The 51,929-nt window shown below is 34.5% G+C and overlaps 2 protein-coding genes, 1 long non-coding RNA gene and 1 other non-coding gene across 5 annotated transcripts; all 4 read right to left on the bottom strand.

Moving 5' to 3' along the window:
* Positions 1-6,103: 6,103 nt before the first annotated feature.
* Positions 6,104-6,185, bottom strand: TRNAS-AGA. Its single transcript has one exon. It is a non-coding gene; the product is annotated as a tRNA-Ser (tRNA).
* Positions 6,186-11,710: 5,525 nt separating this feature from the next.
* On the bottom strand, positions 11,711-13,828 carry LOC116001794. Of its 2 annotated transcripts, XR_004094289.1 has the most exons (5): positions 13,720-13,828; positions 13,500-13,619; positions 13,266-13,369; positions 12,012-12,316; positions 11,711-11,926 (listed from the first exon to the last, which is right to left on the bottom strand). It is a non-coding gene; the product is annotated as an uncharacterized LOC116001794 (long non-coding RNA). The 2 variants fall into 2 exon arrangements; XR_004094288.1 differs by having other exon boundaries at positions 12,012-13,369.
* Positions 13,829-17,644: 3,816 nt separating this feature from the next.
* LOC116003155 (GDSL esterase/lipase At1g29670-like) lies at positions 17,645-29,171 on the bottom strand. The gene is made up of 4 exons (XM_031243321.1): positions 28,764-29,171; positions 19,744-19,977; positions 18,790-19,042; positions 17,645-17,958 (listed from the first exon to the last, which is right to left on the bottom strand). The coding sequence occupies exons 1-4, from the start codon at positions 29,151-29,153 to the stop codon at positions 17,726-17,728; spliced, it is 1,110 nt and encodes a 369-aa protein (XP_031099181.1). The 5' UTR covers positions 29,154-29,171; the 3' UTR covers positions 17,645-17,725.
* An 8,269-nt stretch (positions 29,172-37,440) lies between these two features.
* On the bottom strand, positions 37,441-38,520 carry LOC116001343 (extensin-like). Its single transcript, XM_031241227.1, has one exon. It carries the CDS (start codon positions 38,518-38,520, stop codon positions 37,441-37,443), a length of 1,080 nt encoding a protein of 359 aa, XP_031097087.1.
* Positions 38,521-51,929: the final 13,409 nt, after the last annotated feature.

The following is a 51,929-nucleotide window of genomic DNA, read 5'->3' as shown; positions in this document are numbered from 1 at the left end:
AAAAAAACAGAAAAAGAACATGGTAAACTTACACTTATTCTAAGGTACAGGCAAAACACATGTGCACACCCCATTTACCACAGATGCACGTACCTGTTAGTATTATACAGTGACACCATCTAGGTAAGCAAAAAAGAAGACGAAAAAACAAACATCGACCATGTGCACATAAGTTAGATCCTACGTGCACTGCACCCAAACCACATACATACTTCCACCACCCCAGTCAATCAAAACGAACACAACTGATATAAAATCAAAAGTAATTAAGCCACAAACTGGACAAATCAATGGAAAATACCCCACCCCAAGAATACATCCCAAAGCCTCACAAGGAAAAAATAAAAGGGCAAATAAATCATATGGTGTCGGCAGAATTAGGCAGCACACAAGCTGCAAATTTTGATCAACATTGTTAGGCAAAATTAGGCAATGTTAGGCAAGTCAAAGTTAGGCATTGAAGAACAATTTATTGTTTGATCCCTAAACTTTAGACTAACTACAAAATGACCCCTAATACTCAACTATAAATAGGGAGGTCATTTGCCATTCTTGTCATCCCAAATCATTCTATTCTTCCCTCATATACTAGAGATATTAGAGAGTTTGTTGAGTGTATTTCTCCTTCCTAGCAAGAGAGAATTATCCTTGTTTTCTCCTTGTTAGTTAGAGAGTGGTTGTAACTCCTATTTTCTCATAGTGGAATTCTTCTACCATTGCCCGTGGTTTTTACCCTAATTTGTTTAGGGGTTTTCCACGTAAAATCTGTGCCTCATTTATTTTTCTTTCTCAAATTATTGTTGCAATCTGATCTATCCCACTTCCGCGGGCGCAACAATTGGTATTAGAGCCTTTAGATATATTGTTCAGAATTTGTTTCAAGAACAATATGGCAGCGAAATTTGAGATTGAAAAATTCAATGGGAAAAACTCTCATTGTGGAAATTGAAGGTGAAGGCTATCCTGAGGAAAGACAACTGTCTAGCAGCTATCAGTGAAAGGCCGGTGGATTTTACTGATGACAAAAAATGGAGCGAGATGAACGAGGATGCTATGGCGGATCTATACCTATCAATAGCAGATGGAGTATTGTCAAGCATCGAGGAGAAGAAGACGGCCAAGGAGATTTGGGATCACCTCAACCGGTTGTACGAGGCCAAGTCACTGCACAACAAAATTTTCCTTAAGAGGAAATTATATACTCTTCGTATGTCAGAATCTACTTCAGTGACGGAACACTTAAATACGCTGAATACTCTATTTTCCCAGCTTACATCTCTAAGCTGTAAAATAGAGCCACAGGAGCGTGCGGAATTTCTACTTCAGAGTCTACCTAATTCGTATGATCAACTCATCATCAACTTAACAAACAACATCCTTACAGACTATCTAGTCTTCGATGATGTTGCAGCTGCGGTTCTTGAAGAAGAAAGTCGGCGCAAGAACAAGGAGGACAGACAAGTTAATCTGCAACAGGCAGAGGCGTTAACGGTGATGAGAGGAAGGTCAACAGAACGTGGCCAAAGCAGTGGTCGTGGTAGATCAAAATCAAGTAAGAAGAATTTAAAGTGTTACAATTGTGGAAAGAAGGGTCACCTGAAGAAAGATTGTTGGAATTTACCTCAGAATTCCAATCCTCAAGGAAATGTTGCAAGTACCTCAGATGATGGAAGTGCTCTCTATTGCGAAGCATCAATAGCCAGGGAAGGCAGAAAAAGGTTAGCGGATATATGGCTTATAGACTCGGGAGCCACATATCACATGACCTCAAGGAGAGAATGGTTCCATCATTATGAACCAATCTCAGGAGGATCTGTGTACAGCTGCGACGATCATGCCTTGGAGATTATCGGCATTGGAACCATCAAGCTGAAGATGTACGATGGAACAGTCCAAACTGTTCAGGATGTGCGGCACGTGAAGGGCTTGAAGAAAAATCTATTATCCTATGGAATATTGGATAATAGTGCAACCAAGATTGAAACACAGAAAGGAGTCATGAAGATTTTCCAATGAGCGCTTGTGGTGATGAAAGGGGAGAAGATAGCTGCAAATCTATACATACTGAAGGGAGAGACTTTGCAAGAAGCAGAGGCATCGGTTGCCGCATGTAGTCCAGATTCTACGCTGCTATGGCATCAGAAACTTGGGCACATGTCAGAACAAGGAATGAAGATTCTTGTGGAACAAAAGCTACTTCCGGGGTTAACAAAGGTATCACTTCCTTTGTGTGAGCATTGTATAACAAGTAAGCAGCACCGTCTTAAATTCAGCACATCAAATTCTAGAGGCAAGGTTGTTCTAGAATTGGTTCACTCTGATGTGTGGCAAGCACCGGTTCCATCCCTAGGAGGGGCAAAGTATTTTGTCTCATTCATCGACGATTACTCTAGGAGATGCTGGGTGTACCCTATCAAGAGAAAGTCAGATGTGTTTGCGACTTTCAAAGCCTTCAAAGCACGGGTGGAACTTGATTCCGGGAAGAAGATCAAGTGTTTCAGGACAGATAATGGAGGGGAATATACAAGTGAGGAATTTGATGACTTCTGCAAGAAGGAAGGCATCAAAAGGCAGTTCACGGTGGCATACACTCCTCAACAAAATGGAGTGGCAGAGCGGATGAGCAGAACCTTGCTGGAAAGGACAAGAGCAATGTTGAGGGCTGCGGGCTTAGAAAAATCATTCTGGGCAGAAGCAGTCAATACCGCCTGTTATTTGGTGAATCGAGCTCCATCAACTGCAATCGAGCTGAAGACACCAATGGAGATGTGGACTGGTAAGCCTGTTGATTATTCAAACCTCCATATATTTGGAAGCATTGTGTATGCAATGTACAATGCCCAGGAAATTACAAAGTTGGATCTGAAGTCCAGGAAATGTAGATTCTTGGGGTATGCTGATGGAGTAAAGGGGTATCGCTTGTGGGATCCCACTGCCCACAAAGTTGTCATCAGCAGGGATGTTATCTTTGTAGAGGACAGGCTACAAAGAGGAGAAGTTGATGATAGCACGGAAAAAGAAAAGCCAGAAACTACTCAGATACAGGTAGAGGAGGAATTTGAACAAGATTCTTCTGAAGTAGAACCGGCGCACGAGGAACCAGAACCAGAACGCTCTGGAGCNGTTCGACTGACAACAGTTCGTGTAGTTCTAGCGATGTGTGCTACATTCAACTTACATCTAGAGCAGCTAGATGTGAAAACGGCTTTTCTTCATGGAGATCTTGAAGAAGAGATATATATGCTCCAGCCTGAAGGATTTGAAGACAAAGAGAATCAGAACTTGGTTTGCAGGTTGAACAAATCTCTATACGGTTTAAAGCAGGCGCCAAGGTGTTGGTATAAGAGATTTGATTCCTTCATCATGTGCCTTGGATACAACAGACTGAATGCAGACCCTTGTGCATATTTCAAGAGGTTTGGAAAAGATAACTTTGTTATATTGCTGTTGTATGTAGATGACATGTTGGTCGCAGGCCCCAACAAAGATCACATTGATGAATTGAAGGCACAACTGGCTAGGGAATTCGAAATGAAGGACTTGGGACCAGCAAACAAGATTCTAGGGATGCAAATTCACCGAGACAGAGGTAATAGGAAGATTTGGCTTTCTCAAAAGAATTATTTAAAGAAAATCTTGTCACGTTTCAGCATGCAAGATTGTAAGCCAATTTCTACCCCTCTTCCTATTAATCTCAAAGTATCCTCAAGTATGAGTCCTAGCAATGAAGAAGGGAGGATGGAGATGTCTCGAGTACCGTATGCATCAGCGGTGGGGAGTCTAATGTTCGCTATGATATGTACAAGACCAGACATTGCGCAAGCAGTGGGAGTAGTTAGTCGGTACATGGCAAATCCAGGCAGAGAGCATTGGAACTGTGTGAAGAGGATCCTAAGATACATCAAGGGGACCTCAGATGTTGCATTATGTTATGGAGGATCAGACTTTATTATCAACGGGTATGTAGATTCTGACTATGCAGGGGATTTGGATAAAAGTAAATCTACGACAGGATATGTGTTCAAAGTTGCTGGTGGAGCTGTAAGCTGGGTTTCAAAACTGCAAGCAGTTGTGGCTACGTCAACAACAGAAGCAGAATACGTAGCAGCTACACAAGCCAGCAAAGAAGCAATTTGGTTGAAAATGCTATTGGAGGAGCTCGGGCACAAACAAGAGTTTGTCTCTTTGTTTTGTGACAGTCAGAGTGCCTTGCATCTAGCAAGGAATCCTGCATTTCATTCAAGGACGAAACACATACGAGTGCAGTACCATTTCATCCGAGAGAAGGTGGAAGAAGGGACAGTAGATTTGCAGAAAATCCATACCACGGACAACGTAGCAGATTTCCTAACAAAGGTAATCAATGTTGATAAGTTTACTTGGTGTCGATCTTCCTGTGGCCTGATAGAGACGTAAGCGACATGGAAAGTGCAAGGTAGAAAGAATGGTGTGAAGATATGATTGTTACAATCTAATCTTCAAGTGGGAGATTGTCGGCAGAATTAGGCAGCACACAAGCTGCAAATTTTGATCAACATTGTTAGGCAAAATTAGGCAATGTTAGGCAAGTCAAAGTTAGGCATTGAAGAACAATTTATTGTTTGATCCCTAAACTTTAGACTAACTACAAAATGACCCCTAATACTCAACTATAAATAGGGAGGTCATTTGCCATTCTTGTCATCCCAAATCATTCTATTCTTCCCTCATATACTAGAGATATTAGAGAGTTTGTTGAGTGTATTTCTCCTTCCTAGCAAGAGAGAATTATCCTTGTTTTCTCCTTGTTAGTTAGAGAGTGGTTGTAACTCCTATTTTCTCATAGTGGAATTCTTCTACCCTTGCTCGTGGTTTTTACCATAATTTGTTTAGGGGTTTTCCACGTAAAATCTGTGCCTCATTTATTTTTCTTTCTCAAATTATTGTTGCAATCTGATCTATCCCACTTCCGCGGGCGCAACATATGGCACCTGTGCAGTATTAGCATAAATATGTACATGCACACACATGAACCCCAACATGCACATACTGGCGAATGATAGAAAAAAAAAATGGTCACGTTGTAAAAACAGCCAAATAATGCCAACATTCAAACAAATCCACCCAACCTAACCTACCACCCACACACAAGTTAAACACCCCCCACAGACAAATTAAAACCCCAGCAAACACCACAGGCAACATACACATGCACACTGCCATCTCACCGTAATTACACACAGAGCAAAAAAAAACACCAAAAAATAAAACGTAAACAAAGCATACCTTGACTAGCAAAATCCATAGTCCAGCAAAAGGAGGGGAACTACGGCAACCTTGAACGACGGAGAGAGAAGTTGTATGTGACCGAATAGCAACAAAAGAATATAACCCAATCCTACCAAAATTAAAACCCCTAAAATCAAGCATAACATTCTGCTAGAATCTCATCCTACAAACAAAACACCTAGACAATTACATTAAAGCCCATATTAATTAATATTAAGCACAACAGAAATTAAAATAAGGAATCATCTCAGCCATCAAAAAAGGTAAGATGGACGCTCCACAATGAGTCTTATTTCTCACATAATTAGGTTGTCTCATATGATTACAATTCTATATATATATTATATATACATATATATATATATATATATATATATATATATATATATATATATTTTTTTTTTTTTTTTTTAATAATTCGTGGACGGGGCGGGGCGGGGTATCCCCGTCCCTGTCCCCGTCCCCGGCGGGGAATTGCAAAACTTCCTCGTTCCCGTCCCCGAGGGGGACGGGGCACATTGCCATCCCTATCCATGATATTTAATTGTGTCAAGTTTATTCATTTGTTATTTAATTATCTATTAGTTATAAATATATCTTTTAATTACAAGACGGACATATTGTTATTTATTTATCTCATTATAAATATATAGTGTGGAGTTTATTCATTAGTTATTTAACTATCTCATTAGTTATAAATATATCTTTTAATTACAAGGCCGACATATTAATTAATCCGCATCACGCAGACCTCTGAGCGAAGCAAAAAGGAACAGTGGAAGGCAGGATTCGAAATTTCGAATAATGCAGGGGCGGAGCACAAAACAAACAAAATCGTGGACGGCAGGATTCCAACCTGCGCGGGCAAAGCCCACATGATTTCTAGTCATGCCCGATAACCACTCCGGCACGTCCACCGAGTTGTTTAGTAAATAGGTTTGATCATATAAATTGCCTATCACAGCCTGTTACCACTCCTGCACATACACCCCGTTGTTAATCTAGTAGTAAATACTTATGATCATATAAACTGGGCAAATGTTGTGGACCATGTCCATGTTCACAATTATTTTTACAATTTTAAAATTTTGTATTCACAATTTTAAATCTCAATATACAAAATTACATTACGCAATATTCACAATTTTTGGCCTCTATAGTCTATACTCATAATTTTGTTATATAGATTCAAAAATTGTGTTATACTATTGAATATAGAGTTATGACATTCTGAATATAGAGTTCTAAAATTGTGAACAAAGGGTTCAAAAATTATGAACATAGAATTCTGAAATTGTAAACATTGACCTGAGTCCATCGCATAACAACTGTATAAATTGCCCATCACGGCCTATAAATCAAAAGTTCATAACACAGGAACAAGACCAAAGCCCACATAATTTCTAGTCATGCCCCGATAGCCACTCCGGCACGTCCACAAGCTAATATTCTTTCAAAACATAACCATTTTAAACAAGATTATAAATTACCACATAGAATATTAGCATCAACCCCTCTAAGTTGGTAACTTTTAATTATCTGATAGTGTACTTTCCTCCTTATAATATTCATATAAGGTACCAGAAATATTTTCTAAAAATTAAATTTTAGAAAATGAATCATGTTTCAAAAAGAATTTTCAATTTTTTAGTGTTTGCATTAAATTAAGAAAACATTTCTTTTTCTATTGAAATAAGGGTCATATAGGTCACACACCAAAATGCAATTAAAACACTGAACTTAAAAAAAAAACTACAATTGAATCCCTAAACTAACACATTTCATGCAATTTGTCTAATTTCTAAGTTTTTCCAATTTCTAAAAAATAACCCAATTTTAAAAATCATTTTTAAAAATAATTTTGAGTTTTAAAAAAAAAAAAAACCAAAACATTTCTCTCCAGCCATGGAGACGAAGGCAATATCTTCATCTCTATGGCCGGAGACGAAGGTCTCTTCGTCTCCGTAGCCGCCGGCTTGTAAAAAAATTTTGAATAAAAATGAATGAGTACTGTAGATTTAAAAGATTTATATATACTAATAAAAAAATTAAACACACACTCAACTGTCAATATTTTGACCGTTGAGTACATATGTAATTTATTTCATATAAGGCCTCAACGGCTATTTAGCTGTTGAGGCTTAATAACATTAACTTTTTTATTTAAAAAAAAAAAAACACACACACACACACAAAGCTGCATGGTGGGGGATAGATCGACCCCCACTGCACCATCTGCGATTGAGCGACACGCGCCTTCGCGCTATACCTCTGGAGAGATAGTTCTCTTCGGAGGTAAAGCTTTCATTGCCTACAACTATTATCTTTCTCTTTCTCCCCCGTTTCCTCCTCTTATCTCCATGGTTGGAGATGTCCTAAATTTCCAAAGCTGGCATAAGGAAAAGGAAAAAATTTAGAGATAAGAGTCAAATAGACGCTTCAACTATAGGCCAAACCGCCAAAGTGCCATTAGCCCCTAAACTAACAAAAGGTCCAATTAGACCCTTCATCACTTCACTTTTATGCATAATTTCTCACGCAAAAGAGGGTACAAATCAAATCTCAAAATGAGCCTAAAAAAGCTTGACTCATCTGTACCAGAGACTTGCATACACGAATATTGTTTGAAACTTAGCAACCCATGCAGGCTAAGTTCATTGCAACACTTCAATATATAAATTTATGAAGTGCTCATTTTGTTTAAGTTCGCCGAAAGTATTATATTTGAGTGCTCTAATATAGTGTTTTAATCCATTTTATCTTGAAAGACTAGCGCTACAATGCTCTTAGCACCCTCGAGAAGTAGCGAATCAGTTTTAAAGAGGGTATGTATTCACATGACTTGAATTTTCTTTTGTGATTATTTTCTCCAAAATTTTAATCCTGTTACTTATTTTATTTTATTTTATTTTACTAACTTTTTATCCTACAAAAAAAGCTACCTTGCTTATTGCCACAAAGATAGAATTTTCTTATACAACTATTAAAAGTTCCTGATCATCACCATGTAAGGTTGATGAACAAAGACTACAACCTTTTGTCCATACAATGTTGGAGGTATAGGTCGACATCTATTGCTTTTGTTCATGGAATAATTATTGACTCCATAAATTTGACAAGCTATAGTGCAGACACCAAATTTGGAGGCGTGGTGGCGATAAAATAATTTAATGTCTATTGTCAAGTATATGTATATATTTTCTTTTATAGAAGAGAAAATTGTACATTTGGTCATTTTTTGAAAACAAATCCGAGCCAATATATTAACCATTAGCAAACAAATCAGGAGGTATACCATCTCAGAACATACGGTCAGACTGAGACTCAACCACACTGGTCAGCTCACTGGTCAGCTCATGAGCAAACTGGTTCCTAGACCGTGGAATAAAGACAAACGAAAACAAAAAAGAACTAGTAATAGACAAACAATCTAAACCAAGATAGGATCTATTGGTTTCCCTTCTACGAAGAGCCTGAACCATATTTAGACAATCAGATTGAACGCATACTTCGCCAATGCCCCAAGCTTTCAAAAGTTTAAATATGATCCCTTATTGGTAAAATGAATATATCCGGTTTATATCAAAGTCGTTTAATTATTTCAAAAGTTGAAATATGATCCCTTAATGGTAAAATGAACATATTTGGTTTATATTAGAGTCGTTGTAGAATGAGATTACTTGGCTAATCGTCTAATCCTTTATTCATGATTACCTATACATAGACCTCTGACAGAGCAGGATTCGTATCTGTCCGGGTAAAACCCACATGATTTCTTACCATTTGAATAAACCCATTTAAGTTGGTAACTTTTAACTATTTTATGGTATACTTTCCTCCTTATAATATTTTATATATATATATATATTAAAATTACATATTTAATACATAGAGAATAACATATTTTTTCATTTTTTTTCTCCCTTATTTTTTTATTCCATTCTTCAAAAGTAGAGGAGCAAAAGGATTATGAATTTTGTAATTAATAAAGGATTTGAATCTAATAGTAGGATAACAAAAGTAGGCAAACAAACATGATAATGTATTCCCTAACCAAACACACCCTTAGATTGCAAAAGGCAATAGACTACCAAACATTGGCTTAGGATCTTGAGAACAGACCCCCAAGAAAAAACAGAAAACCAATCTTAGCCTTACATTTGTAAAAATCATATGTATCATATCAATTTTTTTTTTTTAAAGTACAGTGGTATTTTTGTAATTATTGTCAACTTAAAAAAAAAAAAGTTGTGACAATATTGTAAGTATCGTCAACTTTACCATGCAACTTTTAACACTATAATGTGCACTTTTAACAACATAATGTGTATTTATAGATAACTTTTAAACATATCAACGAAAAAATTAAATTTTAAACATAAATCGTGAATGTTCAGCTCTGAGCAATAAAAAGTGAACCTCTAAACCAAATAAAACCAAAAAAACTCAATCATAAACTCTAATTGCATTGCACTTTCGTATTTTGCAAAATGTAATTTTTAATACTATAACATGCACTTTTTAATACTTTACCGTGAACTTTTTAACAACATAATGTGCATTTTTGAAAAGTCTTAAAAAGTGCACAATATAGTGTTAAAATTTGTATGGTAAAGTTAGCGATAATTATGAAAGTTGACGGTAAAGTTGATATGATCCGTTCGATTTTTTAGATATAAGGCTAAAATTAGTTCTTAGTTTTTCCTTGGAGGGATGTGTTCTAATACATGAAGACATGTTCTCATATGAGCCTTTGATCTCAAGTTCGTGTATGGTCATGAATTTTTTAGATTTATTGCATTATTTATTTACATATATTTATGGATGAGTAAATTAGTAATTTTGTGTGCATTTAGAATCTTGATATTATTATTTGTAGATGTTGTGCATGATTTTAGGATTTATATTTTTTGTAGGATTGTATTTTTGGTAAGATTGTGCACTTCCAATTCCATACGTGTGCACTTCATAGTTCATACTCCATCAATGTGCACTCTAGTACAGATTCATATGCAAGGTAGACCTGGGTCTACGGCATAACTAGTGTAAACAAGTTCATTATTTCAATACTACAAGTTTATCATTCAAATATTTCAATTAAGTGAACCTAATGTTCTAATATAATGTGCCTAAACTCTCAATTCTCCAACTACCACAATTTAAAAAAAAAAATAAATAAATAAAGCTTGAAAGATCAAAACAAAACCTGTGATAGAAAATTTGACATCACAAGAATAAAAAAAACTCGCACCAACTATAATTGAAAAACTCCAAGCAAAAGCATCAATCGAATTATACAATTACCAAGTCAAAGGAACTGAGAATGCAAATATTAAATCACAGATCCAATTGGAAGAAGAAAAAGGCGGAGAAAACTAACAAAACTAATAGTAAACCGTTAACGGAAAACAAAAATTGAAGTTAAAAGGGGGGGAAATTTTTGTAATATCAACAAAAACAGTGTCATTTTGGTTCATGGTATGTGAACCATGGTCTTGAGTAAAATTTGCCTTAGCCAAATTCTAGGCTTGCCAAGTGGCTAGCCACATAGGCCTGCGCCATTCTACCGGCCCACTTTGCCAAATCTAATTTACATATCTGTAGCCTGGAAAGCAATGAAAAGTTGGTCTGTAATCCATTTTGTGGGTGAATATTTGAATGGAAGCATGTGCTTGTTATAGTTTTCCCTAAAACTAAAGAAACGACTTGATTAAGAACTTTGTCCTCGTACTAAGGGTTTTTCTCTATTTTATTGGCAATTCTCAAGCAACTTGTAGTAGTCAAGAAAGAATGCTCCGTTCCCACACTTTGTAAGAATTTTGAGTTTAAGCATATGTTAAGTTAAAAACGTTCATTGATCTCTAAATTCAATGTACTGGATTATATTTGGACTCTAGAGGAACAATGAAGCAAGTATAAAAGTCTGTATACAAACTGCAATCAATAACATATGTCGTGTGCTCACATCACAGGCAAGAAACACAAAAGAAAACAGAAAATAATAGTTGGAAAAATTTTAAAAAGTTTGGGGCCCTTTTACTAACTGAAAATTTTCTCAAGTTTTCCAAAAAAATTTCAGTTAGTACAAGGTCCCCAACTTTTTTAGAAAATTGGATTATGTTTCCTGTTCTCCAATTTTCATGTTTTTCATAAAACTGGAGAAATTTTTCAGTTAGTAAACGGGCTCCCCAGTTTTCTTGAACCCAAAACTCCCTTGTTCCTTACATTATTAGTATTCAAGATTCACCCCTAATAAATTGTAAATACATACACTTCTATAATAGGGCAATACAATGATAATCAAAGTAAGATTGGTTAATTCTACAGTAGTTTCTAAATAACTAAATTTTTAATATTAATTCGAAAACAAATTAATAAGCTAAATAATTATTTAATAGTTCTCAAATAATTAAACTAAGTAATAAGCTAAATAACTATTTAGTAGTTTCTTAATATTGAAACAATGTAATTTAATTTTAATAAAATAAGACTTCTCCAATTAGCAACTTCCTAAATAACCAACTCCCAGAATGTATCAATATACCTCTGTTTTTCAAACATGAAATTCATTAAACGGAGAAGAGATGGCAGCATTGCAGGCTAACTTCGTCAGTCAAAACCTCAAAGTGAATCTGGAATGGAGTTTCTCAAGGGCATCCTGCAATTCACAAAGGGAAGGGATTAGGGTTTCATTTGGGCAAAATGTGATTAATGATTATTATGAACACAAATTGATAATATACCTTGAGCTGCTGTATTTGAGATTTCAACTGACTTCCTTCATTGCTTGTCTCGGAACAAGCAATCACAGGTCGGGTATAGCTACAAGCTCAACCTAGAGCTGGTTTTGAAGGAACAAATACATAGGGTACATTTTGAATATGACATAAATTACAGATTCCAAAAGTCAGCAAATAAAAAATGTGATGAGATCCTTTCCATCTTAACCTCTTTACTGTAACTTTGATGAAATTATGCACCCAAATGCTAGGCCAACTTAGCACCAAACCACAGGTAAAACTAGCAAGGGCCTAAAACAGAGCAAATGCTGACAAAGGAAAATAACTACAAGTAAAGAAAGCATGTTAAACAGTAGAAGAGTATAGAGAAAAACTAGTCTTTCTTGATCTCAAATATCCTTCTAAAATTTAAATCATGTAACACATATTAATTGACAGTAAAACAACAAATGCCATTCTAAGAAAAAATTATATGCTTTATAAGAGTGTAGTGTTGTATATAAAGATGATATTTTCAAACAATAAACTATCCAACTAAATACTTGAAAATACAAGTTTTTTGTATGGTAAGACAACTTGAAATAAATAAACATTTATATATATTGTTGATATATTGTTAATTAAATGTAATAGCATATTCAAAAAAAAGTATGGAAAGCCTTCATCTTCAAATCTTTTACAATTTGACGTCATAAAGTACTATTTGGAGCCCAGCCGGAGGGCAGGCTACAACAAACAGTACCGATTCAGATCTCCGTTCTTAAGGATGCAATCATCAGGCTTTCTTTCTAAGAAACCAAAAACAGAACCAGCAATACAATAATAACTGATAATCCCATTTCACCAAGAAAATGAACAACGTATTGTGTGATCTATGTTAGCATATGAGCTTCCATTGTTGCAACATGAGCAACCTTGGCAACTGCTCTAACAGAAATATAGGTAATGCAACTAATATTAGCAGCCTAACAAAATTGACCTAAACTGCAATGAAAAGTTAATAATGATCATGATTTAGATTCAGAAATTCTATGAAAGATGCATCAAAACAACAACAACAACAATCATAATAAGTTATCTAAAATGGGAACACTGAATAAAAAAATACATTTGATTTACACTAGAAAGTACAACTAGTAAATTCTTTTATAATAATAAAGCATATAATTGTCAATCAGTCTACATAATTCCAAACATTTTTCCAATTTTATTTTGGATTATCCTAAACAGCCAAATTGCCTATAGCACAAATTTTACCTTATCTTCTGATAGCAGTGGAAGTTGAAGAATAATTTCTAGTGGTTCAGCATCGGCTGCCATAACAATAAACTCTGAAATTCCTTTGTTTAGTGTCTTAGTGGCTGAAACAGAATAAAACCACAGTTTTCTCATCCAATTGAATACGGTAATTAAAGATTAAACAAGTGGAAAAAAAAAAAAAAAAAAACAAGGGTAAAATAAATACAAAATAAACATGAAGAAGAAAATAACCTTCATTAGCAACCTTTTAAAGATGCTTATAGTTGGCAGCTTGTTGAACCAAGTTCATCATCGTTGCGGTGAGCTGCGCATCGGCCAGCGGGTAAGCTTGGGTTTCACACCTTCTGTTGCCTATACATACATATACTCCGTATATAATTAGAAATGCGGTAATCGGGAAAAGCACGTTATAAGTATCAAGCACAAAACCAAAAATCAAAATATCATTTACCATTTGGAAATTTTTGCAGGGAAATAGGGCTACGGTTGTGGAGAGGATGAAGAACTAGGGTTTGTAGGGGCTCAGTTAGAAGCGGAGAGATTGAGAATTATAATTTACTTCATTTAATCTCAATCTCTACTATTTCAATCTCTACTATTTCACTTTTACTCTTTACCTAGCAACCATTTAATAAGTTATATTCATTTTTTGGATTCAGGTCCATTTGAAAATCCAAAAAATAATTTCTAAAAGTCATTTGTCTGGGTTCTGGGAACTCACTGGGCGTGTGATAGGAGTGAATTACAATTTTGTTCCACCTAATTCTTATATAATTCCAAAAGCAAGCAAATTCATTCATATGGTTGGAGGTAATTGCAATTACGTGGAGTTAAAATTCCCTCATTTTTAAAGAATTAGAATCTCATGCCCCTTTAGTATTTCAATTCCATAGATTTTAGGAAGAAAAAAAAAATTTAAGACAAAATTTCCATGATGTTAATGTGCATCAAAAGAGAGACCAAGAAGTCAATGTGTAGCAACAGGTTACACTAAGAGACCCCCAAATCTCCAGCAGGCTTGACTGTACAGGTTTGTCCTACTGATCCCACATGTTACTCATAGGCAATCAAGCATCCTGAATGGCGGGAAGCAATGAATCAAGAGTTTAATTCTCTCTTACATAATCAAACGTGGTGTCTTGTTCCCTCCAAGCCTGATATGAATGTTATTGGTTGCAAATCGGTTTTTCGCACCAAGAGGAAAGCAGATGGTTCCATGGAGAGACATAAGGTCAGGTTAGTAGCTAAAGGTTTTAATCAAGTTCCAGGTCAAGACTTCTTCCTATAGTGAGCACAATGAATGATGTTGGTGGAGAAAGTGAAGACAAATCCATGTCAAAGACCCCAAAAGAAAAAGTCTATGAGCAATCCAATCGTAAGAAGCCATATTATATCAGGAGCAAGGCAACAATGAAATCCTAATTCTTTGGAAACAATGATGACCCTGTCAACCTTGAATGAATGAAGATTAGACTTTGACTGTTTTTGGAAAATTGAATGACTTGAAATTGTAATGGTTGTAATGTAAAATATAGTCTTGGTTAATGAATTAAAACTTTAACTCATTTTTTGGAATTGTAATGGAATATGTAGTCTTGGTTAATGTCAATGTCATGAAACTTTGACTCAATTTTTGGAATTGTAATGGAATATGTAGTTTTGGTTAATGACTTGAAACTTTAAGTTAGTATTTTGCTTAATGCATTGTGTGCATTATATTGAATAACTTGAATATTTAACCCAATTTTTGGTTAATAGTGATATGGATTATGTTGAATGAATTGTGATATGGATTATGTGCATTCTTGATATGAATTCTGTACATACTAAAAGGATCAGTTTACATTACTAAAAGGATCAGTTTACATTACCAAAAGGATCACTTTATAGATTACACAAAGAAAAGATAAGTACATCCATACATTACTAAGTTCATTACCAAAAGCCATTCCATACATTATCAAAAGTCATTTCATACATTAGCACAATATCTACTACCAACAAAAATTATAAATATTACAATAAAAACTCCTAAAATCTTGTCCAACTACTTCAATAGTTTGTCATCCTCCTTCTTATCACCTTTAAGCTTCATATTTAATTTCCTTATCACTTCATCTTATCTATTTATGCGTTTTAACAATCTCAGAATTATTCACTTCGAACGATAGCACATTGGAGGATCATACGGATCTATAAATCCACATCCCACATGAATCTGTAATTATGTATTAATTCAAACAATGGTTCGGGAATTATCTGCAATTTTACAAATGACGTACATATATTAATTTAAAAACAAACAAAAAAAAACAAAAACAAAAAACCTACTTACAATACTGCCGGTGCATTGCCAAAATCTCTTACCTGGATTCTCATTTGTCCATGAAGTTCGAATCTTCAATTGGTGACCACATCTACAATGGATAATTGAAAATCTTTCTCCAAATTCATAGTACTCATTACCATAATTAGAACAAGAAGAATAGGAATTAGCCATACCCAGATACAATGGAGTAGATGGAGAATGACATGTCTTCCTTCTCTTCCTTCTTCTCTTCTTATTTTCCTTCTCTTCCTTCTCTTCGTTCTCCTCTTTCTCGCTGAATATTACGGCTCAAACCAAGTGGAATGGAATAAAAAGGGTCAAGATACACTTTTCATTTTTCAACTACACATAGAAAGACCAAATTGCCCCTATGATTAAATATAATTTGACTAATTAATATTTTTCGATGAGTTTTGGTTGACAATTTGGCCGGAGTGACCAAAATTGATAAAAATTGAATAGTTAAGGTACTAAATTGATAGTTTTAAAAGTTATGATATGGATTACAATTAACAAGACCCTAATAGTCATAGGACCAAAAGTGAATTTTCTCTGAACATAATATACTAACTTTATCTATATGTGTGTGTGTGTGTGTATATATATATATATATATTACAAAAGGTCCCTTTCAAGTACAAATAAGGCTTCCCATGCGAACCTGTGAACTGAAGGAATGCACAGTAATTAAGTATTACATGAATGTACAACTACACCAGCTCCACGACTTCTGCACAAATGCACTGCATCTACTACATGAATGCACCGAAATTACTACATGAATGCACTGAATTTACTACATAAATGCACTATGCTTGATGTGCATTCATGTAGTACTTACTGTGATGTGTATTCATGCAGTACTTACAGTGTTGTGTATTTTATGTAGTAATTATAGTGCTGCACATTCATGTAGAACTTACGATGCATTCTTCATAACTTATAAGTTCGCAGGTTTGCATGGGAATGTTGGTCAGTTGAGCAGCACTCTATATATGTATGTACATACACAATAATATTGTAAAAATGAATCCATAATATTTTGAAATTGAACTCATATTATATTAAAAATGAATATAATATATTGACTTAATATAATTTTATGTTAATTTAAAATATTAAAAAAATATTAATATAGGTATCATTTAAACTATGTTAAGTATAATATTTTAATAATATATTTTTTTATACATTAATTTTATTTGTATAAAAATAAATAAACTTAAGTTGAAATAAAGAATTTAATTTAGTGTACTTAAAGGTGGACAATGGTCCGATCCATGGTATAAAAATCCAATATTTTGGGCAACCATTACTACGGAGTATAAACTAAACTATCATGTAGTGTGATGACATTTTTGTTACCATTCCAAATGGGTAGTCACAGAATCGATCTCCAGTGGTGAAATCATTGATTCTTTGAATTCAAAAAGATTTAAAAATTAGCTAGTGTTTTAAAAAAATAAACATATATATCATTATGTTATTATTTAATTCTTTCAAAAATAATTGCAATTTCAAATTAAAATATTTTCTTAAAATGAGCGAGAAACAATCATTATTGCATGGACCATAATATCAAATAATGTACATTAAGTACACAAATAATATACTTTTAATGTATTAAAATGTACTTTGTATTCAGAAAAAGTATATTATTTGTGTACTGAAACTATATTATTTTGTATAATTTGCATTTAGTACATGAATAATATACTTTTAGTATATTAAAAATGTATTTTTTTATGGTAGTCCACACAACATTGTGTGGACCATGGTTCACACAATAATTTGGCACGGGAAAAACTTATTTTTATATATATAGAAATCCTTATAACATTATTTAATAATTTAAATAATAGAAAAAGATCATGTGGACAAAACTCTAGTAAATAAATAAATTAAATCTCAAGCAACCCAATCGCACTAATCCCGCTATCTGAGTCAGAAACAGTTGATAGAATTAACTTCCCTTGACATGAACACGAACTATAATTAACTACTAATTAAGAATTTGAACAAAAGTGCAGATATACATATAATAGCAACCCACGTATGGGAGTAGCTATTAAGATCGAGTTGGTTGACATTAAGCTTAGAAAACACACTAATAGGAATTAATTAAGCTCTAAATTTGTGAGAGTTGCTTGACATTCATAGGGTAAACTTCAGTTTTCCGTATGGAAGTATAAGCCTTCCTAGCAATCACTGCATTTACTGCTTCAGTTGGATGTAAGGCATCAAAGAAGACATGATTGCTCCTGTTTGCACATATGGATCCTACTTTCTTGCATAGAATCCCATTTCCACCTTCATCTATTGAGGGGACTTCACAACAAGCATTGCTTGCATCTACAAATCCTTTTTTTAAAAAATAATATTTAACAACAAATTAAAATTTACATATATACAAGCTTAAAAATTAGATGCAGATACTACTTGCCATTTTTAGGCACATTTTGTTTATGAGAGTATGGTTACAGGAAAAATGGTCAAATGCATCCCCGAACTTCATACGTACTAGAAATGAATTATTCCCTCGAACTTTTGAAAGTTGCACTTAAGCACATCAAAATGTCAATTTAGTGCATTAAAGCCCAAAAATCGAATAGTGACCAGTAATAACAGGTCGTTAGGATTCCGGTAACCTTCGGTGACCAATGAATGGTCACTAGTCCCCTTCTTTGAAAAAGGTGACCAATTGGTCACCTACTCCCAACGGAAAAGGCAACCAATGGTTGCCTTCTTTGCTAACGAAGGCGACTTGCTGGTCATCCTTTTCAAAGAAGGCGACCGACGACGGTTCCTTAGTTGCCAATTTTTCCCTAAAAGTTTATTTTCGTATAAAGTTCAGGAATGTATTTAACCATTTTTCCTTGATTATATCTTGTTTAATCAAATCTTTAAAATCTATTCTTTCAAGATTTCAAGATTTTTTTTTGAATTTCTTGTCATCAATCAGAAAACTAAGAGAATTGAATAGGATACTAGGAAAACAAGAATTAATGATATATAAAATCAAGGATGCGAACCATTATTAATATATTTTTATATAATTTCTAGCATATGATCACGGTTATTGTGCAAAATGAATCTCGATCAATTTAGTGATTTTGTTTATATACTATCATTATCAATATAGATTATGATGAAAATGAAAGGTGTTTTGTTAACGAATAAGTGTATACTCACCATTAGAGGCATGATTCTTAATGATATCCCTAATGACCTTGTATGCATTGACGAAAACTATGTTAGAAGCAGGCATTTCTGGCAAAATGGCATCCACCAATGTCCTCAAGTTGTGGTTGAAGAGATGAGCTGCTCGGTTGAGATATTGGATGCAACCGCTGCGGCGGGGGTTCCTAGCCTTGGCTGATGGACTGCACCCATTGGGGTTTAGAGACATGACCACAAACTTGCGAGCCCCCAATTTGTACAACCTCTGCACCATAACATAATATTACAACTATCAAAATGAGCGGAGTCTGATCCATAGATATGTCCCTCAATAAGGGGGGCAAAGTTTACTGTAGACAATTGGTATCAGTTAGCATGTTGTGCAGTTGAGACTGACAGGTGCGGGAGGTTTGTTGAAATGGTTTAGAAAGCCTAATTCAACATCTTTCTATCAAAATGTGGCATCCCTAGTAATGCCTTTTGACGTAGCGATAAGCACTTTATCCTGACACTATAAATACAAGTTCTTTCCTTCACAAATTTCACTACACTATGAATAGTAAATATGACAAGTAAAATGGACGAGTTAGTTTTTTTGGTAAGTTATTGAAATCTATAGGTATTTAATTTATCAATAGATTTTCGTTGGTAAAACGCTGAAATATACATTGGTATTTAAGCTATAGTTATTTAATCCGTTTTTAATGTGTTAGTATTTTATTGTTTTCTTGTAGTGGACTGGCTGGCATTTTAAAATTTTTAATTCATTGAGACTGTAAATTGTAAACAATTTATTATATTCAATTCGATACCTAAGAATGCATGGAAAATACCACTTTATTGTTGACTTGAATGCCAAAATAAAAGTATTAAAAAAATTAATAACCCAAAGAAATCAATATATAGCTCCTTTAAGATGAAGCAAATAAAAACTCCCAATCAATATAGAATTGTAAAAGAAAGTACCTTTAGTTGGTGGGAGAGTGTTGTGGTCAAGTGGGAAGTAAAAGCTTGAAGAGTGAGATTGGCATTGGGTAAGCCCAAGAAGTAATTGAATGAATAGTCGTTGCCCCCGGCACTCACAACAAAGAGGTAGTTTTGCAGTAATTGTTGTGCTTTATTATCCAGCTGCTTCTCCAATTCTGGCACAGTCACATGCTCAAAATTCTCCACTTGTTTATTCAAGCAAATCACATTTCCCTGCATGCATGCATGCATGTATTGAACATTTTATATATATGACAATTTATTTTAAAAAGGCAAAAACTTGTGTGAGACCGTCTCACCGTGAGACGGGTCGGGTCGGGTCGGGCTAAGATGTAGATGTGACACTTATACGCACAAATGTAATACTAATTAGGAATCAAAATTTTGTTACTAATAAGGATAAATGTAATACTTTTAAGGGAAAATACAATACTTTTACATTTCGATTTAAAAGTATTACATTTTTCCTCAAAAGTATTATATTTTTCCTTATAAGTATAAAAAATTTGTCAACATTACTTATTATGAAAAATGTAATACTTTTTCTCTTATAAGTAACAAAAATTGTATTCCTGATTAGTATTATATTTGAGCATATAAGTATGACATTTACACATATAAGTATGACATTTGCATGGTGCTTTGACCCTGATGGGGATATTGGGTACGGGTTGTGATTTATTGGGCTCACGTTATTGGGCCGGGGTGAGGGTGTGTGTGTGATACCGCAGGGGGTGGTGTGGTGTGTTACTGCAGGGTGTGTGTGTGATACCGAAGGGGGTGGTGCAGTGTGTTACTGCAGGGTGTGTGTGTGATACCGCAGGGGGTGGTGCAGTGTGTTACTGCAGGGTGTGTGTGTGATACCGCAGGGGGTGGTGCGGTGTTACTGCAGGGTGCGTGTGTGTTACTGCAGGGTGCGTGTGTGTTACTGCAGGGTGTGTGGTGCAGTGCGTTACTGCAGGGTGTGTGGTGTGGTGCATGTGTGGTGTTACTGCAGTATGTGTGATGGCGGTGCAGGGTGTGGAGGTGTGGACCACGTGGCGAGAGGTGAAGGGGCAAGACTGTGGAACGTACACGTGGACGACATGGATGGGGGAGGGACTACTATAAATACGGCTCCTGGTTTCTCATCAAGACACGGCTGAACACTACAAGCACTACGATCTAGTGGTCCTTGGTTCTTACTTTCAACCCATTTGTCTAGGTTCGATTCTTGCCTCCGGCATAATTTGTCACTGTTTGGGTCACAGCCTTGGATCCTCTCTTGTTGGGCTTAGCCCCCGTTTTGTATCTCTATACCCGGTTTATGGTGGACCCGGTCCCAATAAAACCATCATTGGCACGGTCCGTGGGGACGCTACGAAAAGTACGCGTTCCTAGTTTCTACCCGTTTTACCATCCCCTTTGCGCAATCAAACTCGATGTATACCGAAATGGCTGAGTCCCAAGTGGACTTTCCCCAGGCCCGCAGTAACACCTTAACTAGCGAGGAGAAAGACACCGAGGGAGCCTCAGTACAAGGTGCTAGAAACCGCAACTAGTGCCGGAATGAGAGAACTCGTCATGAGTAGAAGTTGAACCCTTAGCCTCCATCAAGGAGCACCAGTGCCAGAAGTTTGTGTGAAAAAACATCTTCACCAGTGCCCACCCGTCCAGGTTTGAAACGCTCACCATCTGAAAAGATTTTTTCCAATAAATAGGATATGATAAAGGAGAAAAGGTCCCGGGGAGGTAATTTTACTCGTAAGCGGTCTGCATTACTATATGGTCTTTAGTTCGTTTCAATAAATTATTTCTGTCGATGAAATATGTGCTCCTATTTGCTAAGCATGTTTAGGCATGTGGGTTTGCGTTGCTCTGGAGGCAACCTACATGCGCGTACTGGACCTGCAAAGGCAGGGTAGGCGGTTCATGCGCTGGTTACTTATGCATGTGGGCTTGCGTTGCTTGGAGGCAACCCACATACGCGTACTGGACCTGCAAGCCAGGGTAGGCGGTCCATGCACTGGTAACTTAGGCGAGCGGGGCGTGTGGGTTTGCGTTGCTTGGAGGCAACCCACATGTGCGTACTGGACCTGCAAGCCAGGGTAGGCGGTCCATGCGCTGGTTACTTAGGCGAGCGGGCCGTGTGGGTTTGCGTTGCTTGGAGGCAACCCACATGCGCGTACTGGACCTGCAAGCCAGGGTAGGCGGTCCATGCGCTGGTTACTTAGGCGAGTGGGTCGTGTGGGTTTGGGTTGCTTGGAGGCAACCCACATGCACACACTGGACCTGCAAGGCAGGGTAGGCGGTCCGTGCGCTGGTTACTTAGGCGTGCGGGGCGTGTGGGTTTGCGTTGCTTGGAGGCAACCCGCATGCGCGTACCGGACCTGCAAGACAGGGTAGGCGGTCCATGTGCTGGTTACTGAGCGGGGCGTTAGGGTTTGCGTTAATTGCTTGGAGGCAACGCACATGCACCGGACCTGCAGGGCAGGGTAGGCGGCCCATGTGCACGACATACATGCACAATCATGTTTCTCAACTGTTAACATGTTATTACCCTGCTTCTTAGCGGGTGACATATCATGTTTCTTAGCGCGAACCGCCCCTCGGAGCAAGGCATCTCTATGAGCTCATGCGAAGGGAAGACGGAAAACATCTCTTTCTCTTTTTTGCAGCGTACGTGTGAGAGCTATGTTATCCTGACAAACCGCCGACAAGGTAGGCAGCCTGCATATTGGGGTACATGGGCAGCTAGGTGTAGAGGCAGATACAGCTGAGGAAAAACACATCAAGGAAGCCAAAACGTCAAAAAATGTAGGCAATGGTTGAAAACACAACCATCACTAAGCCTGGTAGAAAAGGAGATGTAGAAGTCGCTGTTGAGCCCGAGACACCAGATCTTGAAGGCGAAGTAAAATCAACTATGCTTGATGGATCCACAATTCCAACAGCACTTAAGCGTGCTATCTGCTTGGAGGGAAGCGTAACCGAAGATGTTACCCCAACACGAGCACTCTCAAGAATCCTGAGAAAATCATCTGCAAGTGAAGTAGTAGGAGCAAGCAGAGGAGTGAGGGTGACAAAGAGTGAGATGCTTTGAAGTCTGCCTTACACTCCCGAATCCGAGCATACCCCTCGTGTGTCTCGCGAAATCAGACTTCCGCCACGACTGCTCTACCACTGAAAGTCAGGGCCCACTATTACTCACATTGAACATATGTAACAAAAGTGACAATTGAGGGGTCACCTCGACCTCTTGACACCGGGTGATGAAGTAGGCAATGAATCGATGGTCGGGGGTGATTGGTAAGGAATTCAGACATTAAGAGAAAGGGGCTAGTTGGAGAACATAAGGTATGTGGTGTGCAACAGGGGCACGTGGTAATGGCGTGACGCGTGACAATAGCAGTGATGAAATTTGGCAGCAGCATACGATGGTAGTGGGGTGTGTTGTGCAGTGGAGTCACGAAGCGGGTGGTAGTGTATTCTTCGGGGAGGTTAGTGTGATGTGGTGGGGTGAGAAAAGATTGTTCAAATAAGGTGGGAGGCTCCTAAATTTAGGGCATGATTAATCCTAAATTTTAGGGGATTGGGAAGACTAGTTCTATTTCCTTTAGGACTCTGGATAAGGGATTAGTATTATTCTACTTCCTTTAGGAATCATGATGCCTAAAAGAAGTGGGGGACTTGTGATGGGGATATTGGGTACGGGTTGTGATTTATTGGGCTCATGTTATTGGGCCGGGGTGAGGGTGTGTGTGTGATACCGCAGGGGGTGGTGCGGTGTGTTACTGCAGGGTGTGTGTGTGATACCGCAGGGGGTGGTGCAGTGTGTTACTGCAGGGTGTGTGTGTGATACCGTAGGGGGTGGTGCGGTGTTACTGCAGCGTGTGTGTTACTGCAGGGTGTGTGGTGCAGTGCGTTACTGCAGGGTGTGTGGTGCGGTGCGTTACTACAGGGTGTGTGGTGCGGTGCATGTGTGGTGTTACTGTAGTATGTGTGATGGCGGTGCAGGGTGTAGAGGTGTGGACCACGTGGCGAGAGGTGAAGGGGCAAGGCTGTGGAACGTACACGTGGACGGCATGGATGGGGGAGGGACTACTATAAATACGGCTCCTGGTTTCTCATCAAGACACGGCTGAACACTACAAGCACTACGATCTAGTGGTCCTTGGTTCTTACTTTCAACCCATTTGTCTGGGTTCGATTCTTGCCTCCGGCATAATTTGTCACTGTTTGGGTCTCAGCCTTTATCCTCTCCTGTTGGGCTTAGCCCCCGTTTTGTATCTCTGTACCCGGTTTATGGTGAACCCGGTCCCAATAAAACCATCAGACCCGACCCGACTCGTCTTACGAATAAGGATCCGTGAGACGGTCTCACACAAGTGTGACCCTTTTAAAAATATGATATATATGTTTTGTTCTTAAATTATAGAAATATGATATTTTTAGCTTTTCAATTATAACTGTTGTCACTTATCGTGTCTCAATTGTTTGTGAAATTCATTCTTGAGTTTTATTAGGATTAGGTTAAAGAAAATTAATTATTTCGTAGATAATTAATTGAATGACTCCGTGAGACGGTCTCACACAAGTGTGACCCTTTTAAAAATATGATATATATGTTTTGTTTTTAAATTATAGAAATATGATATTTTTAGCTTTTCAATTATAACTGTTGTCACTTATCGTGTCTCAATTGTTTGTGAAATTCATTCTTGAGTTTTATTAGGATTAGGTTAAAGAAAATTAATTATTTCGTAGATAATTAATTGAATGACAAAAAAAATCTCGCTTCATAAACAATTGAGAATGAAAGATTGCTAAAGTAAAAATGAAAGACGAAAAGTGCAATTCTCATAATTCAAGGACAAAAGATGTGTCATGCATGTGAAATTGTACTAAAAAATATATATAGTGAAATTAAACGTGAATAGTGTATAAGGTTGGTTCCAAGTTTCTTGATACTTGATCTTTTTGTATTATATATATGTGTGTGTAATTGAATCTTCTTAATATAAACATAAAAATTAAATTGATAATTAACTATTTTAATATAACATATATTATGCAGTTTGTGTTTTTCATTTATTATTTTTTGTACTATTATATTGTTAATATAATCCTAATTTCAGAATCAAGCATTAAATGTAAAATATTTACTTTCGTATCTAAAAACATTTTTTTTTGAATACTACTAACTCTATTACAATGTAGTATCTGTTCATAACTACTTTCTCAACCTATTGAAGAACAAGAATCAGCATTGCCTCCACTAAAGCTCAAACCCACCACCTCCCGTATAAAGAGAAGGATTTGATGCCATTGGACCACAAGGTCCTTGGCTCATATCTAAAAACATAATCCATGTTACTTCCAGTCTAGGTTATATATCTAATTTATGTTTGTATTTTTAGTACGTGCTGGCATTTTTGTATATTATGTTTTTAAAGATGTACTATACAATTTTTTAGAGAAAAGTACTCCTACTGTTATAACTTATGTTATCTTTTTCATTATTGTTATTATGTATGCATCTACCATATCTTTTCTTATATTTTTCAATGGTAATAATATATGTAGGCATTGTATATTGGATTAATATAATAAAAAAATTTGATTTCATTTAGATTTTAATTAGTAAGGATTCGTTAGCTATTTTCTAAACTATAAATATCAAATTTATAAAAATGATTACATTATTATTAGAGTTAATTGCATTTTTTGTCATAGATTTATAGGTGATCATCCATTTTTAGTCCATTTTTATCAAAGCATCCCATTTTGGTCCTAGTATTATTGTGGTATGACCATTATTTTTGGTCCTCTATCAACAAAATCGTTGAAATGCCGTTAAATACAAGGACACATTTCGATCTTTTTAATACAAAGTTCGTTGACTCATTATATTTTTTATGTTTATCTTTTTGAAAAATAATTCATAATTGAATACCGAAATGTCTTTGTATTTAATGATATTTAAGCTATTTTGTTGATAGATGACAAAAAATGGTCATGTCACAAAAAAAAATGACTAAAAGTGGACTGTCACCTATAAATCTATGACAAAAACAGAATTAACTCTTATTATTATTATTATTATTATTATACAATAATATAAATATCTAAAATCTAAATTAAAAAAAATCTTATAAGAGCGAACCAATGTTATTACCCATGATTTATGTATATATTTCTATGCTTATTGAGTTGTATATTCCGTTACAAATATTGTACTATTATTTTTATCGAACAAATTTATCTTACTGTATTAAACGTCCATTAGTATGTATTAAATGTTACCATAATTTTATATTTAATAATTTACCATATCTAAGATTCTAACTTTAACAATTTTTTGGTACTTAATTGATTTTTGGTGTAAAGTTTAGGGCTATTTAATTTGACCCTTTTCCCTATTATAAATAATGAGTTGTAGTTTAGTGGCATCAAACCATTCTCTTTATACGGGAGGTGGTGGGTTCGAATCTCATTGTAATAGAGTTAGTAGTATTTAAAAAAAATAATGAGTTGTAATATTTTAAAATAAAATAATAATTTTATTTTTAGCATGGGTTATACCGTGGACCATGGTCCACAATGCATTGTGGACCATCCACAATGCATTGTGGACCATGCGTCATGGCTGATATTGCAGTTGTGTTGAACGGATACTGCAGTTGTGTTGAAAGGAAACTGCAGTTGTGTTGAAAGGGAACTGTAGTTGCGCGGAACAGAGGCCATTTCATTTGTCTGTAAATGCAGTTGTGTTGAAAGGATACTGCAGTTGTGTTGAACGGATGAACGACCTCTGTTTCGCGTAACTGCAGTTTCCTTTCAACACAACTACAGTATCTTTTCAACACAACTGCAGTATCCGTTCAATACAATTGCAGTATCAGCCATAACCACGGTCCACAATACATCGTGGATCATGGTCCACCATATAATTTGCGAGAAAAAACAAGAGTATTTTAATAATACTCCGTATTAATTAACTGAGTAAATGATAAAAATACTTTGGTATTTTGACTATTTTCTTTCTCTGACAAAATTAAAGAGCATGGGACTTGGAAGTTGGGAGGTAGGGCACGCCAGCACTAATTGTATACTGTTGACATGAGTACATGACAGTACTGTACTCATAATGAAAAATTTTCAAGTACTTGCAGGATTGTATTTTATTTATTTGATTGTATCTGCTGATTTATTTGATACATATACATACATATATATATATATATACATATATTGAAAGAAAGGAAAAAATACAAAGGTTGAAAGAAAGAGGTAAGTTGAATAGTATGGATGCGGCAAATTAACATTAATTAAATAGCCATTATACATAATAATATGTTATGTTTATTTTTTTTGGCAAAAATATATTATTAATAAGATTCAATCTCTAGACCTCCCACAATAACAATATACTTATTACCAACCAAGCTATCACAACATTCAAGAATTATTGGCTATGTTTGACAAACTTATGATGTTTTTGGAAAGCAGAAAATGATTTCTAGAAAATGTTTTCTGAAAAATGAGTCATTTTCCAGAAAATATTTTCTTTTCTTGTGTTTGGCAGCAAAGCAGAAATCTATCTTTTTGTGTTTGGTCCATTTTCCAGAAAAATGGTTCATTACCCATCTATGCAATTTAAAAATGTAAAACAATCACAATTATAATAAATCATTTATTTCTAACAAAAAAGAATTCACAACAAAACATTGAAACATCTAAAAAAAAAACTCAACAAAAAAAAAATGCCTCCACTGGTTTCACGGAAACCGCCACTGATTTCCGTGAAACCAGTCTTGGCTTCGTGAAACCAATCGGCCAGACTGGTTTCGGAAACCAGCCTGGCCGGACTGGTTTCCGCGATTGATTTTTGAAACTAATCTGGCCGGACTGGTTTCGAAATTCAGTCTATCGACGGGTAGTCCAATGGGTATTTTTGTTTGGAAATAAATTACAACTGAAAAAAAAGAAGAAAAAGAAAGAAGGATGATAAGAAGATGGAGATGAAGAGCAAAGCACTTGGGCGGAAGAGGGAAGAAGCAGCTTCGAAAAAAAGGGAAATCATTTTCCTTAAATGTGCCTTCTTTTCCATTGACCAACAAGTCATTTTCCTTTGACCCTATTTTTCCCCTCTTTCCTAAACACCAAAAACCCAGAAAATGATTTCTAGAAATCATTTTCCGGGTTTCCAAACACATCCTAGTTGAAAATTTCACTTTTGGTCCTTTGACTATTATACATAAATCACATTTGATTATTGACTATTAATATTTTCTAATTAGGTGCATAACTATGCAATTTGTATCACATTTAATCCTGCCAGTCAATTTTCTGACCAACTATTACCAAAATTTCAACGAGAAAATCAAAGTGATGTAATTTAAAGGGTATTTTGGTCTATGTAGTATTTATTTTCTTCTTTTATTTCATTCTTCCTCTTACAATGGCATCTCATGTGGCCGTCCAATGCCTGGCTGGATGAGAGGTAGGAGCACTAGCGGATCCAGCACGAGGATAGCTGCCCCCACTCACCCCACTCCCACCACCCATATAGCCCTTACTAAAAATAGGAAAAAGCATAAGAAGTACTAAAAGTATAAAAAATATAATAGTTTATTTGGGATGTTAAATGGCAAAAACCCTATTAATTGGAAAATTTCTACCCTAATGAAATAAGGGTTTCATTTCCCTTCCTCCTTTCTTCCCCAACTATTAATAATCATTCACATTCCCCTACTACCAAACATTCAAAATACTTTCACCAAACCCATTACCATTACCAAAGTATTTGATACTCATACTGATTTCGATTTTCATGTGCGAACTAAACACACCCTAACTCTCGAATTAACTACAAACTCATGCAAATATTAATTCTAAAAGAGTAACGCAACATCCAAAAAAATAATTTTAAAAAGTTAAAGATTTTGAACATATTTAAAACTAAAAGCGAGCAGGAGCGGGTATTTACTAGTATTCATTACGTACTACATACGTACCAGGACAGAGCCAGTGTCATCCAGGATTCCAGACCCACCGGAAGCGTAATTGACACCATGAACAATGTTGGGTCCTCTGGTAGAAGGATGAGTGAAGGGTGGGATATAAGCAGGGAGTTGGAGGTGTTGTCCAAGAAGATCAATCACATTCTTCCCATTTGTGAATCTCCCACTCGCCCCACCTGGGAAATCTACACCATACGGCAAGTAATCGGCCTTGGCTATGGCGTCTATGAGGTTGTTGTTGTTGCCGTTGTCGACCAAAGAGCTCCCAAACACGAACATTCCTTGGATTTTGGTTCCGTCATGGCAACTGCGGCACAGTGATGGCAGGCATGCAAACAAAGTGAAGAAGAGAGCGTGGAAAGTTTGTGGCTTTACTTGACCCATTATTGCTACTGTATGTTGAGGGAGCTGAGGGAGGTGTTTTAATAATGTGTGTGATAATTAGAGAAGAAAGATGAATTGAATGGAAATGTATGTTGGAGCCTTGGAGGCGGTGATGCATCTATTGGTTTCTTATAATGTAATAATGGAACCATTCAATGCTGTTCAGCGCGCGACTGGTCATAACTCATAATTAATGTGAAATGGGGAGGAGGGAGGAGGAGCCTTATATTTTTGTTTAGCTAGCACAAATTAATCCACTCCCAATGAGAAAGGTCTAGTGACGTTTTTTATGTAAGCCGGTCAACTATGAATATATAATTTATATTGTTTTAATTTTTTATATATGGCATTTTATCAACTAAGATCACAAGGCGGATTTCTCACTGAAAATTTAGACAATATAATATAATAGTTGTGGATTTTTCTCGTCATTAAAACTAAACTTTAAAGGGTATTAAATGTAAAAAAAAGAAAAAGGTATAAACAAGAGAAAGATAACTAACTTCCAATGAATTGCACTCTAATTTTAAAGGTTGTTACTATTCTTATATGAAATTTGTGCAGGTAAATAATATGATGATATACATGTTTCAACCGTCTTCAAGTTCCTTAAGTATTTGTACATTGCTACGCGGACACTACTTCCTGTGCGGTCACTCACCATTAGGTATGGTGCATTTATACATTTCATTGTGGTGTATTTTCGAACATTGTTTGGTGCATTTCTGCTTATCTAATGGTGAATTCACACCGGTGAGACGGAAAGCAATGTCTGCATTTGAACCAGTACACAAACCACGCACTTTAAGAACACAAATTACGCACCTAAGGTTTTAAAATGGTGCACCTTAAGTTTCAACAATTCACGTAACTTAAGCATACACATCACACACTTTAAGAAGGAAAACCACACACCTTAAGTTTTTTATTCACTCACCTTAAGTTTCAACACTGACCTTAAGCATACAAACCACACACCTTAAGAAAGAAAATTACGCACCTAAAGCAACCGCACAAGAACTCATTATATATATATATATATATGTGGATGAGCTATGGTGCCGAGATAGCTTCCCGTGCAGTTAACACAAAATCACGCACGTTAAGCATTAAAATGGTGCATCTTAAATACACAAACCACGCACCTTAAGCATTAAAATGATGCACCTTAAGGATTAGGCCTTATTATTCATAATATAACAAGGACTTCCAATACGAGGCAGTCTAGGATTTTTATTTCTTATAGGACTCTCGGCCGAAAATATGTATAAATAGACACTCCATACATGGAGAAAAGCACAAGCAGTTCTGAGAAATACAATACTTATGTTCTCTCCATATATTTCCTATATTTTTCCTCTATACTCGTTATTTTAATAATAGTGTTGGCAAACCTTTGATTGCCCAAAAGTCATAAAACCATCATAGGAGTGCTTATGGTCAAAGCCTTTGGCAAGCCTTTGATATATTGCCCAAAACTTATGAATAAACAAAAGTTTAAATGAACAACACACACACACACATCGGAGTGCGTACAGGTGTGAATGTAAATTACTTGCGCTTGTAAGTAAAAATAGGTGCACTTGTAAGTGATTTTACTTACACTTTTTACCTGCAAATGTGCACTATCTACTTGTCACTTATAACATAGTTACTTGCATCAAAGTTTGAGTTGTTTACGAAAATGTCACGGTGTCGTTTTTTAAAATTACATCTAATTCGTTGATCTGGATATGTAGACGGCTATAAAGCGTTCTCATTTCTTTCCTGGACGAGCGTTCACACTTGAGTGTATATATATATATATATATATATATACATATATATATACATACATGTATCCAAGTTAAAATCATGAAATTGAAAAAGAATGTGTAAATTTGACACAAAATTAGTGTTTGATCGTGGTGTGATTCCTTTACTATGGTTTAAAAATTATATATAAAGAAAAATTTTCAGATATAACAACATTCACAAAATAGTGACTTCTCAAATTGGTCCCTCGACTATTGAAATAATGCATGAAATGATCTCTCAACTATTGAAATTCTTATTTTACCTTCAAATTTAATAGTCATTTAATGGCTTTCCTAACATATGACTAAAGAGTTAATTTCATTTTTTGTCCTAGATTTATAAGTGGTATAATTCACTTTTAGTCATTCTTTTTTAAAACATCCCCTTTTGATCCTAATATTATTGTGACATGACTATTTTTGGTCATCCGTCAACAAAATCGTTGAAATGTTGTTAAATAAAAGGGCATTTCGATCTTTTTTTTTTACAAGTGGGTTGACCCGCTACACTTTTTTTTTTTTTTAAAGTTCATAATTGAAGACCTAATTGCGCTTGTGCTTTACGAAAGTTAAACGATATTGTTGATGAAGGCTCAACAAGTTTGAACCAAGTATAAAATTTGAAGAGCTATTAGCTCAAGTAGTAAAGAAGAAGAGAGGCAAGACTCTAACTTTGAAGAGCTATTAGCTCAAGTAGTAAAGAAGAAGTATTAAATTTGAAGAGCTATTAGCTCAAGTAGTAAAGAAGAAGAGGGGCAAGACGTACTCTAACTTTGAAGAGCTATTAGCTCAAGTTGTAAAGAAGAAGAGGGGCAAGACTCTAACTTTGAAGAGCTATTAGCTCAAGTAGTAAAGAAGAAGAGGGGCAAGACTCTAACAAAGCCAAGTATTAAAGAAGAAGAGGGGCAAGACTCTAACAAACCCAACCTACGCGGGCAAATTCCACATGATTTCTAGTGGGTGCTCGATAACCACTCCGGCACGTCGACAAATTAATTTTTTTTGAAAACATAAACATTTTAAAACAGCATTATAAATTACCACAGATAGTGAACATACATTAGCATCAACCGCTCTAAGTTGGTAACTTTTAATTATTTTATAGTGCACTTTCTTCCTTATAATATTTCATACAAGGTACAGGAAATGTTTTCCAAAAATTAATTTTCAGAAAATGATTCATGTTTCTGATGAGTATAATTGTGAGTGTAAAAAGAGAGTGTAAATGTAGTTCCGCTGAGGATTGGGGCTATGGCACATATTGTGTGAATTATTAAATCCTAGGCACTAAAGTATTGGAATTCACTAGAATCCAAGCAAACTAAGATTAATAAATTGAAATAAAATAATGCAAATTAAATAAGGAATAAACTATATGATAAAAGCGTGGGGTCAAATTAGAGGTATTGCAATCTTGATGCTCTAACAATCTCAAAATTAGGGAAAAACAATTAGCCAAGGGATTTATTAGCAATGCACTCAAGAATTCAAGTTAGCTACTTTCGTGATCAATAACAAGAATTAGGCTAAGATTGCCCCACTTTCGTGATGCATCAATCATAACCTTAAACACAAAAAGCATCATAAGCTCCCAAATTACCCCTATTCTCATAGTAGGAAAAATTGGATTGAAATTGGTTAGGTTGAGTCTTTCACCCAACTTTCGTTGTGATGAAATCCTCTCCAAAACAAATCAATAAAAGCTGCGCATCAATTATCAATAAGAGGAAAATATAATCCAACTCAAACATAAAGCCTAGGTAAACAATTATATCCCTTTATGCAATAATCACAAATCTAGCATCAAGAATAGCAATAGGACCCTAAGCAACGAAATTCTCTCCTATATATATACACAATTATACAATCTTGTTAATGGTGTTGAAATGAATATATGGTCATTTGTATGAATTTGGTGAGATTTCTTTTACTATATTCAGTATAGGTGTATATAGTAATTATAATTGATAATTTTTTTTTGAAAGGTAAACGTAGTTATTCCATTAATTAATAACATAAAACGTTTACATCAATGATCAATGACATGGTAAATCATTCATTACAGTCAGACATAGAAACAACTTTTCTAACTATGCTATAGAAAACTTGAATCGCAAACTGTTTCATAACTACGAAGCTATGTTCCTTCAGGGAACTTAAAGCTTCATCAAAGATCTGGGTCTTCGTCATCATTCTTTTTTGCTCGCCCAGGATAAGATCAACACTTGTCGAAACCAAACTAAACGATTTGTGCTAATGAAAATGAAAAGCTCGTGAAAGTAACGAGAGGAAAATGCTCGTGAAACTAACGAGAGGAAAACACAATAATAGAAAAAATAAAGAGTGGTAAAGTCAAAGTAGGGTTGGGAGTTCAAGACTACTAACACAAACCCCAATACCTACATACTATTATTTTATTCAAAGGGAGAGAAAACGGAAGAAGAAGATCTGTGGCGGTGGTCGGAGGCGGACAGAGCTGCGACGGTGGTCGGGGCGGAAGAAGAGCGAGAACACACATAGGAGGTATCCAAAACAGCCGTCTCAAAGCTCCATTAGAGCTCCGGCATTAGAGCTCCGGAGGCCGGCGGTGGAAGCCGAAGTTGAGCAGCAGAGAAAGGCATTTGGTTTTAGAGAGAAAAGGGAGGCAGCATTAGGGTTAAAATCTTTTATAATTGATATTTAATCAAATTGAAATCAAATAATACATATTACTCTTATATGATTACTAGTTTTATACGCGCATTGCGCGAATGGCTTAATGCCCAATGTTTATATTTAAATAAATATTTGAAAATATATCAATGCAAGATTATATAGGAGAAGTTTATACATGAGTAATTGAATGTCGAATTTTTTTTACTTAAATATCTAACTCAAAGTATATGAATCCAAGATAATATAGAAAATTCATTATAATTATTACTAAGATAAATGTTTGCAACCTTGTAAAATCGATAGTCTAAATATTTGGTCTACAAATGATAGTCTAAATAAATACTACTTTTAATTTGAATTTTTCTTAGTGTTCTTAATTCTCTTTTGAGTAACATTGTCATTGTTTTCATCTTTACTATTTGTTCTCTTCCTTTTTGTTGGTAGTGTGTTATTTGCAATTCGGTTATTGTTCGTACCATAGATGACAACGTCATGCAATGGATTATGATATAGGAGCTATGAACTTTCCTTTAGGTGTTCTGCTTGGGGTTCATTTGGTTCAACCATTATTGTTGAATGAGTTATTGTGGATAAAGAAATCCCTAGTTTAAGAAAAAATATTAAATAAATTAATAAAAATTTGAAAATTTAAAATATTATGTATTCCAAAGATATTAAAAGGTAGTTTCTCGCTTCAATTTGTTGGGTTATGAGGTATTTGAGTACTTTCATTATCAACAAATCCCCCAAGTAGTTAATATGATTGGTTTCAAACTATTCTTTTTTATTTTTTTCATGGTATTAAGAAATACATATGTATCATTTTTTGGTGTAACTACTAATTTATTTAATTCAATAAGAGTAAAATAGAGTGATTCCGCTTCTCTTTGTCAACCAATCCCCAAGTAGTTAATATAATTAGCTTCAAATTATTTTAAATTTTTTTTTCATAGTATTAATAAAATACTTGGTAAATAAATATATAGCATTATTTTGTACTATAACTTTGATATTTAATTACAAGATATTATAAAAATAAGATAATGGACAATGTAATGAATATCAATTGATAAATTTGAATGTAAAGAATCTTTGCATGAGAAAAAATAAAACAGTATAACTAATGAAATTATTTCTCTTACTTAATTTAATTTTTTGATAATGAATAATTTTTTCAAATAAAGGTATTGTAGACACATAATTCTAAATTAAAGAAATACATATGTATAATTTTTTGTTGTAGCTATTAATTTATTTATAATTTAATAAGAGTAAAATAGAGTGAGAAACTTAATTATGTCAAATTTGATTGAGATGAGGTTCGAACCTAAGACCTTTAATCTCTTATAGAAATTAATGAGTAAGTTAAAAGTTAACGGAATATTAACGGAGAAGAGAATATTTAACGAAAAACTTAACGGATAATCATAAAAGTAAGGTTAAATTAGGTAAATCTCTATTAATAATATTAATCTGAATTATCTTAACCATCTATCTGATTAAATAATTCATCTGAACCATCTATTTGATTAAATAATTTGACCGCCATTTTTTTATACCCATTTTAGGCCTAACTCTCTTTGACTCTTATTAGTATAGTAGAAGATAAGACCGTTATCACAATATTTTTTTAGGAAATACTAATCAAAAGTATATTTAAATTAGTTTCCTGGAATGTTTGCCTTGTAAAATTTATTTTAAGAGAATATAAATGTTATTTTTGAATGTAATAAATTAGGAATATAATAAGAATTGTATTCTATTGTTTAATTTTTTGAAGTTATATAGATTTTAAAAATTGTATTATACTATTTGATTGTTTTAAAGAAAAAGGATGGATTAAATATTCGAAAGATAAAAGTACAATTTATATATTTATGTGGGTGTATGTGTGTGTTTATTATAATAATAATAATAATACTAATAATAATTATTATTATTATTATTATTATTATTATTGTTATTATTATTATTATTTTCATTAATGATCTCTTAACTATTGACATTACTCATTTTTTTTTATATCCGATTTGGTCCATTGAATATTGATTTTTATCAATTTTTATCATCGGTTTTTAATTTTTACCATAAATGAACAATTGACTACTGATTTTTTTCAAATTTGGTCCTAAAGTTAAATATCAGTTTAGTAAATATTAAATTTAATGATAATCTTCTACAAACTTGGATCTACACATTTCCACTATTGATGAACTAACAGCACGTTTGGTTCACGGAATGAATTTTAAGGGAATAGGAATACTATTCCATAAGGAATGGAATAGGTAAGGAATAGAATAGAAATTGTATTCTAGCATTTGGTTCGTGGAAGGAATAGACTTGGGAAGGGTCCACTTTGAAACTCGAAAAATGACTTTCGGAAGTCATTTTTCCGTGTTTTGGTACTCAAAGAAAATAAAGTCAAAATAAAATATTTATTCTAGTCAATATCATACCTTTAATTTCACGATAACCGCCACCAATCTTGCCTTAAAAGTCTATACTTTACCATCGAAACTTTTTTTTTTTTGAATATCTCTTTACACCCAATAAATATGTTAAAATATAGTGTGAATTTGTTATTATTCCTTGCGAGGGAACAAATATATATTCATTCCATGTGGTACCCCAAAAAAAAAAAAAAACTATGAAATGGGCATACCAAAATCATAAAATGGCTTAGAGTTCAAAATCACAATTCCTTTCTGATATGATTCTTGCATTCTTAAATGGCGCCTTTTGATTTGTCTTGATTTCATATTCGGATATCCCTTCCGATATGCGATGGTGGGTTCGGTTCGGATGGGTTTATGGGGTGGGATGGGTTTTACACAACCTTATATTTAAATTGGTTACTAATTTATTAAATTTTATTTAGTATAGCATCAAACAATATTTTGATTTTAACATGTTATAAATTTATTTGAACCTATATAATTAATTAATTTTTTTACCTCAAAAAAATTTTGATTAAAATACAAGATAATTTTATCCAATTCGATTTCCCCAACCCTCAAACTTAATTAGTCATACTATTATTGAAAGGAATCATATTAGGAAAATTATTGAGGAAGCAACACATGACTAGAGAAGGAGTGGAGGATTGCTATCTGAGTGATTTATCGCGAACAAAACAAGGTCGCAGATGCAATTGCAGCAACGAGAACCGGTTAACAAGTAGATTTGGAAATCTTTGGAACTAGCTCCTAAGCTGAGGAGACCTATCTTAATAACTTGACGATTGACACTTGTGCTCGCAGAGTGAGACAGAATAATTAGTTCATTTTACCTTTTCCGGGTAACACTTGTACTGACATTTATCAAAAAATCACTTAAGTCTATATTTCTAGACCTTTAACAAGTTTATTGAAATTTACAAATTTCCATACTATAAAATATAAATAACTGCCAAGACCTTGTAGTCTAGTGGCACCCGGTTACACTCATTATTGTGTTTGGAAAAATAGATATTAATTTTCATGAAAGACGCATACTTTTGCTGGTAAAATTAATAATAGTTTTAACATTTCAAATCACAATTGTTATTAAAGTCCAATATTATTATTATTCTGATCAAAGCAAGGAATCGTTAAAATGGACACAAATATGCATTGATTTAAACATATATAATGCTTTGAATATCAACTTTTCCCTTTAGACATTATCTCCCTTCCATCTTATAGGATGGTGAAGGCTAGAACAACTAGGTACCTAGCTATTCTAAAGTTGATGAGGGTGGTTGGATAGGGTTTGGACCCTTAGGAACCAATTCAATTTCTTCACCAGGGTGATGAGGGTGATACGATAGGGTTTGGACCATTAGGAATTTTTGAAAATCATCTTGAGGGTGGTGAGGGTGATACGATAGGGTTTGGACCACTAGGAACTTTTCTCTTCACTGCCCCATATCTCATATGAAAATCATCCAAGGGTGGTGCGGGTGATACGATAGGGTCTGGACCACTAGGAACTTTCCCATATCTCATATGAAAATCATCCGAGGGTGGTGCGGGTGATACAATAGGATCTGGACCACTAGGAAATTTTCTCTTCACTGTCCCATATCTCATATGAAAATCATCCGAGGGTGGTGTGGGTGATACGATAGGGTCTGGACCACTAGGAACTTTTCTCTTCACTGCCCCGTATCTCATATGAAAATCATCTGAGGGTGGTGAGGGTGATACGTATCTCATATGAAAATCATCTGAGGGTGGTGAGGGTGATACGATAGGCATATGAAAATCATCTGAGGGTGGTGAGGGTGATACGATAGGGTCTGGACCACTAGGAACTTTTCTCTTCACTGCCCCATATCTCATATGAAAATCAACCGAGGGTGGTGCGGGTGATACGATAGGGTCTGGACCACTAGGAACTTTTCTCTTCACTGCCCCATATCTCATATGAAAATCATCTGAGGGTGGTGTGGGTGATACGATAGGATCTGGACCACTAGGAACTTTTCTCTTCACTGCCCCATATCTCATATGAAAGTCATCGTCTGAGGGTGGTGCGGGTGATACAATAGGGTCTAGACCACTAGGAACTTTTCTCTTCACTGTCCCATATCTCTTATGAAAATCATCCGAGGGTGGTGCGGGTGATACGATAGGATCTGGACCACTAGGAACTTTTCTCTTCACTGCCCCATATCTCATATGACCACTAGGAACTTTTCTCTTCACTGCCCCATATCTCATATGAAAATTAGGAACTTTTCTCTTCACTGCCCCATATCTCATATGAAAATCATCTGAGGGTGGTGCGGGTGATACGATAGGGTCTGGACCACTAGGAACTTTTCTTTTCACTGTCCCATATCTCAAATGAAAATCATCTGTTGAAATTGATGAGGGTGGTTGGATAGGATCTGGACCCTTAGGAACCAATCTCTTCACAACCTCATATCTCATATCAAAATCATTATGATGTTGATTTTGATTTGTATGTGATGATGAAATAAGTACAAATAGGAGAGAGAATGCAAACAAATGAAGTTGGTATTCCAACTTCATTCTTGAAACCAAGAGGACGAATATTTTATGGTGCGTTTTTGAAAATATAACCCAAAAAGAAATAGCTCGTGTTGTTATATAAGCAACGAAATGCTCTCCTATATATACACACAATTATACAGTCTTGTTAATGGTGTTGAAATGTATATATGGTAATTTGTATGAATTTGGTGAGATCTTCTTTTACTATATTGAGTATAGCTGTATATAGTAATTATAATTGATATTTAATCAAATTGAAATCAAATAATACATATTACTCTAATATGATTATAAGACCGTTATCACAATATTTTTTAAGGAAATACTAATCAAAAGTATATTTAAATTAGTTTCCTTGAATGTTTGCCTTTTAAAATTTATTTTAAGAGAATATAAATGCTATTTTTGAATGTAATAAATTAGGAATATAATAAGAATTGTATTCTATTGTTTAATTTTTTGAAGTTATATAGATTTTAAAAATTGTATTATACTATTTGATTGTTTTAAAGAAAAAGGATGGATTAAATATTCGAAAGATAAAAGTACAATTTATATATTTATGTGGGTGTATGTGTGTGTTTTTTATTTTTATTATAATAATAATAATAATAATAATAATATAATAATAATAATAATAATAATTATTATTATTATTATTAATATTATTATTATTTTCAATAATGATCTCTTAACTATTGACATTTCTCTTTTTTTTTTTATCCGATTTGGTCCATTGAATATTGATTTTTATCAATTTTTTATCATCGGTTTTAAATGTTTACCATAAATGAAAAATTGTCTACTGATTTTTTTCAAATTTGGTCCTAAAGTTAAATATCAGTTTAGTAAATATTAAATTTAATGATAATCTTCTACAGATTTGGTTCTACACATTTCCACTAATGATGAACTAAATGTATTAAGGGTCCGCTTTGAAACTCGAAAAATGACTTTCGGAAGTCATTTTTCCGTGTTTGGGTACTTAGAGAAAATAAAGTCAAAATAAAATATTCATTGTAGTCAATATCATACCTTTAATTTCACGATAACCGCCACCAATCTTGCCTTAAAAGTCTCTACTTTACCATAACTTTTTTTTTTTAATATCTCTTTACACCCAATAAATATGTTAACATATAGTGTGAATTTGTTATTCTTCCTTGCGAGGGAACAAATATTCATTTCATGTGGCACCCAAAAAAAAAAAAAAAAAACTGTGAAATGGGCATACCAAATGCATAAAATGGCTTAGAGTTCAAAATCACAATTCCTTTCTGATATGATTCTTGCATTCTTAAATGGAGCCTTTTGATTTGTCTTGATTTCATATTCGGATATCCCTTTCGATATGCGATGGTCGGTTCGGGTCGAATGGGTTAATAGGGTGGGACGGATTTTACACAACCGTATATTTAAATTGGTTACTCAATTGATTCCTTTTACCAAACCCCCACACTAGGACAAAGATAACAAGAGTAGTTCTAACAAAAATAAGCTCCAAAAAGAAATCTCTTCTAAATTAAAGAACAAATAATTATGCTACATTCTCTCTAAGGGTGGATGGAAACATATGGCTAAAGGCTAAGGGTTAAATAATAGGGTTAAACAAGAAAAACCAATAAAAAAATTAGGGTAAAGTGCTTAGCACTTATTAAACAAAAACAAGGCTCAAAGGGGACAACTAGGGAAAAACAATTATAATAAAGGGTAGGTTTAAAGGCTTGGACTAACAACAATGGCTTAAATCACTTCAAAGCATGCAAATTATAGACTTCACTATGAGAGCACTGAGACAAGCTATGACAAGAAAAATATCATCGGAATTCCACATAAGCCTTCACTAGCAATGCATAACACACATGATCAAGAATTAAGTTAGAGGTTAATCCAACTATTGGCAAGAGACTGAATTAAACACAATCTCAACCTTAAATCATCCCTGACAAGCTAGGCTGCACAAGAACCACCAAAACAAACCACCAACCAGCAGAAAGGAAAGTGGTCACAGCCACAACACAAGGAAAAATATACTATCCACAGTATTGCACATTGAGTCCTTCAAGCAAAGTTTACCAAAAAAATTTATTTTCAAACTAGAAATAGCACCCCCCCCCCCACTAAAACTTGGATATCGTCCTCGATGGACAAACAATTAAGCACAAAAGAAGGGATACAAAGAATAAAATCAATAATGAAGCACAAAGTCAAAACTAATAGAGAGAGAAATTAAAAGAGTTAGGAAACTGAACCTTGAAGTCTTGATGCAATGAAGAAAAATGGAAGAAAAAAAAACTTTAGAACCTGAGGAAGACAACAATGGTGCACACAAGGAAGTGGGGAAAAAAAGGCAATTTTTTTTTTTTTTTTATTTACTGTTGGGGTCATGGCTGGGGTCATGGCCGTGATGTTGGCCGTGACCCAGAGCTCTCTATATGCGAAAACGTACTGGAAGCTGCGGAAAAGGTCACGGGCGGGGTCATGACCGTGATGGCGGCCGTGACCCCGAGCTCTCTATATGCAAAAAGTCCATTTTTTCGCGTCAAATGCCTATTTTCACCTGTAGATCAATCCAAAACATCCCCAAAGCACTCCAACACCTAAACACATCATAAACACTCAATTTCCAAACATTCCCCACTCTCTTAGAAGTAAAATAAATCAATTCTCACTCAAATATTCCCTTGCCAAACCTCTTGAAAACCAAATAAAGACTAAAATCTAAAATCTAAAATCTAACTAAAGCAAACAAATTAAATGTAATAAAATAAAATGCAAGAAATTAAAGGATAACATGGGGTGTCTCCCATGAAGCGCTAAGTTTAATGTCGCTAGCTCGACTCAACCTCTCAAGATCAACCATCATTGGATTGGAGAAAGAACATCCCATCATTCCTAGCAAATTTTTCTTCAAGATAGTGCCTCAAATGGTGGCCATCAATGAATTCCTTTATACACAAATCCACCACCTCAAAGCTCAAGCATTGTTCCTCCATGAACTCAAAATTCAAGCACACACTTTCATCAAATCCATTCTTATTTTCCCCTTGATTTTCCTTTCCTTGAGCAAGTAGGGAACACCTTGGGTCTTCTTCATGCACTAAAATGAAAATAGGCCAATGGGGGTCTCCACATTCAAAAACATTGACACCTCCCGGCTCCCAAGTTAATCTAAAGTTCTCACCCAAGGGAGTGTTATCAAATAAAAGACATACCTCGTTTGTGCCACCAATTTCATCAACTATATCATTCTTGAGCACTTCTTCACTTGGACTATCTTTAAGTTGCTCATTATCATCATTCCCTTGTAACTCCACACTTTCTTCCCAATTCAAATCCATTTCAATTCCACCATTCACTTTCTCATCTTCATCAGCTTCATCCTCCATCTCCTCTGCATCACCACCTTCACTTGGCGTGAACAACTCATGTATAACCTCTTCATAAGGAATTGAACCTTGAATGGGTTCTTGAGTTGTCAAGCCTGTCCCTTGAGCCATAAGATCTTCTAATTGAGCCTTATTTTCTTCTACTTGAGCTTGTAACATGTTTATTTAGGTGGCTAAGTTATTCATCATGGACCTCATCTCCTCATAAATATGTTGGCTTACTTGTGGAGGTTCTTTATAGAATAGCTCTTGAGGTTCCCATTGATCATTTGCATGTTCTTCCTCACTTGGTCTCATGGGATATCCACCATCCTCAGTGTCATCATCAGGTACAATAGTGACTCCCCAACGCCTAGCCAACGCTAAAGTCTCCTCATCAATAGGTTGGCTTGCTTGTGGAGGTGCTTGATAGAATGGCTCTTGAGGTTTTTGATGTGGAGGTACTTGAACTTGGCCTTGATATTGAAAGTTAGGATAAAAAATGTAGCATCTTTCGGCTTCATGTGATTCTCCACATATGGTACACCAAAGAGGTTGTGGCATGAACATTGATGGTGCACCCCCTTGAAAAACTTCTTGAGTCACATTGGCACCAAACTCTTGAGGGAAAGATTGGTACTCCTGAGGATGTGGTGCTTGTATTGTGGAGTTTAACTTGTAGCAACTTTCCAAAGCATGAGCTTCACCACAATATGAACACCAATTAGAGTATGAAAGGAATGATTGAAATGGACCACCTTGAAAGGTCTTTATACACATTCTGGTGAAATCAGGCAATGACATTCTTTGCTCTTGAAAACCATAGTATCCTCCTTGATCCATCATGTGAATCCCTTTCAGTCAAATCAAAAGATATAGACTTGCAGGCACATTACCATTTTTTTTTGTGTTTTTTTTTTTGATAAAAACCTGATCTCCTAAGAATTCACTAACTTTAATGCTAGAAATAAAACAATCACACAATACAACCAAATAAACCAATCCCCGGCAACAGCGCCAAAATGTGATGAGTATAATTGTGAGTGTAAAAAGAGAGTGTAAATGTAGTTCCGCTGAGGATTGGGGCTATGGCACGTATTGTGTGAATTATTAAATCCTAGGCACTAAATTATTGAAATTCACTAGAATCCAAGCAAACTAAGATTAATAAATTGAAATAAAATAATGCAAATTAAATAAGGGATAAACTATATGATAAAAGCGTGGGGTCAGATTAGGGGTATTGCAATCTTGATGCTCTAACAATCTCAAAATTAGGGAAAAACAATTAACCAAGGGATTTATTGGCAATGCACTCAAGAATTCAAGTTAGCTACTTTCGTAATCAATAACAAGAATTAGGCTAAGATTGCCCCACTTTCGTGATGCATCAGTCATAACCTTAAACACAAAAGCATTATAAGCCCCCAAATTACGCCTATTCTCATAGTAGGAAAAATTGGGTTGAAATTGGTTAGGCTGAGTCTTTCACTCAACTTTCGTTGTGATGAAATCCTCTCCAAAACAAATCAATAAAAGCTGCGCATCAATTATCAATAAGAGGAAAATATAATCCAACTCAAACATAAAGCCTAGGTAAACAATTATTTGCCGCTATGTAATAATCACAAATCTAGCATCAAGAATACCAATAGGACCTTAATCCAAACCCAAAAGCTAACTACTCATGCATCATAAAAGTAAATAAAAGAAAGCAATAATAAATAACCATAAACATAGCAAGAAATATGAGAAGAAAGTAAATAAAGGAATAAGAAAACTTTACTGATGAAGAACAAATCCAACTTCAATCCGAGATTCCAAGCTTGAAATTAAATAATCTAATATAAAACTAATCTAAACTATGCTAGGGAAATATAAAGAGAAGGGAAAAAATAAACTAAAACTAACTAGGGTGGGGAACTCTGTCAGGGGGCTTTCTCAAATAGCAGAAAATTGTAGTATAAATAGGAGATAGATGGGCTTTGGCCCATTAGGCAACTTCTAATTCTTTTCCAATTCTTATTCTTGTTTCCTTTTGTGATTAGGTAATTTCCTTTGCTTCCAAAACTTGTCCAAACTGCTCCAAAATTCTTCCTTGTGGATAATTCAACTCTTGGGATAATATAACACACAAACAATTCTCAATTTCATTAGGATAAAGAAAATAAGCATCAGAATAACTAAAATAAGGGGTAAATTATTGTACAAAATAGTAGATATCAGTTTCAAAAATAATTTTCATTTTTTAGTGTTTGCATTAAATTTAGAACATATTCTTTTTCTATTTGACTTAAAAGTAATATATATATATATAATCATTTTTTAACTTGTAACTTATTATTACAAAACTAAATATATAAATGGATAAATATAATAATTCTAAACTAAAGAAATTGAAGAATTTTTTTTTTGGGATGTGGACTAGGTTGGACAAAGATTTTTATTATTTGGTTCTACTCGGCCTAGCTCATACTTAATCAATCATTATTGTGTGGACCGTTGACCACACAATTGTGTGGACCACGGTCCAAATACATAAAGCATATTATTCTAATTCATAAAATACATTATTCTAACACATAAAGTACATTATTCTAACTCATAAAATACATTATTCTAACTCATAAAATACATTATTCTAACATATAAAGTACATTATTTAACTCATAAATACATTATCTTATCCCAAAAATTTAATTATTCTAACACATATAAAGTAAATACATTATTTAACCTTAGAATGTTTATTATTCTAACACGCGTGTGGAGCAAGAATTTTTTTTTAACATTAAAACGACGTCGTTTTGAACCGTGGTCCACACAATAATTTGTCATATATACTTAATCACATATAGATAAATGTATAACTTTGAATGAAAAAATTAAAGAACAAAAATTATTTTTTTTTGTGGGTCAGTTTAAGATTTTTATTATTTGGTCCGGTCTAACCCAATCTATATTTTAATAGGTTATTGATAAATTTAATAAGTCTAAACTAGAGAAATTGAAGAAAAAAATTAAATATTTTTGGCTCTACGTAGAGTTGAGCCAAGATTTTTATTGTTTGATTAGCTCTATTAAACACATATTTTAACCAAACTAGTCCAATCAATTTTAAATAATAACTAGACAGAAGGTGAGCAGTCGTTATATCGTGGACCATGGTCCCCAAAGCTTTGTGGATCATGGTCCAAAAAAGGCGTCGTTTCTTTACGTAAAGAAACGACTACCGATACTACGTAACGGATCCCATACTTTTTGTATGTTAATTACAAAATGAAACTACAGTGTATCTAAAATAAAACTGTCTCACATATTATTTTTATATTATCAAAAGAAACTGCAGTGTATATAAAATGAAACTAAATAATAGTTTCGCATATTTGAGTGTATATGTATTGTCCAATGAAACTGTAGTTATATCGAAATGATACTGTAGTTGTGTTTTAATGAAACTATAGTGTATATAAAATGAAACTGAATAACAGTTTCACATATTTGAGTGTATAATGTCGAATGAAACTATAGTTATATCGTAATGAAACTGTAGTTGTGTTCAAATGAAACTGCAATATATATCAAATGAAACTGAATAAAAGTCTCACATATTTGAGTGTGTATTGTCCAATAAAATTGTAGTTATATCGAAATGATATTGTAATTGTGTTCTAGTGAAACTATTGTGTATGTAAAATGAAACTGAATATCAATTTCACATATTTGAGTGTATATGTCTAATATAATAAAACTTTAATTATATCAAAATTATACTATATTTGTGTTGAAATTAAATTGCAATGTATATAAAATGAAACTGAATATGTTATACAAACAAAGCTACTTTAATTTTCGCAGAACAGCGCGGACGGGCGTAATTTCTTTTCATTAAAAGGAACGGCACCGGTTTGGACCATGGTCCACAATGCTGAGCCAACCTGTCAATTCGAAATCACTCAAATGGGGAGACGCACACACACAGAATTGAGTGTGAGATAAAATTTTGAAAAATATATTTTGAGTAAAAATCCCAGAAAACATTTTAAACCAAAATGGGTCATGTTTTTTTTTTCCATTAATAGCCAAACGCTAAAAAGTCCAAAAAATGACGTCCAAAAGTTATTTTTAGGTTTCTAAACAGATCCATAATGTACTTTTAACTAGTGTCTCGTGCATTACTATCTTTTTTTATAGTACACTTTCAACTTGTTTTTTTTTAACCTGTTGAAGCACAAAAAGTTAATAGCATTTCCACTGAGGCTTGATCTCGTGACCTCCCGTATGAGAGAGCCACTACATACCATTTGATTGGCTTTTGCATCTTACTTGCATTATGATCAATTAATATTCAATTGTTAAAAATAATAGGACAAAAAATGTTTTATATTAAAAATAAAAGTTAAAAGTGCTCATTTTTAATTATATCACAGATTTTTTAAACATACATATTTACAAATTACAATGAAGTCATCTCCTTTTCTTAACTTCATCACATTTACAATAATGCCAAGCCTTCTTTCTAAACTTGTTCATATTTATAAGTATACCACCTTATTTTTAAAATTCATATTCGCAAGGATTATAACCTTTAAAATATTATACTAAAATAATATCTAACATAAAAAACTATTTAACAGTAAAATACTTGACATCCTTTAACTTGTTTAATCGGTGTGATGATTAATGAAAACTTTCTACAAGCAATTGACTTGCTTCTTTCAGTCAAATACGTTCTTAGTAGTCTCAATTGTAAGACCAATATAATAGATATAAATTTTCCCTCCTTCTATCAACACTGTTATTCTTATTTCTTGTTCCTAAGAAACAAATTAAAGTGGTAGAGGAAGGATCATATATATATATATATATATATAATCCTTTTGAATTTCAAAGGTCATGGTTATGTAACATCTTGGTTAATAGTTAGGCATTATAATATTTCTTGTAATCTATGGGTGTTAAGATAGTGCACTAATTAACTTTGTAACCTTTACATTGAATTGAGCAATTAACCTCATATTAACTATGGATATTGTGACTAGTCAATTCCGTGTGTGTGTATATATATATATATATATATATATATATATATATATATATATATATATATATTTATACATATATATATATACATATACATATATACATATATATATACATACATACATACATACATACATACATACATACATACATATATATATATATATATATATTATGTATAATCAATATTTTGAAATCAAACCAACAATATTTGCTCAACACCCCTCAACTCCAACTCACTTTCAAAATAGTGGGTCATACTTTCACATCAAATTTTAAAAATTATTATTTTATAAATTAATAAAAAACATGATACAAATAAAAATAGTAAAATTTAAGGGAGTAAAAGTAATGGAGTAGAAATAAATAGGGGGTCAAGAATTAGAACTCTTTTGTGGATGGGCAGTTTAACATATTCTGATGTTTGGTTCAAGTTATACAACATAACAAATGGTATGTGGCATTTCAAAGCTTGCATTCACATGTTTGGTTCAATGTATCTTTCTTGTAAGAAGTGAGGATAAATTTTGTTTTTTATTATTGAAAAAATAAAAAGTAAACAAATTATATGTGTTGGCTTTATTAGAGATGACCAAAGATAAAACTTAAATAATTAATTTATAAATAAATAATATAAAATAAAAGGATCATGGAAATTTTTACGTGAAAATTGTAAATGTGAAAGTTGCAAACTTTTTGAGTAGTAATAGGTGATTCATATAGAAGAAAAAAAAAAAACTCTTACGATGGTTTTTAGGGAGACTTTGATGCAGTTATAAATGGTAAGGTTTATGGGGGAATGAATAACAATTTAAGTATTACTAGAGACCTTGTGAAGGTAATCATGTCATATATGTAGAAAAGCGTACGTATTGTCAGTATGGGCAGTTCAACTGGTTACATGGGTGAAGTTTGGAATAAGAGATCAGAGATTGAGTTATACCAGCGATAGAGTGTGGGTGAGTGAGAAGAGTTTCTTGTGCGTAGTGGGGGATTTTTTGTGCGCAATGAGTAAAGGTCTAGCTCCTGTGTTCAAAGACACCAATGGTGTTAGAAAAAGATAATGTACCATACTTAATGGTGCATATTTGTGTTGCGCACGTTAAGTCACGGTCACATCTGAAATCATCTCTACACACACTAATGTCTATATATAATGTTTTTCTTTTAATTGTTTTTAACCTAGGTTTTCTCAACTTCGCTAGATTAATCTTAAGCCCATAGGACCACACCCCTAGAGTTACTGCGGAGATAAAGCGCGAGTCACAGAATCAACCTACAGGTCAGATCTTAGTCTTTCATATGCACTCTCATAATGCGATGCCTTCCCATCAATATATATAGGTATTAAAGAAACAAAATTTAATGTCTATATATATATAATGTTTTTCTTTTAACTTTTTTTTTTTAAACCTAGGTGATCCTAATGTTGTCGGACTAATCCTAAGCCCACAGGACTGATCAGATCTTAATCTTTTGCTAGGTACAAGGAATCCAATATAGACTTTTCATCATCTATCATTAGACTTTTTTTCAATAATGCTTTCAGTGAGATTCGAACTTCCACCCTTCCACCTCCCATCATGACCTTTAATAATGTTGTATCACTTGTATGTAATAATGCCATAAACGAAATAGATACCAAACATAGATCCGACAACTATTTAATTTGTAGAATTGTTAGTATTATCTTCGATCTTACAAGCAACCTACCTAAAGATCGGATAAGATATCTCATTATGTATGTATATATTGTAAGTTAAAACTTAAGCATACATAAGATCTTTAGAACATATGATTTTCACATACAGTACTGCATTAATGCTTAACAGGTGTACCTGGCTCCATGGTTTTGCAGATGCTTCAATGGAGACTTGGTTTTTCCCTCCAGACCTTAAGCAATTCTCTTTAGACTAAAGAACTCTGATGGAGAGAGGATTTTAGTTTGCAGGAAGGTTGGGGAGAGGACCAGAGACTCTGAGGGGTTGATAAACCATCTCACAGTTCCATCAACGTGAGTGGTTATCTGAGCAGTTGAAACTGCTCCTTATTTTATCCAACCAATAACATTATTATTATTATTATTATTAAATTTAAATAAACATTTATGAGCCATAGAAAATAATAAATCATATAATAATAATAATGATAATTATTTTAACATTCTCCCACTTGGCTCATAAATCATAAATTTAATAATGAACGTGAAACATAATACGCATAGTATAAGCTAATTCTTTCGTTACATTGGTCAGAACATAAATCATTATTTAGTTAGAAACTAATAAGAATCATGGCGGTAATACGTCACTAATTTAACGCAGTCCCTTCCATGTATCACAATATTAATTTCAAACTTAATATGATCTATAATGATATTTTCCATAATGGTCCACGATGATGTCTTTGTCACAGACAAATCCTGTTCATATTGACATAAAACATTCATGTATATATACTTCAAAACTAAACAGGATACTTAATACAGGAACAAAATCATATTGAGCTCCAAGTATCAAATATATCAAAAACACAAACCTTAACATAATGTTAACTGTTTTCAATAACGCCCATTCTCTCAACATGCTCATTAAATGCCTTTGGTGGCAAAGCTTTAGTTAATGGGTCTGCAATCATTAATCTAGTGCTAATGTGTTCAATCGATACTCTTCGTTCCCGAACATCTTCTTTAACGGCAAGATACTTCAAATCAATATGTTTAGCACCACTTGTATACTTGTCGTTTTTAGAAAAGAAGACTGCTGCGGCATTATCACAATAAATTTTCAGCGGCTTGGCAATACTGTCAACAATTCCAAGTCCTGAAATAAAATTCCGCAGCCATAACCCATGATTTGTGGCCATAAAACATGCCACAAACTCAGCTTCCATAGTGGATGCAGCAATGACAGTCTGCTTCGCACTTTTCCAAGAGATAGCCCCCTCGGCTAAAAGGAACAGATATCCAAATGTGGACTTCCTTGTGTCCAAACACCCGGCAAAATCTGAATCCGTGTATCCTATCACCTCAAGGCGATCGGACCGCTTATAAGTAAGCATGTACTCCTTTGTGCCTTGTAAGTATCTCAATACCTTCTTTGCAGCCTTCCAGTGATCCATACCAGGGTTGCTTTGATATCTACCAAGCATCCCGACAGCAAAGCTAATGTCTGGTCGGGTACATGTTTGAGCATACATCAAACTCCCAACGACAGATGCATAAGGAATATTTTCCATTTCCTTTCGCTCCAATTCATTCTTAGGGCATTGCATAAGACTGAACTTATCCCCCTTCTGAATTGGAGCAACAGATGCAGAGCACTTTTCCATTCTAAATCTTTCTAAGACTTTGTTAATATATGCTTTCTGAGACAATCCTAACACTCCTTGTGATCTATTTCGGAATATTTCAATTCCAATCACAAAGGATGCCTCACCCACATCTTTCATTTCAAAGTTCTTAGAAAGAAACATCTTGGTCTCATGCATTAAACCAAGATCATTAGTAACAAGCAAAATATCATCGACATACAGAATCAAAAATATAAACTTGCTCCCACTGACCTTCAGATATATGCACTGATCAACAGTGTTTTCCTTAAATCCAAAGGACATTACAGTATCATTAAACTTAAGATACCATTGTCGAGAAGCTTGTCTAAGTCCGTATATCGATCTGTTAAGTTTACACACCATGTGTTCCTTTCCTTCAACTGAAAAACCCTCAGGTTGGTTCATGTAAATTTCTTCTTCTAAATTCCCATTCAGAAAGGCTGTTTTCACATCCATTTGATGCAGCTCTAAGTCATAATGAGCTACTAGTGCCATAATTATTCTAAATGAATCTTTCTTTGAAACAGGGGAAAATGTCTCATTGAAATCAATACCATCTTTCTGAGTAAAACCTTTGGCAACAAGTCTGGCCTTGTACCGTTCGATATTGCCATTTGAGTCATGTTTGGTCTTAAAAACCCATTTACAACCAACTGGCTTACAACCTTCAGGCAATTCAACAAGATCCCATACTTCATTATGTTCCATTGATTTTAACTCATCTTTCATGGCTTCGACCCATTTAGAAGAATTAGGACTATTTATAGCCTGTGAAAATAAAACTGGATCTTTATCAATTCCAATATCGAAATCTGATTCTTGAAGATAAACCATATAATCATCAGATATAGCAGATCTCCTTTGTCTTTGAGATCTTCTTAATGCTACTTCTGTAGGAATATCATTTGTGGGTTCATTGATAACTTCATCATGCAGTGGTTGATCATTAATTTGTTGTTCAGGTAAGTCATTAGATTGTTCATTCGTTGCAGGATGAACAATCTGAGTAACTCCAGGTAAAGTTATTTGACGCACAGGAACAACAAATTGAGAAGAAGTTATCGGAGAATCTTGCACCGTAACTTCTTTAAGTTCCACTTTTCGTGGTTCATCACTCCCACTTATGTTATCATTCTCAATGAACTTGGCATTTCCAGTTTCAACAATTCTTGTAGTATGGCTAGGACAATAAAATCTATACCCTTTAGATTTATCTGGATAACCAATGAAAAATCTACTAGTTGTTCTTGAGTCCAGTTTCTTTTCATGTGGATTATAAATGCGTATCTCCGCCGGGCATCCCCAAACATGAAGGTGCCTTAAACTGGGTTTCCTTCCAGTCCACAGTTCAAAATGTGTGTTTGAAACTGCCTTGCTAGGAACCCTGTTTAATAAATAGGCGGCGGTTTTTAAAGCATATGTCCACAATGACAAGGGTAAAGAAGAATAACTCATCATGCTCCTAACCATTTCCATTAAGGTGCGATTACGCCTTTCTGCAACACCATTTTGTTGCGGTGTTCCGGGCATTGTGTATTGAGCACAAATACCACGTTTTTCAAGAAATTTAGCAAATGGACC

The sequence above is a fragment of the Ipomoea triloba genome, chromosome 13 (assembly GCF_003576645.1).
Source record: "Ipomoea triloba cultivar NCNSP0323 chromosome 13, ASM357664v1".
Taxonomy (NCBI): domain Eukaryota; kingdom Viridiplantae; phylum Streptophyta; class Magnoliopsida; order Solanales; family Convolvulaceae; genus Ipomoea; species Ipomoea triloba.
The sequence above is the reverse complement of the archived record's forward strand: the minus strand, read 5'-3'. Positions and strand labels throughout refer to the sequence as shown.

Bases quoted from the DNA above. Each gene is read 5' to 3' on its own strand.
- LOC116003155 (XM_031243321.1), bottom strand. From the start codon at position 29,153: ATGGGTCAAGTAAAGCCACAAACTTTCCACGCTCTCTTCTTCACTTTG. The intron at 19,978-28,763 runs GTACGTATGTAG...GCATGCATGCAG, and splicing joins ATGACACTGGCTCTGTCCTG to GGAAATGTGATTTGCTTGAA. The intron at 17,959-18,789 runs GTGAGTATACAC...TTTTAAAAAAAG, and splicing joins TAAGAATCATGCCTCTAATG to GATTTGTAGATGCAAGCAAT.
- LOC116001343 (XM_031241227.1), bottom strand. From the start codon at position 38,520: ATGAGATATGAGGTTGTGAAGAGATTGGTTCCTAAGGGTCCAGATCCT.